The sequence below is a fragment of the Xiphophorus hellerii genome, chromosome 7 (assembly GCF_003331165.1).
Source record: "Xiphophorus hellerii strain 12219 chromosome 7, Xiphophorus_hellerii-4.1, whole genome shotgun sequence".
Taxonomy (NCBI): domain Eukaryota; kingdom Metazoa; phylum Chordata; class Actinopteri; order Cyprinodontiformes; family Poeciliidae; genus Xiphophorus; species Xiphophorus hellerii.
This window is the reverse complement of record NC_045678.1, coordinates 1,603,374-1,664,321: the sequence shown is the minus strand read 5'-3', so window position 1 is coordinate 1,664,321 and position 60,948 is coordinate 1,603,374. Positions and strand designations below refer to the sequence as shown.

At 39.2% G+C, this 60,948-nt stretch overlaps 2 protein-coding genes across 3 annotated transcripts in view; one reads left to right on the top strand and one right to left on the bottom strand.

Annotated features, from left to right (window-relative positions):
- Positions 1 to 302: 302 nt before the first annotated feature.
- On the bottom strand, positions 303 to 42,724 carry LOC116722959 (aryl hydrocarbon receptor-like). 2 transcript variants are annotated; one of them, XM_032567394.1, is made up of 11 exons: positions 42,311 to 42,724; positions 28,767 to 28,957; positions 11,972 to 12,069; positions 10,603 to 10,692; positions 9,191 to 9,305; positions 8,934 to 9,061; positions 8,655 to 8,857; positions 8,333 to 8,442; positions 7,342 to 7,483; positions 5,534 to 7,235; positions 303 to 3,556 (listed from the first exon to the last, which is right to left on the bottom strand). In XM_032567394.1, exons 1-11 carry the CDS (start codon positions 42,367 to 42,369, stop codon positions 3,494 to 3,496), a joined length of 2,901 nt encoding a protein of 966 aa, XP_032423285.1. In that variant the 5' UTR covers positions 42,370 to 42,724; the 3' UTR covers positions 303 to 3,493. The 2 variants fall into 2 exon arrangements, with proteins under 2 accessions (XP_032423285.1, XP_032423286.1); XM_032567395.1 differs by having other exon boundaries at positions 303 to 3,553; positions 42,311 to 42,723.
- Positions 42,725 to 56,530: 13,806 nt separating this feature from the next.
- ndufa10 (NADH:ubiquinone oxidoreductase subunit A10) overlaps positions 56,531 to 60,948 on the top strand; it is an 8,303-nt gene continuing 3,885 nt past the window's right edge. Inside the window, exons 1-7 of the mRNA XM_032568089.1 lie at positions 56,531 to 56,702; positions 58,149 to 58,317; positions 58,401 to 58,616; positions 58,701 to 58,787; positions 59,328 to 59,449; positions 60,641 to 60,720; positions 60,794 to 60,848. Coding sequence (XP_032423980.1) covers positions 56,628 to 56,702; positions 58,149 to 58,317; positions 58,401 to 58,616; positions 58,701 to 58,787; positions 59,328 to 59,449; positions 60,641 to 60,720; positions 60,794 to 60,848 — 804 coding nt within the window. The 5' untranslated portion in view covers positions 56,531 to 56,627. The remainder of the gene's footprint in view (positions 56,703 to 58,148; positions 58,318 to 58,400; positions 58,617 to 58,700; positions 58,788 to 59,327; positions 59,450 to 60,640; positions 60,721 to 60,793; positions 60,849 to 60,948) is intronic.

Below are 60,948 nucleotides of genomic sequence, written 5' to 3'. Positions count from 1 at the left end.
TTTTTTTTAACCCAAATCTTTTAATTTACAAGCTTTTCAAACTGAAACACAGCTAAGTTGGGTTTGATTCCATTTCTAGATGCAAGTTAAAACCAGCTCACAGGAAGCCGCAAAATCAACTTGTTAGAACTTTCCTCATGGTTAATTTGTATTTATATAAATTTTTTTTAATTATATGTTTTTCATCTGAGTACCACAAAAGACAACCCAGTTGAGAACCACACCTATAGAAAAATCCTCATTAGGAGGTTCTGGTAAACTTGGAAAAGTACACACAAAGCAAAAGGAGCCAAACAGCAGCAGAATGATTATACATGTTTATGAAAAAAAAGCATATAACAGTATACAAAGCCATGTAATATAATGATAAAGATATAGTTTAAGTACTTGGTTAGATAAAATTCAATTACATTTTTCTTTCCTCTTTTTAATACAAGAGTAGACATATGGCAGCTGTCAAAGCACATGTTAGCTCACCAACATGGCTCTGACTCAAACGTTCGGCTCCAAGTTTTTCATAGTGGCTACAGTCATCAGAGTTCAACAGCTGAGCTCCCCCTGCTGGTGGAGCAGAAACATCTCCAACAACAGCCATGAAGAAGGCCTCAACAATCAGATCTTTAGGTTATCACTGAATACAAATTCTCATTTGTATATTCTAATGTTTTCATTAAAATATACACATGAACATACATGACAGTTGTGAAGGAAATTTAAATACTGAGTGGTTTCCTAGAGAAGAGCAGGAATCCATGAAGCTGCCATGTTACTGCAGATCTAGCTCAGCTTTTTGAGACCCCCCACATCGTTCTGTAGTGTGAAGAATTTTACAAAAAGAGTAGAAAAAGCTGGAGAAACAAAGTTGAGATCTAAAAGCATTGTCACATTCTCACTTTCTTTCATCAGGTCACACCACTGTTCCCTTGTCATTGTCATTTGTCCTGGTTAGATGCAAATTATGTACTTTCTGAAACAGAGAACCATGTAGACACAAAGCAAAACGTTCTCTACAACAACATAGAATTTTTGCTGAAAGTTGGGATTTATTTGAAGGCACAGGGCACAAGTTTGGCTGTGTCTTTGTGTTGGGAGTTCAGTGTTTGAATCACAAGTCTGAGCCAGTCTCACATTCATCTGCTTGTTGTTTCAATACCTCTTAATCTATTGTCAACAACCTGACGCCACATAGCCACACAGGGCATTTAGGAGGCTTGCATTCCGGTGAACAAAGGACCTTGTTACTATTTTTTTCAACCTGGGCTGGAACTCTGTAGTGTGATCACAACATTTTCTACTCTAGTCCATGTGCAGGGAACTCAGCAGGGGGAACTTCGAAGAGTAGATGTGTGTTTTAAAATGGACTCACACATGTCCAGTTTGGGTCACAGCACCACTCCAGATCTGACAGAGTCCACTGATCCAAAGGTCCAACCTGGTTTTAAAGCAACAGTTTCCAGGAACAGGATGAAGAGCAATGCTTTTTCAGATGATTCTGGAAACCGCTGAGGACAGTTGCCTTTCTCCCAGGAGTCCAAGTAATTTCAAATGTTGGGACAATGCCCTGAGCTTCCTCTCATACTTTTTATGCTTTAATGACAGCATGATCAACTTCAAGAGAGAGCAATGAGAAAAATATTGAGAAAGCATGACTTGTACAACAGAGCTGAAGAAGATTGGCTCTTCTCCCTAAACATAACTCCAAAATTTCATCTAAATGATGCACCAAACTTTCAGAGCTGTCCATTAAACACATATGGCCACAGAAGAAGTGTTTGACCATTATTCCCAGCAGTACAACACCTCCTTTGACCTGCAAAGCACAGTGGTGGAGGACTGATGATCCGGGCCTCCTTTGCAGTCACAGGAGCTGGGCACCTTGCAGTCTAACAGGCATTAGACTGCCTATGATCTCCTCTACGTTCCAAAGTGTTCCTCGTGAGGTAAGCTGCCTGAAGCTAGGCTAAAACCATGTCATGCTAACAATAAAGTGAGATTTTATCCTTTGTGTAAATTACATCATTTCTGCTAAAGGAGGATGTTGAGGCTACTGAATAATAGGGTGCTCTTAGTTTTTCATAAACAGCTCCTCCATTTTGCATTTATTTAATAAATTACAACAGAATGTAGAAACTGTGTTTTTACCTGAAGTTAGATTTAAAATTCTCAGGACTTGATAGCAACCACATCTCTTTTATCATGTTCTGATTTATGAAAGCCTTAGAATTAAAATAAGATGTATTTAGTTTTTACAATGACTTTTTATAAAAATTTTAGAAATTAATTTTTAGAAATGCTTGTGAAGATATTCTGGGACCCCCTACTGGCCTGACAACAGCTTCATATAAGCTTTAAGATAATTCTTTTTTACTGCAATTATTTCCTCAAATATGTTGAGCACAACAATCTCATCAATTTGAAAAATGTGTGCTAGTTTGTGACTGACACCTAGTGCTTGTGTTTGGTATTGCATTTCAGAACCAAGATCAGTTCAGGTCTGACAAATAGTGGCTGCAGAAGGCATTAGGATCAGATACAAACAGATCATTATATGGTGTTATAAATTTATTTTGGGCTGAATCATCTACTGCATATACTTTATCAACTAACAGGTATTCTTTCATTAGAAATAAAATTTTACATTTCAATGGCTGTGTTGGAATCTGGAGGCTGAACCTTTTGCTGCATGTTTTATCTGTCTTTTCTGGTTTTACAGAAGCAGCTGAATGGCTTGAAATTGAACACTTGTGTGAGGGGACAATGTCTGGGAAGCTTTGGTTGTTAGCATGTTCTAGAGATGAATGTGGATGGCTTTTATATACCTAGTGAGACTGAGGAAGGCACTTAAAGTGAAGTCCAGATGGAATCTAATGGTTTGGGTGCAAAGGTGCAGAGGAGTGCTCGCTTGTTCCAACACAAAATCTCTAGAATCATTTTCCCAAGAAGTGCTTTTCTATAGACTGCACATAAATGAACATATGCTGATGCATTCTGCATGTGTTGGGTTTCAAGAGCCAAAGCATTCTGATGTAACAAACAAACCTTAAAAAAGGCACATAAAAAATTCAACAAATAAATATACAATTACATCAACCAGTTTGACAGTTTCATTTAAAATGTACAGATTTCATCTGATATCTTATTCATTTGAAGGCACAGTTCAATATTTTTACCCAGATTACTAAGTCCTTTAAACTTTAGTGATTGCAATAAAACATCAAGTTCAGATGTGGTGGAAGGAGCTCAGGTTTCCCTTATAAAACATCTTTGGTTGGCTCCATCTGCATTCTGGTAAACACACTTGTAAATTCATACTTCATTGTTATTACTGTATATCGTCACGAAAGCAGACAAGCAGAGAGAAGAGCATTTGTGTAATTGCACAAAGTATAAAACACATATATAATATTAGAACATATGTGATGTGGATAAGCACTGATACAGGCAAGCTATATTGAGTTTATGTCGCCGTGCGGTCGATGGATGAGGCTGCGTTCTACTCCATGAGAGCAGGATTGATGTAAAGTCCTTTAGCCTGAGCGGAGACTCTGCTGTTCTGCTGAATGGACAAAAAACATGTCAGCAAAGGAGCAGAGCAACAAATACATCCAAACATAACATCACATGTGAACATTCTGCTAAAGTTAAATATTCAATTTTATAATTATTTTTTGCAGGTTTTTAAACTTTTTTGTGGATTTCACATTAAGTTACTTCTTGTGTTTTTGATGGAAGAAAAAATGATGGCAGGACTTTGCTCTGCTACTTCATCCATAGAGATGATTGAGTGTGTTCCAGAAAGAGCCATGCAAGTCCAAACCATGACATAATTACTTCCTCTGTTTAACAGTGGAACACTGTTTAGGGTCTTTCTTTGCTTTCCCCAAACTTCACCTTTGTCTCATTACTCTGTAAGACCTTTACTCTTAATTTTCATTCTGCTTTCCTAAACTTAATCTTCATGAGTCCTTGAAGACTCTACAATTCATCATGAAGTCTTCTATGAATGTGACTGTAATAACTTCCTTCTACCTGCCAGTTGTTTCAGCTTTGTTCTTGCAATGTTTGTGATGTCAACTGCTTTATTCTACCCATTCTTCTTTTTTTTCATCCACAGACAGCTATCTTATTCTCTTGACCCAGCAGTGATGTCTAACAACAAACCTGTACCTGAACTAGTCTTTCATTCTAAAATTTTAGCAAAAGAAATATGAGTCAACTTCAGAATTATCGGAGAGCCTCAATGAAAAATTCCAGTCTAGTTTGAAATTTGTCCAGAATGTTGATCTTCTTGACATGGATCATAATTTTGTACTTTCATCATCAGAACAGTTGATGAATTCTCGGTTCCATTCTGGTTTAAACAAGCAGAAAATTTTCAGTCCCTCTTAGTTACTTAGGGGTACCACAAGGATTTGTTGTGGGTCCACAGCTGTTATATTTGGTTATGTTCCCTCTGGGTTCTACCCTCTTTCTATTGCTTTGTTGATGATATTCAGAGTTACCCACCAGTTAAACCAGAGAGGACCAGTCCAATGCAACTGCTCCTGAACGCAAGTTCAGTTCAAATTTGAATTTTCTTAATCTTTGTCAACATGAAGCAGAAACTATTAGTTTTTAGGGTGCAGTATCTCTGATGCCCCTAGGTTCTAAATGTTCACTTGGCCTTTATCTTTGATCATTCTTTTAGATTGGTCAATCAAATTCCTCTGAAGTTGTTCAATACAGATTTTTTTCTGCTCAAGCTTGCTAAGCTAAAGCTGTACTTATCCTGTGGAATAACTAGGAATGATTCATGCATATTTTACATCATACTTGGACTTTGGCAATGCCCTGTGTGCTGGTCTGGACCAGTCTTTGTTCCAGTGCTATCGTCTCAGATTACAGCTATCATGTTTAGTTCATATTTCTGTAATCAGCAAGCTCATTTTGATCCACCAGCACATTTTAAAGAACCAGACTAAATTAGATTTAAAATGAATCTAATTTGCTGTAATGGACTGGTGACCTGTCCAGGGTTAACCCTCCTCTCGCCTGTTGACCGATGGAGATAGGCACCAGCTCCCCTCGCGACCCCCTTACGGATAAGGGTGTAAGATAATGGCTGGATGAATCGAAATTGAGTGATTTTATTTTATTTTTTCTCTGCTTGATTAGAAAAAACATATGGCTTTAATTATAATATGGCCATTAATTTTTTCAATTAATTGTTTTTAGAAATACAATTGTGTTTATTTGTTTAATTGAACTAATTCATGTAGTAACTGTGATTATTCTTGACACACAGTAAAATCATGTTCACCTGGAGCCTTACTGACGTCTATCAGAGCTCATGATGCTCTAATTTATGATCAGTGGTACATTTGATCATGAGGTCTGAGGAATTAGAGGAGTTCCCTCTGACTCCTCTAATCCAGTGTGTATCACATGCTAATTGGGTGACAGTGAGACATTTAACTGTTTAAGTTGTTCAGTGTGCCATCTATTTCTGAAGCTCATTCTCTTCTGGTGGTGGTGTGTTTTCAGGGCTGTTTACCTGTGTCTGTGTGTTGCTGTCCAGGTAGTGCTGCACGTTACAGGAGTCCTCTGCAGGGGCCATGCCAGGGGCCAGAGGGCCGATGTTGGCTATCTCCTGGTTGATGGCTGACGGGCCCACTGGAAGCTCACTGTGGCTCCACTGTAGGTAGCTGGAACTCTGATCCAGAGTCACATTGGCTCCATTGAGGTCTGGGGGACCATAGTGAGATAGACGTTTTACCCCTGCTGGGTTGGAGGAGAAGTGCTGCTGGAACATGCAGCTGCTGTGGGGGTCCTGGCTGCTGGCTGGCCCCAGACCCCCTTGCTCCAGGTGTCTCAGTCTGCTGACGCTTTCTGGACAGAAGCCGGAACTAGGGAATACTTGGCTCCCTGGATGTTGGCTCTGGAATGTGGACATGGACTCATGTCCGTTCTGGATGATGCCAGCATGCGGCAGCGTCTGCTGCTGGCTCTGAGGCCACTGCTGCACATGAGCGCTGTGGTTCTCACACACCAGACCCTTCCGCAGAAACTTTGGATCACAGCCACCAGGAGGTGTGGAGGTGAAGTTGCTATAAGGAATCGTGGGTGGCAGGACAGTTTTTACACCAGGTACTGTGTTGCTCAGATGCTGAGCAGAATTGTGCAGGATCTGGCCAGATGCTAGTTCTGGTCCCTCCATGCTGCTTCCCAGCTGCAGGAGCTGCTGGGCCTGAGCTGAACTGCCCTGAGAACATCCGGCTGGCATGATGGATGCCTGCTGCTTCTGGCAGGGTTGGGTAGAAGGGAAGGCCTCTGACACTGAGTTGTTGGGTACAGCGAGCGCTGGGAGTTCTATAGCCGGGCTGAAGATGTCATGCAGCTGCAGCTGCTGCAGCGACGGCAGACTGCTGTCAGTGTGACCATGTTGGGACTGCTTGTGGCTCCTGCTGCGTCTGGTTGAGTCCGCTCCGGACTCAGCCAGACTCTGGCCTGAAAGCACAGAGTCATCTAGGTGTTCATAGCAGCTGCTCACCAGGGAGTAAGAACAACTGGGGTCTGGAGTGTGGAAGAGCTGTGGCTCACACAGTTCAGAGGATGAGAAATTGTTGACTTCTGTAAGGCAGCTCGAGGTGAGGCTGTTCAAGCACTCCCCCCCCTTCTCTTTGAACACTGAGTCAATAAAGTCTACGATCTCATCGGTGATGAAGTTGTCCAGATCCGAGCCAGAACTTCTCTGAGGATCCTCTTCCTGGTGGAACCTCTTGAAGCAGTTTTCCAACTCCATCAGCTCAGAATCGTCTACCTCCAGGTTCCCCAGAATGTCCTCAAAGTCTCCGCTGTGAGTCAGCTTCTCCAGGCTGTCGATTACAGCCAGCACTGACTGCTTGGCCTCCTCCTTCACCAGCAAGGGTTCAGCTGGCACCTCTGACGAGTTCTTCTCCTGCCACTCGCTGCTAGCTACAGCGACCAGAGCGTGGGTGTCCATGAACACCTGGTCCACAGGTAAGGGGGTGTCCACCGCCTGGCTGTACATGCTTTCATCCTGACTCATGAAGCAGTCCAGTAGGGAGGTGGGGGGCACGTCCCTCTTGGTATTTCTGCTGTCAAACATTTTGTCAAACTGCAACTGCGGGATGTCCATGGTGGGCCCAGTGCTGTAGAGAATGGCCTCTCCCGTGGCGCAGCTGAAGGGCAGCTGCAGCCGCCGCTGTCTCAGGTACTCCTCTCCCTCAGCGTTGCTGAAACAAAGAAGGCAGAACACATGAGGACTGGCTCCCGGCTGTTTTGGACCTGGTTCTGATAGATTTAACATTCCGCCTGCTGTCGGTGCACCCAGCTACTCACGTTATAGCTTTCTGGTATGCAATGATGAACTCAGGTCTCCCTCCTTTGTAGATGAGTTTGGCGTTAGAGTTCACCCATATCCAGCCGTTGGATTTGCTGAGCAGTCTGAACACAGTCAGACCGCTCTCTCCTGTTTTAATCACTGTCACAACAAACACACACTTTAAGTTAGAAAAATGGTATTTTGAAAGTGTTCTCAAATATGGTAAATACTGTTGGTAAATAATGGCTCCAGAAGTGACGCCAACATTTGATCAAATAACTCTCCAAAAAGAAATAAACTATAAAGTTAAATTTAAGACAGATTACGACATCAACTGTGGCAAAACACAATTCTTGTTTAATTTTATTACAATTTTATGTGACAGACCAATACATATTAGTTTGGTGTAGTAGATAGTTTTAATGTGGGAAGTGTACTCTTACTATTTTAAGATAGTAAACTGAATAGTGCTGTTTGAGATGTTTTAAAATCTAACCCTGATTTAAACAACTCCCTCCACGACCTGTGTTCCTTGGTCTTCATGATGCTGGTTATTCACTAACATCTTGTTTCCACTGAGCATTATGGTACAAGTTGATACAGTTAAGTGTACTAGCTCATGGTTTGGTGTATTCAGGACAGCATTTCGACCACCGGTGGGAAGGCAGGATTAAACCCAAAGGCCTAATGTAACGTCATACTAATGCGACGAGAAACATTGTATATCTTATGCTTGTTGCAAGCAGTGATGTTTTTCTGTCCATTACCCTAATTGTACTGTCTTTGTCCGAAGGAACTTTATTAACTAATTACTTGACTACTGGAAGGAAGCTGGTTGCACTTTATTTTACTTTGAGGTATCAGAGTAAAGACCCCATCAAAACAAATTAAAGATGTGAATATATTTGCAAGACACTGTATCTCCTTGTTAAATAAACATCAGTGTTACTGGGTCTCCATTTAGCGTTTGTTTGTAATGCAGAGAAGACAAGTGAGCAGCGAACATACTGCGGATGTGGTTGTCAGCACAGTACATCATGTCAGCGGCATGGATGAACTGGTAGCCTGAGCCTTTCATACACAGTTCTGTCTCAGAATAACCCAGGATTATCTTCCCCCTGCAGAAACAATCAAGCAGAGTAATGTTAGAGTACTGGTTCAACTGGTCTCCATGCTAACCAAACTTTCACCTTTCACTGACAGCACAGGAGCTAAAAACACCTCAACTGAATTTGACTTGACTTCCTAATCAAACTCCTTGTTTGCAGAAGGTACTGGGCTCTTAGAAAGTACTTGACTGTTCTATAATGAAATAATGAAAACCATAGACCTGCTGTCGACGCCAGTGGGTGTGAAGTCCAGCTTGTGCCTTGTCTGGAAGAGGAGCAGTTTGGCTCTGATCTCCACAATTGACGGAGACTGGACAGGCACAGCGATGGCAAACAGAGCTAGCTGGATACTTTTACAGTTCTCACTGTCCCTGGAAAAGTTTTGACCATGGAGGTACTTCAAGCGCCCATGGAACTTCAGGGCCTGTTTCAAAAAAGGATTAGAATTACATGCTGGTTTTAGGATTTTATTTTTATTACTGAATTAAGCATGGACAAACCAGGAAGCCGGAGGAGTTGTCCAAGAGACAACGGAAGCGACAGAAAAAGCTCCTCTCCAGGAAGGAGGAGTTGTCAGGAGGGAGCTGCTCTGGGTTGTACATCACTGCATTTCCACAGTTCTGGGAGACTAAGACAGAAACACAGACCAAACATATCTGGAATATTCTGCCAAGCATGAAACTCTTCCACTGACAGCAAATCAAATAGACAGTGATTTGTATTTCATACTGTTCTTGTTCATTCCATCACCACTTACAGTCTGCATCTGAGGCAACTGGAGGAGGGTTTAAGGCAAAGTGGAGCTGCTCTCTGAACATGGCTCGGTCGTCAGTGTGGATGAGCTCAAACACACTCTGGTGGACCACGTCTGACTGTGGGGAGACGGACAACTGCATCAGGTCAAACTGGCAACATTCAGAACTGAAGCAAAATGGGAGTTCAGACATAGCTGTTTAACTTTTAGGGTTTTTGAGTTACAGTGAAGTTAAAATTATAATTCTTGATTATATCCAGCTTGTTTGGTCTGGAGATGAAGGGAACAAACAGCAGTTGGAAAATTATATGATTAAACCTGTTGCAATAAATCAATAATCTCATGCTAGATTAAAACAAACTTTAAAATTTCCATGTGCATGATTGTTTTTCTCCTGTCTTTCTGCCAAAGACTAGATGACAAAAGTTTTCAGTTTGTTGCTTTGATCTCAACTAACCCATTTTTTGAAGAATAATTTTGTTTACAGGGACTTCAGTGTCTTACTTTTTGTTTCTTTTGTTTTATTTATTTTGGATATCTAAAATGTCTCCACTGTTAAATGTTCTTTAGAAATTAAAGTTTATTGAGCTTTAAGCGGATGAACTTGGGTAATTTGGCCATAAGCATTATACTATTTGAAAATAATCTCAAAACAACAATATTATAGTTTAACACAATAAACAATTAATTGTCAAGGAAAATCTGTTATTATTATGACAGGCCTAGATATGACTACACTCTGGCAGCTTGGGTTATATTTAGCAAAAGATTTTTTTTTTAAATGCAGAGGTAACATCTAAAAACCAAACTCCACCCTGTGATCACATGGACTAAATTAGCCAGGGGTGCCAATGTGTGGTTTGGGGGCCATTTCTGGCCCTCCGAATGAATTTGAATGCCCCTGACCTGAATTTTAGAAAGTCTGGCCTGCAAACAAAGATGGTTGACACTGATGGATACTTTATCATCTTTTGTGAGGATATTTTTCCAGGTAAATTTAATTGTATTAAAATAAAAACAATGTAGGGTTTGAATGTAATGATATTTTTTAATCGTTAACTAGTAGCTTTTTCTCAAAGAGGATATTGCATTGATATTGCAATCTTTAGTCAGGTGATGACTCACGATGTTTATTAAATTCCTATATGTAAAACATTTTTTGTGTAACAGAGTCTACTGTGCACCAGTAGTGATGTACAGAGTGCCAGAATGCCTTTTTCATCACATTTTAATTTAAATTATGTTTAAAGGCGGCAATAATTTAGTAATTCTTTAGTTTTTTTTATTGTGCAGCAATTTGTGTTTATATTTGTGAATTATGCTAAATAATAATCAAACACATCATGAATGGGTCTGGTTTCTCAGAAATGTGCGATAAACACAACCTAAGCAGGACAGGCGGGCCTCTGTCTCACCTGATGGAAGCCCAGGTAGTCTGTGATGGTAGGGGAGGTGTAAAACACCATTCCTTCAGACGTCACCACCAACACAAAGCCGGTCAGTGCCTGCACAGGAAACACAAAAACATGGTGTGAATAGCCAGAATCACCATAACTGATAAAGAAACTCAACCAGAACAAAATAGTTGGGGTGTGTGGCTGGCTCTGAAATCTAAGCTGCCCATTAAAACAATGAAAATACATGTGACTGAGTAAATGTAGCTATTTTCTATCCACCGCTGATTCTAACTGAAGAATGAACAGACGTGGTTTAGATCAACATCATTACACTAACACACAAGTTCTAAAGGTGCGTGTTCTAAAGGTTAGCTTCCCTGCTAGCCTCTGGCTCCCTCTCTGCATTATGAATCATGGAAATACAAGTTCATTATGAGTTTGATATTTTACAAAAAGTGTTGCTTACTGCTTGACAAGAGTGGAACTAAATCCTGTATCGGCAGGATTAACAGATTGTTTCTCTTCCAAGAGGAATCTGTAGTGGAACATTCTGAATGGAAACACTGGCAGCAAGCAGAGAGTCTAATAATGGAGAAAACCTTCAAGAAAATCCTCCATAAACAGAAATGGATCACTGCACTGGGTGCTAGGACAGAACAGCTGTGACCTTCACTGGAACTGTATGTGATAGAACTGAATGGAATCAGTTGAACATGACCCAATGTTGGCTGTTTAATTACCTTGAATAATTAGTTATTTGGATTTATGTGTCAGTTTATGCATGCAGGGCTTCGCAAATGTATTCATCTCCATAGAACTTTTTCATATTTTCATCACAACCACAAACTCTCATATAGTTTGTAAAAAATCTGTATCACTTAAGTCTACAGGATAATTTAACATCAGTCAATCCTGGGAGAAACGCTGTTAGAGGTGGTGCTGGCAGAGGTTCAGCAACCAACAGGACAACTCACCTGAACATAGAGCCAGAACTGCACTGGAACTGTCATGTGTTTGAATGGCACAGTCAAAGTTTAGACCAGCAACATTCAAATGAAAGGTCTATGGAAAATGTATTTTATTCATCCAGTCTGACTGAGTTTGAGCTAATTGGAAAGACGAATGAGCAAAAACTGTAGTTTGTTGATATGCAAAGCAACCTGCAGAGGCCCTCAGTCACATATGTCAAATTTTTATTGGTAAAAAAAATATTACCATGAATCTCCACATCCTAATTACACATTACTTTGAGTTGCTACCTCAAATAAGCACAACTGCTGATGTATAATCCAGCAGCTGGAACCTTGGTGACCCAGCTGGTGTCAGATGAGTGTAGCGCTGAAGGCTTCAGTAACTGTTTCTCCACAGGGTTAACTCATCCTCTCACCTGCAGCAGCAGCTCTCCTTCAGAGAAGCCGGTGGAGTCCATGTTCTGCCCATTGACCCCCAGAGGCACCCGGCTGTCATTACCGTTCTTCATGGAAGCTGTGCAGGAGGAGAAACACAGAAGTGGTGAGCATAGACATCATCTAAGTGATCAAAACAGAAACTGAAACTTTGTTTTACCAAAAGCTGCATTCACCCTTTGGAATAACTTTTCATGCAGACAGTAAGGTGAGCTTCAGGTTCAGGTTTACTGTAGAAGCTTGTTATAATCTTGTGACAATCCTATCAGCTCTCATTGCAGAATAACTTTAAAACTGATCCATAAATATCTCCATCCATAATTGCTTCCGTAAACAAAGCTCTGCTTTGAGACGTCTATGTTCTTCTTCTGTGCATGCAGTCATAAACCGTGCACTGAAGTCTCATTGTGGTATGGTTTAATTAGTAGCATGAACAATCATGCCAAAAAAATAAAAAATAAAAATTAATTCCAGCAAAAAATCTAAATTGAGCATCAAGACCTGCTGTGTGAACTGAGCACAATCTTAACAAAATGATTACATATGATTATCTCAAGCTCTGTGCTAGAATGTGTTGTGTATTCCAGTTTGTCATGGCTCTATGTGTTTTATGGGCCCTGCTTCCAACTGGACCACATTAACTTTTAAAGATTTCTGAGACTAAAGCAAGTTGACAGAGAACAGTCAACAGAGGAGCACATTCATTAGTTGCCAGTGAACAAAGACATCATGGACCACTGTTGCCATTACAAAACCAAGGCGAGTGATTGGTGGCTGCGCTATCAGAAAGCTTGTTTGAGGTTCACTCGTAACCTGCCCAGGCTGCATACAGAACTACTAGCTCAGTGTTTGCTTTAGGCTTGCCTTGGCGTCTTCTCCATGCTAATCCCCTCTCAGTGTGGATCATTTTCCACTAGCAGCCCTGCATGTTGCATCATGTTCACAGTAGAGTCTTCCTGTTGCTCCAACACATGCACACCCTGCTGTAATAAGCATGTCCACCAGATTCTTCCATTGTAACATGGAAGAATCCATGTTACAATGGTGTTGTTCTTCTGAGACCTCCAATAAAGTCATGGTATAGCGATGCAGACTGTTTATGTCTTTGAAAGCAACAGTTGTTCCTGCATCCCCTGGAAAGTCTAGAGGTTGGATTGTGAAGCAAAGACAATGAAATAGGCTCATCTGTACTGTAAAAACACTTCAAGTGTTTTGGTCTAGTTTCTAGTTCAAATACCTGAATACACATGAAAAAGACAAAACTATCTTACAAGTAACTTTTAGCAAGATATGGGAGCTTGTTTTAAGACAGTGGTGCCCTAACCTGTCCTGCATGTCTTAGATGAGTCTCTGTTCCAGCACAACTGACTGAAATGATTAAATGACCTCCTCTGCAGCCACCAAACGCTGCATCAGCCTGTTAAGTCAAGGGTTTGGAAACAGGACAGGGAAACTGGAGGACCGGCTTTGGGGAGCACTGATTGAAAAAGGACTAGTTCCACTTATAACATGGAAAAAATGTCTTGTTATAAGTGAAATAATCCGACAGTGGACTAGTCCTTTTCTAAATCAATTTTAAGGAATTACTGACTGAAAATGAGCTCCAATGCTCAAAAGTTATTGTTTTGTCTTATCTTAAGTGTACTAAGTCATATACACTAGAAACTAAACAAAAATACTTAGTAAGATTTAGTGTTTTTGCAGTGTGCAGCTCAGCTCAGCTGAAGGGTTTCTGTATCTTATGTTTTCTCCTACATATGTTGTTTTTAAGTTATTTAAGTGCCCAAAGGTCTATATTATTATTATTATTATTATTGTTGTTGTTTTCATTTCTTCTTCTCTAACAGAAGAAAAACTGATCTGCCACCATGTCTATCCAGACACACACACATACTTTTCTGCATCTGTCCGTAGGGAGTTTAGTCAATGAGAATGTTTCCTCATCTGGATTGCCACTACAGGAAGATCCCAGGATCCAGCCTCTCCCTGAATGGCTGACCAGGCCAGTCACGCAACTTTGTAGAGGAGGGAAAGGCCTGTCAGAGCTCCTCCTCCAATACACACACACTTCCTTACTCCACACTGACAACAAGCAACACCTCCTTCCTGATGGAAACCTGCAACTCTTCAAAACAACTGCCCACTGCTGTGTCTTGTTCAGTTCAGGGTTTCTGTGAGTAACTGGGCCTCCGTGTGGCACAGCTAGTTTTCTTTCTGCTCTGTGCTCTTCCTCCACATTTTCCATTGCCAGCAGTCTTGCAGCATATGTTGCTGCTGTGTGCAGAGGCACTGCAGTGGGACAAAGGGCTGGGTAATGATACTGTGAGAGCAGACATCCCTCAGTAAAAAACACGGAGCTCAAGCCAAAGCAGCAGTCATTCCTCTCATTTTCTTCAACCCACCAAAGCTTATCCAAGCCACAATGTTACTATGTTTTATCTCCTGCTGTGTTGCAGTGGGAATGTTTTTGCCCAGATTGAGAGAAAAGCACTTTTAGCATGAGATCAGACTTGCACATCTGGACCTTTCAACACAGCTGGAGAGAGAAACAGCTGATGATCTATCTTATGTGCTTACCAACATGTCGGCATGGCTGACCACCCGGTCTGGATTTAAAAAGGAAACTGTTTTCTGCTCTGACTAAACCAGAAGGAGTCACTACTGCAACTTCTCGTGCAAACACCCACATCTGTGTTTGTTTAAAGCATGACTAAGACAAAGGTGCTGTGATCTGGTTGGCATCATCAGAAACCTGAGAGCCTAAGAACAAGAGGTAGTTCATAGTCTCATTACCAGGAAAACTGAACTAAACAAAGGCATTTTACAGTCCTGCAGCCTGATCCTCCGACTCCATCAGGTTTCAGAGTAATCTGACACCACCACCAAGCTCTAACTTCCTGTTTCACAAAACAGCTCAATGTGTGATTGATGAAATTGCAGAGCAGATTTCTGAAACAGAAAAACATGTCTGCTGCTCAGAGAAGGAAGACACAGTTCAAGGATCCATAAAAAATAAATTAAAAAAACAAAAATCAGCAGAGTTGGTGCTGCTGACGGTCAGACAGACAGAAAAAAATAAGAGTGAGCATCTATCATATGATTTACCATTCATCACAATAAATTTCTTATCATGATAAGAATTTTGATTAATCATTGTCACAATGAATTCAAATTAATGGGGTTTAAAAAACCCTAAGACTGCCCATATTGTTTGGATTACTTTTACAATTTTACTTCACTGTTTGTTCAATAAGGGTTTGTTTTTGTTGAAAAAATTTGTGAAGTTAAGTCATTTTAACCTTGACAGTGTCCAACGTTAACAGATGAAAAATAACCTTTTGGCAAATTCTGGCACATTCACAAAAATGTTAATGTGCATTATTTCTACCAAATAAATAAAATCCATAAATGTCAATACAACTGAAAATATAATTCAAAGCAGGTACTGTGTGCAGTTTAGTGATACAAATGACACTTTTTTATGTGACTGGTGTCCTAAAGACACATATTACAAATGTAAATGTTTTTCAAGAGCACTATTTGTGTTTGTGGGAATATGATTACTGTATCAGTAATCTCAGCCAGATCTAGAGAAACTCATTCATGCGTTCATCTTCAGTCGTATTGATTATTGCAACAGCGTCTTCACAGGTCTGTCCAACAAATCAATCAAACAGCTGCAGCTGATCCAGAATGCTGCTGCTCGCGTTCTCACTAAAACCAGGAAGATAGAGCACATAACACCAGTTTTAAAGTCCCTACACTGGCTCCCTGTAGCTCAAAGAATAGACTTTAAAATACTGTTGTTAGTTTATAAATCACTGAACGGCTTAGCACCACAATACATTAAAGATCTGCTTTTATTGTATCAACCTTCCAGACCTCTCAGGTCTTCCGGTTCTGGTCTGCTCTGCATCCCCAGAACCAGAACCAAATGAGGAGAAGCAGCTTTCAGCATCTATGCACCACAAATTTGGAACAAACTTCCAGAAAACTGTAAAACAGCTGAAACACTGACTTCTTTTAAATCTCAACTAAAAACCCACCTGTTTAGAATTGTATTTGAAATGTAATCAATTACAAATTTATTGATGGAACTTGACTTAATGCTTTGTTTTGATTATTGATTCTATGTTGCATTGTGTTTCTGTGTTTGATGTGATGTAAAGCACTTTGAAATGTCTTGCTGCTGAAATGTGCTATACAAATAAAATTTGATTGATTGATTGATCAGTCATAGAGTTACATAAAAAAGAAGTAATAAATAGTTACTATTGTCAATTTTATCATTGTCACCATATTATCACAAAATATTGTGGTAAAACTTTAAGTCCATATCGCCCACTTCTAGAAGCCACTCAGCCTGGGCAGCAGAGCAAACCGGATAGAAACAGCTAACCTCTCCAGTCCTGAATAAAAGAAACTGAGCAGGGAAGTAGTAGAAAGCATGTCAGTGATGCATAGGGGAATATTATCTTGATTTGAAAACATTTAGTTCCAGTAGATTCTGAGCAGAGATCTGTGTTCTCATGCAGTGCTAACAGCCAATAGGAGCGACTGCAGCAGGTCCTTCATCCTTCCACTAACGGTCCTGCCTGCTCTCACCAACTACTTCAAAGCTCTGCAAGGGACAGAGGAACAGACCAGCCTGTAATATTTCACCTCAGTGACACCATCTGTCCACATGGAGTAAAACTAGCATATCTATGCAGAACTAAACTGTTATACTGCTTGCTCTTTTAGAAAGTGTTTCTCTTTCATCTCAGGCTTTTGTAGGAGTGGAAATTCATTCATGTCCTCTGAGCCAGCTTTTCATTGGCAAGAAGGTTTTTATTTTGGAGTGTAGCAAATCCTTGCAGAGGATGGGGTCCAGTATAACTCAGAATCAATTTACCGTATATACATAGTCTGGTTCTTTTATCTGTTAAATACAAATTACATTCTCTTCCTGAATGCTACCAGTCAGCTGTGTATGACCAAGCATTACCATTCATTAATATGTAGGTTTATAGAAACAACTCACCAGACTTGATCAAACTACCTGCTGCCTCTCTGCTTTAGCTGATCCTGAATTGAGATTAAAAATGAAAGTCCAATCTTTGATCTTCAAAATCTTTATCTCAAACAGATTTGAAGTCGGTACCGCCGGCTTCCTGGTACCGAGATTTTAAAAGGTTTCAAAACCAGCAACATTTGTCATACTGTTCCAGGGCTGACCGTATTCCACCTGATGTTGCACACTATTTTAGCTGATTGGGTGAAGGCCTCTGAAATGTTTCTCCTTTCACAAAAAAGGCACATTCAGTTGTTTGGAAATAATTTCACCCATATAAACCATGTGACGCTTCTAAAGGCCATGAGCAGCATGTCGTTAAGCAGATGACTGACTGCAGGCTACCTGAACATATAAATCAACTAATTACTCAGCTAATATCAATGTGTCATAAATGTTACTCTATAAAATACAAGACGGCAAACAGGTAGATTCATTCAGCGCAATGTTTAGACTTTATGTTTAACAAAATAAAGTTTTTTCTAAACTTTATGCATCATTATCAAAACAAAAAAAATAAATGTATACATAGCTTTAATCATAATTCAAAATTTATATTATGTGGAAAATTGGTTTATTTAATTTAGATCATGTCATCCACTGCTGCTTTTTGGTTTTAAATGTAAAAGTAATCATGACATGTATAGATTTTAATTCCTACTTTTGGTTCTTTACCAAGATATTGTAACCCAAGCATTTTTCTCTCATATTCCTTGACTCCCAAAGCAGTTCAGGTCTAAATAAAATTGAATAAAATGTATTGCATGCTGGTGAAAACAGCTACTTATCTGCTCCTAGGCAACTGAACTTTAATTATGCTCTGCTTCCTGTCTGTTTTCATATCCATTCATTTCAAGTTAAATTTGTGATCAGTATCCACATTTGTCAGAATGTTTTCCTGTAGTCTCTTATGTCTTTTGCAGCTATTTGGTCATCACTTCCTGCTTCATCAACACAGTCAGCAATGTGGAAATGGAATCAGAGACAAAGGAAGTAAAACTCTGCTGCGTTGGGCGTGCCGCACAAGTCACTACAATGATTTTTATCAGTCTAGAAGCACTTCCAGCTCTCAGAGGAAGGAAATCATCAACAGTTTGAGGCAAAAACCCCAACTTTGCTTTCTAAGTTTAGCTCCCCACATGCCAGCTCTCAGATGTTGGCAGCTGCTGATAGATAAAGCCTGGTGTAATTACCACTACAACAAGTCCTTCAGAAGCCTGATCCATCTGAATCACAGCACTTGAATAAAAGCAGCGCTGCATCTTCTGTGGTTCTGATTCAACTGCCAGGCTCCGAGTAGGGACGACAGCTGATTCTGGTTGAGCACATAAACAAACAAAGCTTTTCTGGAAAAGTCAAACTGTAACACTGAATTTGAGAGGAAATGTAGCGCTGTGGTTTGAAGCTGGACAGACTAAGGATAAATCTTCCAAAGAATGGAAATTGGGGGGTGGAAAAAAAAACCCTGATTAAATCTGAGTCCCAGTGGTTGCCATGGGCTCTCACGATATAGTGAAAGATGAGTCCAGAAGAATCCTTGCACAGCGCCGTCTCTGCTCACATGTGATGATGCTGAGGGAAAACACAGCCGCTGGTCCATTCGACCGGACTCTCACACCAATCTCCTCATAGTCTCTGTTCACTTCCATCACGTACAGAGCAGTTTGCTGGCATGAATCGGATATCTTAATTACTAAATCATATCAAACTGAACACATGCTGTGGTGTTACTATGGCAACTATGATTGCTAACAGACCTTAGTTGTTTTTAACAGTCTTGAAAAGCTACTCCACATTTTTCTCTGATTTCTAACAGCGTCACACAAATATGTCAGCAGCAGTGAGCCACAGGCTTTCCAAAACACCCAGAGCTGCCTGAGAGAGTCACGCTATGAGGCCATCAGCGCGCTCCTACAGAGATCTGCCCTCTGAGGCAGCACGATAATGTGTCATTATCTACTCTGCAGATCTCGCCCCCAAAACAGCTTATGTTTGTTCTCTCTAAACCCTTTTCTTTTACCTTAAGATTTACAAGATCCAAATCTGAAATCCTAGACATGTCTCCTCTTGAACGCCCATCCTTGACTAATGTTTTGATGGATAATAGTGATCTGTGAAAAAACCAGCGGCTGCAGCTTTATTCTGTAAAAATTACTCACATAAACAGTTTTATCATGATCCACAAGTCTTCCTGTCTGGCTGTGTCTACCTCACAGATATGTTTTGGGTAGTTATCAGGCAGGTGACCGTTTTGGCTATGTAACAATCTTGCAGCACTTCATATAGAGGGTTTCCCCCAGGAAACCTGTTAAGCCTGGTGGCAGAGGTGCTAGGGCAGTTCACCAGCGGCCCACCATGGTTTATGAGTTAAAAATGTTATAGTGAAATAAGAATAGTTTGGATTTTCTGTTAAAAAGTTATCAACAATAGTAGAAACAGAGTCATGTTAGTGAGCTTAGTTAACAGAAAGTCGTGGAAGTTGCGGTTTTATCTGATTTCTGCCATTTAACTCCACTCCAACTGAAAAAATTCATATCTATTAGATATTAGCAATAACAAAAAACTAATGTACAGTTCTCATTTGCAATAAAATTTACCTTTACATACTCCCAATTTCAGATAGCAGCAACACGGATGGAGATGCTCAGCTGCAGTAGCTCACCTGAACATTGATGGCTGATTATCGTAACAGAGCTGGAGGTTTAAAACTCAGATAACCAAGATCTCTAAAAAGGCTTTCCAACTGTTTTTAGTCCAAAAGCCAAAAAGCTAAGCTGATTCTGGAACTATTTTTGCCTGATGCAGAAACACAGAAAAAAACAGTCTGTTAGCCCAGAAGCCAGCTGTCCCACAAAGTGGTTGTTACATTTTGTACTAATATACGTTAGTGAACCATCAAAGAGATTGATCAACACTTTGACATTTACTGTATGAGGAATATTAAAAGGTCAGTAAAGTTTATGTGTGCACAACAACAAACTATTAAACACACCAGTGACGCAAACTAGCCACTCCTGTTTAGTTCTAAGCAGCTTGCTCATTGCCCCATTATGTCTCCATTCCTCTGGTCAATCCGCCTCCTGTCCCCTCTCCTGTCTGGGAAAACCCAGAGTTACATCAAGGAAAACATCATAAGCAGAAAGTTTGCAGGGCTGCAGCTGAGCAGATCCTTCTTTACACTATGCAGAAACATGCATGTAATAACATCTTCAACTGAATCCAACAAACATCCTGCCATTAAGGATTCTAACAGCTTATCTCTTGTCATACTGTTATGAGTTATAATTTTCTGATGTTCATTAGAAGAAAATTTGATGTACCATACCATCAGCAGATCTTAAACAGATCAGAGAGGTTGTTTAGTTTGTCACAGTTTTCTGAGCTGGATCGTTAGTCAGTCTGACTAGCTCTTAGCCACTTTCCTACAGAATCATGGTGATATGAAACGGTTCTACTAGAGTGAGGGAATGAACACTGATAACTAAAAAGACACTCATAAAATCCAAACTATCCCTTTAAAGAAATAAGTTGGTTTTATACCTCTCACACAGAAAAGCAATCCAAATAAGTGGTTAAAACTGAAAAAGTTAATCAGCATGTTAGCTTTTGTCATAGCTATTAAATATTGAAAAAAGTAAAATAAAATTGTTGATTTTTAATGGCAAAACAAAAGGTAAATTAACTACACAGCTTCTCCAAAAGTCTAGGAGAATTTTTTTTTTAAATTTCCATCTTATTTTACTCTCAGTTGTTCCTGCTGTCTTGTTGCTGCTTGTTGAAACCCCCCTGCACTTCAGCTAAAAGAATCTGTCTTGATCTTGGTTTCTCAGATGTCCTTTGAAGCTGCAGTCAGCTTGTATAAACTCTACTCGGGTGAGGGTGAGTCTGTTTTCTGATTGGAGATAATTGCCTGACTGAAAAGTATATATATATGGTATGATGTTACCGTATGCAGAGAAAATCTAATGTCTCAGTGCTTACAGGAACAACACAAAGGCCTGGTGTGGTGAATGAAGAGCAAATTGGTCTTAACAGCAGCTGTGCAGTGTTTTGAGAGCAGAAATGAAAGCCTGTACCACCCACAACACGATCCAGTGGGCTGTTATGGGATTTGGATCAGAACTCAGTAGTACACATGGCGCCACACTCTGAATGCTGATGAGCCATTTACCAGGCCACTTTGGTCATTTTTTCCCTTTAAAGAAAATACTTACTGAACTAACCAAATACTGCTGCCAGCTAATCATTCAGCTAGACAGCCAGCAGAGCAGAGGAGGAACACAACCTCACTCACATTTCATTCACTGACACACTCGTGGAGTTATTGTTTTTCTTCAGACTGAAGGTTTATTTAAAATATATGAATTTGTTTGGGTGCTGAAAAGTTTGACTTCAGGTCTAGTAATGAAATAGTAGAAAGTAATAATTTCCTACAACAACTGTATCTGTAAAGTATTTCTGGTCGTTAGCAAAATCTCAGAAAATACTTCATCTAAACCTTACAACTTCAACTGCCAGAGACTGGACTAGGACACTGTCAAACTTCATAGTACAGATTTATTGTCTCAATTCACACTTCAGGCTTAAAGTTGCAGTATGCTACATTTTTTAAAAAAAATCTGTTTTTTAAATATTTGTTAAAACGGTCACCGTCTCTTAACAGTATGAGGCAAATAATCTGTGAAAAAAAAATCAAGCTCCTCCACCTCCTCTCAGTGCTGCTATTGCTGTCTGAAGAAATGCACCACTGCCGGTCAGAAATAATTCTGATAGCTCTGACTGACAGTCAGTCAGAGTCAGAAGGAGTGTCTTAGAGCTGTTAATCAACTTCATGTACTCATTGCTCAATATGCTAATGGCAGAGAAACAATCTAACATTCCAGGAAAACTGTTTATCTGCCATCATCGGTCATTCGATGACCATGCTAACTAGCCTGAGCATTCACAACATGCTCTGCTGTCGGGGAGAAGCCTTAGCGTAGCAGAGCAAGGGGCAGGTTGTGACTGACAGCCCTAAGACTCTCCTTCTGGCTCTGATTGGCAGTTTCTGACTAAGCAACGTATTTCTACAATTAGCTCAGGGAGAAAGCAAAGGAGCTCAATTTTTTTTGCAGATTTTCTCATTTTACACTGTCACCACATAGTGAGAGCTTGAACAAATATGTAAAAAACAAGTTTCTTAAAAAAGTTACAGAGTGCAGCTTTAATTTGCAAACAGGAAGCCTTAGGGCTCCCATATACTCGGGCGTACTAATGTGGCATTCTGTGGCCCGAGCCGACTCCAAGTGTACTGTCTGGAGACAGTAAAGATTTCATAGTGGAGATGCCGATTGCCTATATTTGTCGTGACAAATTCCTTCATTTTCTACAATTCAAAAAGATACTAGCATGTCTGATGAGCTCGTTGGGCTTCTAGCCCTATTTCTTCTCCACCACACACTTGTCAGTGCTGCACAGAGTGGTAGTCTGATTGCTGAGTGTCCTTTAGGAACTGGATAAAAACCGAAGAATCTTTTTTAAACAAATTTGTTGAGTTAATGTTTTCTGTCTTTGACCTTACGTAGCAGCTTGTGTCATTACGTAGCAGCTTGAGCAATTTCAGAGTTGCAAATTGCTCACACAGCAGCAGCCAAACCCAGTGTGCAGTAAAATGCTCTAAAGAACTAGTGACATATTGACACATCAGCTGTCTGGCCTTCTTATCTGTCATCAGTATTTCTAATCTGCATTTTGCATATGTCTGCATTTTTGATGATTTTGTATTATGTGTTGCCATCATTTAAAACTGATCTAAGCTCAAATAAAGCAGAACTTTCCAAAGAACACCACTAATAACATGGCTCAGTATCAGAAAACAATAGGCCTGCTTTGTGCGCCACACCTTTGTGAATTCTTCCTGCAAACAGCTGAGGCAGCTCTAGTTTAAACGGCTCCTTCATGGTGTTTATCAAGATGAACGCTATAAGCTCCATGTCAAAACTGGATGATGCAACTACACTCTATACAAGTTTCATCTGACTGAAAATCGTCAGATGAGACGATGGGCTACAGCATCAGAACCCCAGACTAGATGCTAACTTAGATTCTGGATTACAAATTGAAGATTTTTTTTCCCCACTTTATGAGTTGGAGCCAGTTTCAGCTTAAATGGATACATTGAGACATAATAACAGCTATAAAAATCCACCAATAGCTGTCCAGAACTTCTGTTTGTGTTGCAGTCCTCATGTGATGCAACCCAACCTGGCTGTTCAATCTTTAGGTGACGTGTGTTTGCATAGGATCATAATCAGCTCTATTCTCAAACTTTGTGAACACAAACAAGGAATCTAACTTTGGTTCCGCTCTGCTTTCATCTAGCAGATAAACATATTTGAAGAATTAAGTGAACAGAACATGATTTATGATCCAAGATCACACACATTAAAGCTTAAACTTCAGCTGTTATAGAGGCTCCAGCAGCTGCCATCTTGTTTGTGTCCCCCTAACCCTGTGTCCTACCCTTCTATTACAAAAGAATACAGATGGTGCTCACAACTTTAGAGCTCATAATCTCATGGTGGTCATCATCAGTAAATCAGCTGCGTTTGATTTGTTTGGAAAAATTAACCTTTAATATAAGGTTCATAGAGCTTTTCAAAAATAGTCATTCAATTCAATTACAAAATACTTTATTAATCCCAAAGGGAAATTAAATGTTGTTGTAACTCATGAATTTAGATTCTTCAAGGAGTTATTGGAGATTGTGATGGCTGTTGACAGGAAAGATCTTTTACCCTAAACTAAGTATTCACACCCCAACACAAAGGATTGCATAATTATGCAAAATTAGTGAAAGGGAAACGGATGTATTATTTTCAACATTTTTGTCATTTTTTCTGTGGCGTCATCCACTCCACTGTAGCTCGCTTGCAGTCTGTACATCTGACTACATTCATGGATATCTCAGGTGATTTTAATCATGTCATCATGGACAAAACCCTGCCCAACTACACCCAGTATGTGAACTGTCCCATCAGAGAGGAGAGGATTCTGGACTAACATAAAAGATGCATGCAGTTCCTTTCCTCTTCCTCCGCTTGGCCAGTTCAATCATAACCTGGTGCACCAGCCGATGTAACGTCCCTCTGATGAAGAGGCAGCCTGCAACCACGAGAACAGTGAGGAGGTGGTCACAGGAGGTCACTGAGACACTACAGGGATGTTTTGAGGCCACTGACTGATAGGCACTCTGCGAGCCAAACATGGAGGACATCAATAAGCTCACTGAGTGCATAACACTCTACATCAACTTCTGTGTTGTATCCATCATCCCTAAAACTGTTTATTGTTACCCAATAACAAGCCCTGGTCAGATCAAAACCATCCTGAATGAGAAGAAAAGGCCTTTCAGAAATGGCAACAGGCCATGATGTGAGAGTAATACAGAGGTGCTTGAAGATGAAGATCAGAAGAGCAATGAAGGGTTATAAGATGAGAAGAAACTCCAGCAGAAAAACACCAGAGAGGCCTGGAGAGGGATGAGGACTGTCACTGGGTTCAGGTCAGCAGGCAGTAGTGTGGTTGAAGGCTACATTTACAGAGCCAATGAACTCAACCTGTTTTTTAACAGATTTGACTCTGCAGCCCCTGCATCTCCCGCCCGCACTCCCATCAATACCACTGCTGCTTTTCCAACTACTCTTCGCTGCCCCTCTTCAGAATCCTTCGTCCGAGTGTGAGTTTCACCTTCACATCTCCTTACCTCCTCTTCTATTCAGTCACCTTCTTCCACCTTCTGAGGAGGAGGACCAGAATGAATCTATGGTTGCCAGTGCTATGCTGTTGTGTGCTGCAGGCTGAAAGTGGAGGACACCAACAGACTGAAACAAACTGATCTGCAAGGCCAGCAAAGTTGTTGGAGTGGAAATGGACTCTCTGACAGTGGTGTCAGAGAGGAGGATCCTGGCCAAGATGCAGGTCATCTTACACATCGAGTTTCATCCACTTCATGACGTGTTGGCTGGATACAGGAGCAGCTTCAGCCACAGACTCATATTACCGAAGTGCAACACAGAGCGACACAGAAAATCATTTCAGATTTTACAATCCCCAAATCTGAGTAACTTAATTATCATTTTCTCTGCACTTGTGTGTGTGTGTGCGTGGGTGTGTGTGTGTGTGTATATATATATACTGTATATAATCTCATCAGAGTTCATACATTTGATCTCTTATGGTTGTTTTTGTATTAGCAATATTTACACCTTGGATGGAGTAGCTTGTCAACTAATAAACAATTTCAGGGTCGGATCAGCAGACTAACTGCAAACAGGTCAGAATGGATGATTTTTAAGGTGGACATGGTGTAAACAATCTTATAAGCAATTTTCTTTCTCTCCTTCGTTTAACCAGGTAAAACCCCATTGAGATCCAGATCTCATTTTCAAGAGGGACCGTGTTTTGGCTTGGTACAACACGACTCCTCCATTTGGAATAAACTTCAACATTCCCCAATAAAAGGACTTCCTGTTATGCTGTCCGTCTTTAAATCCTGGCTGAACGCTCTACTGTACAAACAATATTCAATAATAGTGAAAAAACCCAGCTTTACACTTTGAATGCTTTAATGTGGCCATTGCAGGATTAAATTACTTACATTCAGAAAAAAGTCAAAAAACCTCCAATACTATCTCACTGAAGGAAAATGACACTAAATAAAAGCCCCTTACAACAGTATTGTCAAGTAGTTACATGTCACAGTCCTCTGCTGCAGCTCTTTCATGCAGCCACTTATAAGTTTTTATCAATTTAACTGGCCTGTTCTGAGTCCCACCTTGAAAAGCTGCAACATGTTCATGTCAATAAGGTCATAACTTGTCCTCTGCCTCCAGCAGTACTCAGAGAAAAGGCAACAGGTTGTGTTGGTGAGTGTCACCAAGGCAGATTTAAGGAGTTTTTCTTCAGTTAGCTCAGTATATATGAGCAGTGAACAACCTGCCAGTCCTGCTAACGTGCAGAGCAGTAGAAGTAGGTGAAAGGGTGTGAGAGGAAACAGCAGTGGAAATTCACGGCTCATCTGACGGCATGTATCATGTCTGTTTTTACTCCCCATGCAGTCTAGTCAGTAAACTGGACCTACGAGAGTTTTCTACCTCGGCTCCGTTATGTTCATGTAGAATGAAAACCATCTCATCGTGTTGATACAGCACTTGGACAGGGGGTCTCTGTCGCTGCAGCAACCATATTTACAGACACACAACTACAAGAATCCCAAAGCAAAACTAACAGAGATCCAGACTTCACATTACTTATCATGCCTTCTAAGTCTGAGCATTCACTTAGCACATAGCTAATGTTGGAATGCTCAGATCACCATGGGAGTCAGTGGGTGTGGTTCACACAAAGGGTGAGGAGAAGGCAAAAACACTGAGGATGTGTTGCTTCCTAAAACTACATTCTTGCATGCTCATCATTCCTGCCTGTCAAATGAAAATGTTTCTGCCAGAACATTTTCATGTGACACTGTTAATTCGGACATGGCTTCTCCATGTTTATCTCATTTACAGAGCAGCAGTGCACCCCGAGCCATTCCCCTCCTACAGGAACCCAACCACACTCTTCACACAGGATCATAAAGAAAACATTGTTCACTGCATGGCTAAGCTATGTACTGTTTCTTTTCAGTCTGCATTTCACAGCAAGTGAAACATCCTGACAGACGGCTGTGCTAAGAGAAAGGGACTTGCTCGCTAATCAGCATTCAGACCTGCTGCTAGAGTCATTACACCGTGTTCCAAATTATTATGCAAGTGATATTTTCTCCAATTTTCTTAAATGGTCAATGCAAATGATGGTCAGTATAATTTTCAAGTCATGAACTATTACAGTATAAATCAAATTTTACTGAACAAAGCTCCCCCTGAAAACAGTATTTTTTTCAAAAATAAAAAACTCAAAATGCACTGTTCCAAATTATTATGCACAGCAGATTTTCTAAACATTTTATGGAGTACAAAGAACTGCAAACGGTCATTCTTTAAATGTGCAGCATTAAGTGGTCACATGTACTAAAGTCAAAAGCTATTTCAATCAAAAACATCTTAACAGACCGAGTTAACATAGGACCCCTTCTTTGATATCACCTGCACAATTTTTGCATCCATTTAACTTGTGAGTTTGTGGAGTTTCTGCTTGAATTTCTTTGCAGGATGTCAGAATATCTTCCCAGAGCTGCTGTTTTGATATGAACTGCATTCCACCCTCAGATCTTCTGCTTGAGGAAACTCCAAAGGTTCTCAATAGGGTTGAGGTCAGAGGAGGATGGTGACCACACCATGAATTTCTCCCCTTTTATGCCCATAGCAGCCAACAATGACACAGTGGTATTCCTTGCAGCATGACATGGTGCATTGTCATGATGAAGATGATTTTGCTATGGAAGCTACAGCTCTTCTTTTTGAACCATGAAAGAAAATGATCAGTCAGAAAGTCCATATACTTTGCTGAGGTCATTTTCATACCTTCAGGGTCTCTGAAGGGGCTGACCAGCTCTTTCTCTCTCTCCCCATGATTTCAGCCCAACAAATGACTGGGCTGAATGACTCGGCTGTGATGCTGACATCACAGCCGTACTGGGATGTGGTGGCCATCTACTACTGCGTCCATCTGGACCATGCTGGACCTGTTTGAAAATTAATCTTCGTGTACGGCTTGGCCCACTGTGACCGTTTCTGCTTGTGAGCTTTGGTTAGGGGGGCCCAAAAGTAGGTTCATGCACCGCAAGCCTCTGGAGGATCCTCCACCTTGAGGTTCCAGAGGCACCCTAACCCTAATCAACCCAGCTCTCTGAAATTAATTATAGTGATTCAAAGAGCCCTGACACACAATACCATCTATAAATTTAATAGCACAACAAAAAATTTAATCTTTATGACACTTAAATCCAATTTGTATAATAATTTGGAACACGGTGTAGAGGAGCCTACACAACCACTGAAACAGGTTTCAGGCAGAGTCCATACTAGGAGGGGCAGAAGGGGGCCTGCAGCAGCCGGATAAGCATAAGGTTAAGTTTTGTTCTCTTCTTTTTGCTGAAGAGTTCATCAGTCAGTAAAGTTCCCAGTAATCTAAAGCCTCCAGTGTCAGACAGCATGGCTACACTTCACTTAGGACCAGTTTGAATTCTGCCTGGGGTTTACACTCAACATATCCTGATAAAAAAACAGAATTCTTTTTCTGTATGCTCCACTTCATCCAAGGGTCTGAATTCTCTGCTGTTCAGAAACCTTTGCTGCCTGGAAGTGTGGACTCTGTTAAAGTTGTAAATTTATCCAACTGCTAACCTTGACCCGTGACGTATATAATGTTCCAGTTCAACATTATGAAGCTTTCCACTTTCAACTTAGTCCAGAAGGAGAGAATGTTGACGCTGGGGTTCCTTTAGGTACAAACTTTTTAAACTACTTGGAATAATAAACTGAGTTTGCTGCACTCTCTCATAACTCCATTGGAATGTATGTATGATTGAATTGAAATTTTTTGTAAATGCTTTTAGATGGTTGGTCGGTGCTACATAGATAAACTGAATGGAATTATTGAAGTTGGTACGTCAGCTTGAACAACAACAACATATGAGTGAAATTAGTGAAGGTTTAAACTAATAGGCAGGTGTCCATAGCAACATGTGATCCTTGCCCCACGCAGCATCAGATTGGGGATAATTGAAGTCTCAGACAGCTTACCTTTAAAGTAGCTCTTGACCCTGAGATATCCCACGCTCAGGCGCAGGACGGAGAGCTTGTCCAGGCGGGAGCGAACCTCATCAGGGAAAGGCAGCAGCTCCATCAGTCGGTCCAGCTCCCCGTTCAGCCGATCCCGGTGGCGCTTGGAAGGGTTCGATTTAATAACTTCATTGTTGTCAGCGACCTTCTTCCTGAGGGGTGAACAGAAAATATGTGTTCAGTAACAGAGGAGTTCAAGCCTGACTAACCGGCTCTTCCATCAGCGTAGCAGCTGCTGTGCGACATGTGGTGATCAGCCACCAACACAGACATCACTTATCTATCAATACAGAACCTCCTCTCACACATCTGAAAGTGGCTCTACAGAAATGCCATGTTCACAGCAAGTTCAGACAGATAGACCCAGCAGTCTGACTCAGGTAATTACTGCTGCAATTCTCTTTGCAGTCAGCTGACATGAAGCTGTGTGCTTTGGACAGTATTTTATCACTGCTTAGTTTTTACTGTCAGAAAGGGAAGTTCTCATTTAGATTGAGCCATATTAAACAGGAAACACATGGTGATTTTACAGAGCTAGAACAGGGAAACGCTTAGATCACTGCTGACAGAAATAACATGCTGATAAGAACAAACACTGTCACAACACAGCATTTGCTTCAATTATTACGTTAGACTAACAGTGTATTCAATCCTGCTTAGTCCTCTTTAATCCAACTCAAGTTTGTTTGCCTAGAAATTTCAGTTTGTTTGGGTAGGTGTGAATGCATACTCAAACTCTGATGAAGACTAAGAAATTGAACTCTGGTCCGCCTAAAAGTCTCAGTCTCCATTCAGTTGAAGTGAACTATGATGCTGTTCAAATGCATATATGGATGCAAGCAGACTAGAGACCACTGATGGTTAAATATTTAAGCACTAGTGAATGGTTGCCATGGGAGAATAAAGGATTCCTCAGACTTGCATAAAAGAATCAAAGCAATACTCCAGATATGTTTTGATGAAGGAATGGCATGATGTGACATGATGTGAAGCTTAAACAAGACCAGGTTCAGCAGGTGAAATCATTCCCAACAATACAGCAAGAGTGAAAACAACAACTACAGTCAAACCCAAAATAGCTTTTCTTCAGATTAAACCACAAGGGTCCTGGAAGTATGTCTAAACTAAATCCAGAGGGAAGCTTATTAACCACGATGTACAACACTGCACTGTTTGTCTGCAGGGTGATGGAGGTTTCCTGATTTGGGCCTGTACCCGGACCTTCCACTCATCAAGGCATTTTCACCAATATAGTCAGAGAACTGCTCTGTTTCACAGATAGGGTCATGCAGCAATACAATGACCAGAAACACAGCTGCAGATCCATCACACAGCAGCTGTACATTAAACAAACACAAAAGAACAAAAATAAAATCCTGACAATGTTAATGACCGAACAGCAGATGAGGAACCCCAGTAGAGCTGTGCAGAACCTGAGCAGACAAGCCACTATAACCTAAACAGGACAGAATTATAATAATACTCACTTATTATGCAAAGAACAATATGTCATGCCCTTTTCTTTATGTATTAAATCTCAGTCTTAGAAAACCAGATGATCATGGAGTAAAAAACAAAACAACCCTCAATGTTTCATGTAATATTTGCTTAACCTCTGAAACCTGAATGATGGTGATCCAAACAGAACAGACTGGGCAGGCTATTTGTTTCATCTTATTCTACTCATCAGAGATGCATTAAACAGTTCACATAACAGAACAGAACAGTTCACATAACAGCAGCAAGCTAAACACACAACCCAGCTCCTGGTTGTTTATGAAGCATCACTTTCACTGAAAGAGAAGCTTGGCTCCACAAGCCACACAGTTAGAAACAGGTTACTACTAAACAGTATACCTTCATAATATGAAAGGTCAAAGGTCAGATTAGTTTAATGGGCCACGCTTCTTAAAGCGGTCCAAGGTGAAAGGAGCTAGATGCTGCAGCTGCTCTGCAGTTATCCAACCGTCTCCCTGACAAGATTGGCATGTTTTACCAGCTTCATTTTGGACAAAAATTTTCTTCCACTTGACCATGGAGTCTCTAGATGAGTCTTGATCTGAGTTCACTTCAGCAGTGGTTTTCTCATTGCGGCTCTCTCATAAAGCTTTGACTGGTGAACAACCAGCAGTTGTTGTCTGCAGAGTCTCTGTCTTACACATGGACCAGACTCCTTTCATGTCTTGATGATTTATCTGAACTCCAGGGGATGTTCAGGGCTTAGAGATTTTTGTCTCAATTCATGACTTAAATGTTTGTCAATAGAGTAAGTAAAGTAGCAAACTTTACTTACCAAAAGTAAGTAAAGTTTATTTATAAAGTGCTTTCCACAGACATAATCCACAAAGCGCTGTACAATAAAAATCTACCTTAAATTACACAAAGAATAAAACAACCATAAGAAACACAATAAAATCATGACATAAAAGCCTGGGAAAATACAAGCGTTTTAAGTTTAGTTTTCAGTCTCGTATATGGAACAACCAAGAGGTTCACTGTTTGAGAACAAAGGAAATGGGCAGGAGAGTATTTAGTTAAAAACTGACAATCAGGAGTCTGGCCATAAAGCTCTAGTCAGCACAAGACTAATCAGCACAAGGAGGCCAGTGTCCTGAATGTAAGACCAAAGTGATGTGACTGAATTTACTGAATTTGGTGAGAAGTTTGGCTGTTGCATTCTCTATTGATTGCAAATGTGAAATTGCAGACTTACGCTTCCAGATCTAGTTGTCTTTATACTATAATCACTGGAGACTCAGCTGATCTCCATTCCACTCGTTGTGAGCCTACTAACCGAGTCTGGAACAATTCATCAAATGATTTGAGTACCTTGATTATTACATTTCTTTGAGGCAAATTATCTGCCTTGAAGCTTCATTAAATTGTGTTTTGCTGTTGTGTTCTGGCCAGATAATTATTTGTGTTGCACAACACTCTCACTTCTGCCAGTGAGTTGTTGACGACTGCTAAGTGTGCATAACAAAGGTCCTCTTTTCCCCAGACATGTCCACTTTTCACATTCTGGGGCATCTGCAGAATTAAATTGATTGATAAAAATATGTGGGTTTTCATTGTTTTTGGGGGATCAATAGACATCCTTAAATTGACTGGCACATCATGTAACACGATAGCTGCTGCCTAGTGGTTGGTTCAGAGCAAACGGCAGCAAAGTATGCAGCGGGTGTATGTATACAGGTGGAATAGAAACACATACACTGTAGCTGATGCTTAACGCAAGCGCAGCTTTACGAACAAATCAGAAAATAAATGCCATACTCCCTGTTGCAACAAATGGGTGGCGGAGCACAGTGTGGGTTATACATATCTGTATGTCTGTGTTTGATGAAGTGCCAATATCTGTTGCTCACATGAACACAAAATACTGTGCAAAGTGAGAGTTCATCTATTAAATTGACTGCATGTAAATTGAAAACTAGAGCATACACATTTTAATCAAGTTTATTTATATAGCACATTTGAGCAACAAGGCCGTTGAAAACGCTTTATATCATAAAAACATAACGATAAAGGGTTATGAAAACCTCATACAGTCACCAATTGAGAAAACAGTATCTAACAGTACGTATTGTCAAGTGCCATCATCAAAATCATCATTACACATCAAATATTTTGGTCAATGTTTAATTTATTGCGGTTCAAAAGAAACTCTGAACAAGTGAGTTTTAGTCTTGATTTAGAAGAAACTCAGTGTTTCAGCTGTTTTGCAGTTTTCTGGAAGCTTGTCCCAGATTTGTTCATAGAAGCTGAATGCTGCTTGTTTGGTTTGGTTCTGATTCTGGGGATGCAGAGCAGTCCAGAACCAGGAGACCTGATTGGTCTGGAAGGTTGATATAACACCAGCAGATCTTTAATGTATTGTGGTGCTAAGCTGTTCAGTGATAACAACAACAACTAACAACAGTATCCTAAAGTCTATTCTCTGAACTACAGGGAGCCAGTGGATGTCAGCTGATGTCAAACTGGCAGCATTGTCAAGTGATAATTTGATGAAAGAGTAGGAACCTTCATGCAGCTGCAGGGGAAAGTTCCAGAAACTGCAGGCATGATAAAACCACTGTCAGCTGCTCTGGGTAGCAGCTAGTCAAGATCAACCGAATACTAAGCCTCATGATGTTAGATAAGATTGAGGGCGGCGGGGGGAGAGGTCTGTAGGGGTCAAGGCTCATGACTACATGTGACACAATGATTTCAGAAAAACTGCAGAGTCTGACCAGTTCTGATCGCATCGGATCACAAGGTTTCAGACCTATGTGCGGTCCAGGCAGCAAATCCTTGATTTCCCAGAAGTTCTTTCTTTAGAGAAATGTTGTTTAATGACAGGCTATTCAATTTCCTCCTCCTCCACCACTAACCGCCCGCTGCCCTCATGCTGCAGTTCTACCTTCTCAGAAATGATCTCACTCTGCAGAAATGCTCTGCAGAGACAAAAGCCGGCATTCAAAACCTTTTTCTGCTCCTTGGTTTGGGGCTCACATGGCTGAGCAGACATTGGGCTGTTCTGTCTGAAGGAATGATACTATAACTGGTCTATCTACTTCTATCTGGATTCCAGATCAGAGCACATCTCTGCCGGGTTAATAAGGATGAAACGTGTGTGAAGACATTGACACGTTGGTCTGGAAGCAGGCAGGGCGTCTGCCTCTGTGGCTCTGAAGCATGACATGTTGGCTCTACACATGGACGCCTGCTGATAAAAACAGATGCAGCTTCGGTTTACAGAAGCTGCCTCAAAGACCTTTACAGAGAGAAGGAGACGAACATGTGCTTTACAATAAAATGACGAAAGGGCCAGAACCAGATAAGCTGCAGTCACTTCAGCTACATTCAGTAAAAACACAACCAGGAGCAGAAGTTCGGTGAAATGGGGTAAAGACAACAGAACTCCAGAGAGCTGTAAGGTAAAAGTGTCTTCTGACTAAAACATTTCCTGAGGAAAAACCTCAGAAAAAGCAGAAAAAGTTGATTACAAAAATTTCACAGGAAGACCTTTTATAGTTCAATACATTTACTTGTGTGAACAGTACTACACCGATTCCAGGACTAGAACCTGAATTGATCTTTGTGAGTCATCACTGGATTTTAAAAAGATCAACAATTCAGTTACTGAGAATTCTGGGTATTTTCCAGTCAAATTAAAGTATACAGTACAAGCCAAGGTTATTACAGTAAACTGAAAGTAAAATAACGAAAAGTGAAATTGAGAAAACATTTTTGTTAACTAAACTAAATAAAGACAGTAATTAATGGGGAACTACATTGTGTGTTTATAAAACTAACTAAAATATACTGAAATTACAGATATAATATCTTTTGTTTTTGTGTTTATGAATTTATTTATTAGCCTTTCAAACTGATGTGAAATGTACTTTTCCCCCACACAAGCAGTTTACATCAGCTGTCAGTCAATTACAGCAGAGTCAGTTGGTTGTTCAACAATAACTGAACCCAACTATAATGAAGAAACTCAAAACTATAATAACAAAATAACAAACTAAATGTTTACATGCAGAGCATACAAAAACAAACATTTTCTTTACTAGGTGATCAATTTTAAATCTGTAAATAAATGAATATATTTAAAAAGATAGTTCAATGGGTGTGAAGAGGACAGCTGGAGGTACACAATGGTCATTTTTCCCTTCTGTTTTTCTGAATAATTCCATCTAATCATATTTATTCATCAAGAAAGCATCTTATTGGGTGAATGAAACAAAAAACATTAACAAATGAATAGCTGGAGGGCAACTTTTATTGTTATTCCATTTTACAAATTTAACAGAACATTATTTTACAAAACAAGAAGTGTTTCCCCTTCATTTTTTAAAGAATTCAGATATTATGTGCAAAGCTAAATATCTTGTGTGTAACATAGAACTAACATAAAAATTTCCCTTTTAAAAATGCATTGGAGTTGAACTGAATTCTAAAATAATTATCTCATAAAATGACCTGTATGTAAAAGCTAATGATCAGGAATTGTTCATTTTTATTTCTTCCATCTGCCTTGCTATCTTCTTCTCCATTTTCTGAGTAATCATTGTATCCTTGCACTTGTGGTCAACTGAGTAAAATGTACAGAAAGGTTTTCTTCCGTTTTATAAAACTTGATGGCCCTAAATGCCGTGCTAAGCTTTGGGTTAATTATGGGTTTTTTTTCTGGGAAGTTTCATCTGTCTGTGTGGAGAGGTAACAGCAAGTACGTGAGCATCAGTGGCCAAACAGAAACTACTGTACATCCTTCCGTTCTTCCATAACAAAGCTTTTTATTCCATCCTCAATTAGGCCATCATTGCACAATAGTGTAATTGTGTGTTTAAAGGTAAGAAGTGCCTACATTATGATCATCTACATCACAGGTGTCAAACTCCAGTCCTCAAGGGCCGGACTCCTGCAGTATTTAGATGTGCCACAGGTACAAAACACTGGAATGAAATGGTTTAATTACCTCCTCCTTGTGTAGATCAGTTCTCCAGAGCCTTAATGATCTAATTATTCTATTCAGCTGTGTTGCAGCAGAGGCACATCTAAAAGTTGCAGGACAGCGGCCCTTGAGGACTGGAGTTTGACACCCCTGATCTACATCTACCTTTACACATGCGTGCAATAGCCGTGTACATTATGGGAGGCTTTAATCAAGCCAGCAGACTATAATTAACTGAGATTGCCAAACAGAGAACTTGACACAGCAACCAGTAAGAGAGTTGATGCTTCATAACAGTGAGCAAGATCAGAAGCAACAAAGACAGATTGAGAGAGCTTTCAGTCATGCTGTGTGCCCCACACAGTTAATTAGTTGGGAACAATGAGATGGCCACCAGTAGTGTATTTACATCAAATCCACTGACTTTCAAACGTATTTTACCTCCCATCATGTCACATCAGCAAACCTCTATTTTACTGTATGTGACAGATAAACACAAAAAAGACTTTTATTTTTGTACATATTGAATTGTAAATAAAATTCTAAAATGTGAACATTGGTCACCATCTTTATGGTGACCAATGATGGTGGTGGATGGAGGTGAATCCAGGACAATCTTGAAAGAAAACCTGATTCAGGCTACAAAAGATGAGAGACTGGAGTGGAGGTTCACCTCCAGCAGCAAAACAGCCCCAAATATCCAGACAGAGTCCAGACGGAAGAAGTCTATACAGGTCCAAAGCTGGCAGAGACTTGACCCAAAGAACATACATCAAGTCTTGTAATTATCTTTCTTCACCTGTATAAATCAAGACAGGTAACATGCAATATTTTGACTTTTAATTACTAAATACAAAACACCAAGCAAGAAAAAACAACTTTCACTATTCTGAAAACAATATACCACCTAAGAGTTATCTCCTCCCAATTTATTTATATCCATTTATTTCTGCACTTCCCTCCAAAGTCCTATGTCTAGAACAGTAACATTTCAAGCTGATTTAACATTTTATGGACAAGCAAGCACAAAGTGTTGCTCTAACATTTAAGAAGAGTCTGCACCACACCAAATTAGTTTATAAGGATGATGAACAGCAAAAATAACCGGCAAGATGCATAGCAGGTGTCCCAGTAATAAAAGCCAATCTTAATGGGCCACTCTGCCATGGAATGCCCCAGAGGAATGACCACAGCATTTTATGCTTGGGCTCAATGCTGCCTTTGTGCAGCTGGCTGCGCAGGAAACATCAGCCCCAAAATCTCCAGAAACACAGACGTCTACAGACAAGGCACCTCTTTCCTTTGGAATTTACCCTGGGAATGTCCAGATCTCTGTGTGAGCACAGCACATGTATCCATGCTGGACCCAGAGAGGACATTGGTACGTCAAGCTCCAGGGATGCAGGTTTCTGTCCTCTATTTACCTATACACTAAAACACATGGCGGACATCTTTAAAGTGGAGATATTACTGTATGAAGAACCTCCAGGTCGTGTTACCTGTAGTCAATGATCAGAGACAACTTCTCCAACTAACAGATCGAGTAATTTCATCTTCTGATGACTGAAACAACCCATCAAAACCCGTGTCCTGTGGGAAAAAAGGAGAATCCACCAAAGGCGTAGTCTTTCTAGGCAATGAGGGCTTGTGGTTCACCACTTTGTGCACAGTCTGTGAATGAATACAGGATAAGCTCAGTAAGGAATCTGAATGCAAAACTGAAAAAGAGGAGGATCCTTCAGAGCACAAGCTGACTGAATAGATCTCTGTGAACACAGGCCCACTGAGAGGCCTTTGACCTTCAAGACCCCACTATATGAAAGAACCATTACACCACTCTCATCAATATTACCACATGCAGGGCTTCCCCCAGTGTAATACAAGTCTGGCGGGCCACCAGGCTTTACTTGCCCATCATTATTTGGACAATTCACATTGACTGTTAAACTGTGTTTTAGGTTAGGCATTAGCAGGCTGTGATACTGTATTTCCATGTTGTACTAGTAAGATGATCTTCTCCACCCATCTGTAGCAGAGCTTTAATACTTTATAAAGCAGCTACAAACTGACAGTATAACATACAGAAATATGATCCTTAGTGCTGAAGAAAACATGTGGTACTGTGTAAACAAGGCCTCAAGTGAAAAGGGTCACCTTCCAATCAGCAGGTTGACCTGCTCAAGTCTTAAAGTCTTACTTGACACCTAATTAAAGTTACACATGTCCTGCAATATTCTAATCTGTGTCTGATTGTGGGAAAAAACATATTTGTTGGTTTGTTTATTTGGATCCCTATTAGCCATTGCCATAACAACAGCTACTCTAAAAAAAAACATGTATTACAAAAACATTTACACACACTAAACATAATATTAGAAACATAGTATATTAATTCAATGTACAATTATAGCACTTTATGTAATAAAATAAGTAAGCAAGGCTCCAGCATTTGTTACATTTAAAACAGATGAAGGAAGTGAGTTCTATGTTTTCATTCCTTTTCTTTTGTCCAGCATTCCTGTTGAATGGTGGAAGAGTAAAACAACATTTAAAGCATGCCTTGTATTAAAATTGTGCTAAAAGTTTAGCTAAATAAAAGATGATTATATAAAACAATTGGTATCTTACAGTAGATGCTACAATAATTCTAAAAATTTTTTTTTTTAAAACTTAAGAGGACAATTTCTACCTTTTTTAACCAGTGGCCAATCCAATGCTTTGTGCATATTTAGAATATTTATAAGTCTTAATGATTTGAGGATTAAATTTAAGGGTCTATAATGTTAACATATTTAACAACTAGTTGTCTTTCCATAACTAGGCAACTCATATACAAGGTGCCTTATACTGAATGGAGAGCAGCCGTATGGAGGAAGTTTATTTGACACAAACAGAAAGTCTTTATAGATTGTGAATAGATTTTCTAGCTAATTTGTAAGCCCATTTGTAAGGACCATTAATAAAATACAGTAAAATTCCATCCATCCATCCATTATCTTACACGCTTATCCCAACTTTGGTCACCAGCTGGTGCTGGTGCTGGTGCCTATCTCCAGCGGTCAACAGGCAGTCCATCGTAGGGCAACACAGAGACAGACAATCACACACACACACACACCCACATGCCCACACACACACACCCAAGGAGAATCTAGAAAGACCAATCAAACTGACAGTCATGTTTTTGGAGTAAAATAAAAAATTTCAAATACTACATCATTAAACTTTAATAAAACATGAAATTTCAATTTTTTCCATAATTAATAAAAATATTTAATTACAAGGAAAAATGATATGGAATCATTTCAGCTAAATGGTTTATTTATGAAGACAAAATGAATGTATTGCTGGGTTTCAGATGACGTAGCGCCGACGTCACCTAATGTAGGGCAAGAAGTAAATGCAGCCCTTCTGTTGGTCCAGCATCAAAATGCCTAAAGTCTGTGTCATGTATGGTTGTCCCAACTGTTCCAATGGAGAGAAAGATAAACGTTGTTTTCATGTTTGGAAGGTAGTTGGTCATAAGGGAGTTAATCTTAAAAGCTTACCAAAAAAGAGGATAAAAGTGGATCAACAATCTACAACTAAAAACAGGAGGTGCAGAAACTAACAATGCCAGAGTTTGCAGTGCCCACTTTCTGACAGGTAACGATCCCGTCGCTTAAATCGTATTTCCAGATATTTTATTGGACAGTTACTTTGAAGGACAAGCATTCATATGTAAGGTAAGATATATTATTTTTACACCCTAGCTTTGTAGTCCCCAGAGTGCTAATGTCATTAGCAGCTAATTCAGTGCCAAGTCATGGACAGAAAATATAATGTTTATTCAGTGGGACTTTCATGCTAAAAAAAAAAAAAGCTAAATAAATTAAATATAACCTACCCTGACAGTGAGCTGTGACTATTCCCCCACATGGTTCGTGTCTGGCCATGAACTATATTTGTGTGACATGAACTTCGGGAATCTGTAGATCACTACAAATAGTTGACCTACATTGGACCTGAATCCAGCGTCCTACGACTCAATATTAACATAAAACTCCAGCATGAATTTGGATTTACAGAAGCTAAATAAATTATTTACCAGGAGATCCAAGTTCATTTCATAGAAATAACATGGGTTAGTTTGTTGTTAGCGATAGCACTGTTATCATAATAACTTAAAATAGCACAACTCACTACTCACCCAGCATAAGCAAGTCATTAAATGCTACTTTTGACCCTAAATATTTGACCCAACCAGATACTAAATAATTATATGCTCCAGACTTTAGAAAACGTTCTTCTGGCTCGTCGTATAGTATGAACTCTGCAGCTCCAGATAATTATGTTGATCGCCTCGACACCAGGTAAATCCTCAAGATTATAGGAGAAGTCTTTTTTACCGAGATAATATGGATCATATCCTAAATACATGCGTATATTGTCAAGATACCTCGTCTCTTCCAGCCCATTTAGGGCATTAGCGTACTCGCTGTGATCCATTTTGCTTTGTTTTCAACTATAGAAATCCAATTCCGGACTTCCATCTGAATTTCGAGAGTTATCCATGTCACATGGTTTTTCATCAAGGTTTAACTGGCAAAGGAGTGAATGGGTCAGGAATAATTCAGTCTACAGAGATATTCATGGTCGACTTTATACTGTAGGTCAAATCCAGAAACTTTTCCAAGGAACAGCTGAATATTCTGAATTTTAGGGTTTTCAAACTTTGTAACACTGCACATAATATTTATGCTCAGAGGTACAAATATAAAAATAATTACAGCCTTCCAAAATGTTGCCTGACTTTGGGATTTTAGTTCACTTCCAGAGTGTAACCTCTGTCTAAGAATCTGAGGTTAAAGTTCAGTGGGTGAGGAACAGCTACTAATAATCACAGTTAAAGCACCAGTCAGTAAAACTAATCTGTCTGATTTCAAATAGTTTAGAAATGTCATGTTAAGCCTTCCCAGATTGGTGTGTAGCAACAATTGCTTCTCTAAAGTGACTGGTGACATCTTACCTCCATTGTGTTGTTGTATCCCCCTCTCCCCGCTTTCCAGTCCCCCCACTCATTTCCTCCAGACCAGCAAACTACCTTAACACCTTCGTTTCACAAATGAAAGAATGAAATGATCAACAGAACCTTGCAACTACTGTCCTTGCTAAACCCAATAGAAGCAACTTAATTTAACTATTCCACTCACAACTTTCCCATTTTGCCTTTGTTATTCTCTAATGAATAATAACACAGGGGATTCCGATGTATGTTTGTACAATAAAGTTCATATTTCCTCATTTCATCCGTGAACATTTTATGATTTTATTTTATGGCATCCTGACATGTCATAAAATATGTCATTATATTATATCTGTTATGGTCAGTCAACTTTATAAAATAAGAGAAGAGATAACCCCTGATGAAACAAAAACTCCTTATGAAGGAGCTACTGTGGTTAGCTATTTTTCACTAAAGTTTGTTGGTTCAAAACATCAAATGGCACATGGTCCACAGCATAACCATGTGCCATATGCCAGACTGTTATGCAATCTGTCCATAGCATAACAGATTGTTATCTGAGGTTCAACATGCTATGTTGATTGTTATGCTATGCTATGCTAAAAACATCTAGCATAAATCTCCAAAACAGCATAAGACTGCAGTGATGTAGCAAAATGACCAGAAACGGGTCATTTTTCTTTGGGAACTTCCTATAAATGACACACAATTCTCTATCACCACAGTTGGTGAACTAAGAAAAACTTTGCCAATTAACCCTGTTCTGCAGTGTGTAAGTGGAAATCACACTGAAAGAAACATCATGGATGGTTCACGGTTGACAACAATACAACTGGCTTTAAAATTAAACAACAAAAAGTCCACTGCTTCTCCAGACTTAAACCCAGTCCCAGACTAAAATTCCTCTTAGAAAAGAGTGGATGTTGACACTGCTGTACTACATTTCAGAACAAATATACGGTACTGGTGTCTAGTAATGTCTCAAAAAAAGGCAGCAATAACTTCCTGACACTAAAGTAAAATAAGCCACAAATAATTTTAATGCTTCATATTGGTTCCTGACTAGATGAACTTGAAAACCTTCGATTTTTTGTTAATAAAGACATTATTTTATGGGTCATTAATTTAAATAGTAATTTTGTTGACTATAGTTTTGTTTTACTTTATGTCTTGTTTGTTCACTACTTGTTTAGGTTTATCATCATCTTTTTATTGATTCAGACAGTGGAACAACCCACAACAAACAGTGTCAACAAAACCAAAAACTATACAGATTCACGACTTTTAATCAGTTTTACACATTAGAAACGTCTGAGCATGATGGCCTCTGTTATAGACCATTTTTCTGGACTCAACCCTAGTCAACAGGTGGCAGTACAGAGAATTAACAGTGAGCCATATTTAAACTCAACTGGAAAAGCCTGGTTGCCACAGCAGCTTTGTAGGGCCGTGAGAGCGCTAAAGACCCACCATGACAAGCGGAGAGCAGAGACGTTCAGCCTGCTGCTGCTGATCCCGAAGCCCTACGCGCTGCGCGAGGCTGGATCACATTACAAAAAGCCAGCGACAGGCTGCGAGCCCCCGCCTCCACCCCCCGCCCTCCTCGGAGCATCGCGTGAGAGCAGCAGCCGACTCTCAAACTTGATTGTGATTAATGCGCGAGGGCAAGATGTCCATGCCAGATCCAAGTAGACACATTGTTAAGGTGGTCTTACCAGCACATAACTCTACATACGCACAAATTCAGTCGTGTCAGTTTCTGTTATCCTGGCAATTGTATCGTTTTTTTCTCCAGAACTCACATACTCCACATGATAGCTGACAGTAATTTTCAAAGCAAAATATTTCATAAGTTAATTTGGATTTAATGAGCTAGAAATAATTTATTGAGCACACTAAAGGTAATTGTAGATGCCTTTCAAACATATTAAACCAGGAGTTAATTACTAGTCAAGAGCGTTGTTTTTTTTAAACTCTGGTAAAAAATGTCTTGGTCGGTTAGCGCACGTAATGTGGCAGCAGAACGGGACATGTGAAGACAGAAGAGAGAGTGCTTACTGCTTGAGGACAGGCTTCTTCCTCTTCTTGTTGGCGTACGTCCCCGGATTATTAAACATGGTGCCACTCGGTTCAACTCAACTTTCCTCCAGCTTTCCGTTCGTTCAGCCCGTTCGCTCTCCCTCTACAACTCAAGATAGGTTCTCTCCGCGGCGGGCCGGTGCCTCTGACAGCTCGCGGGGCTGCCACTGCTGTTGACCTTGCTCGCTCGACGCTGCGGTTCGTGTTAGACTCCTGGATGTTTGGTGAAGAGAAGGAAATGGAAGTAAAGAAAAGTTTGGCTCTGAATTCAGACTATGTCCAGCCCCTTCTCTTTGGATAAACAACGCCACCTTATTATTACAACTCAGAGTCACTTGAGTTCTTTCTCTCTTTCTCGCACACACGTACACGCACCCCGGCACACACGGGGCGTTTTCAGGAAATGTGTAACTGTGTTTTAAGGTGGACTGGATTCTTTGTGCTGGTTCTGTACACCGCTTTTGTAAACTTCACGGTGGGCTGTGATTTTTGACCTATTATCTTTTTTTGACTACACTCCACATTACTAAACCAAATGTTTTCTTATGAAACACAGCGGAACAGATCTATTACAACCATAAATACTCTAATTGAGATTAATTAAATATAGAAAAACATAAAAATCAAATGAAAAAGCAACAAAAGTACGGTAATAGACAACTACAATTTTATGGTGGGGGAGGAGTTATGTGATACACCAACTCTGAGTTATGCAAAACTGAGAAGTGGAAGGAGAATGAGTATGGCTTTCAATGGCTTTTACCGATAAAAATCAAAGAGATATGATATGGACTTGTAGTCACACTCTAAGAAATGAAATGTTGAATTTACTTAACCAAGTTATGTTAACTGGTTCCACTAAACCTAGTTAATCAAATCTGAAGAGTCAGAGTGTTACATATTTACTTTGAACGTAGTCATTTAAGTAAAGACAAAATATTCAGTTCAGTAAATTCAACACTTTGGACTTAAGTTTGTTTAACTTAATGTTGTGACTTACATTTACAAGATGACAATAGAATTTACTTATGACAGTTAAATTAAGTTTATTCAACATTACTGACTTGTAATAAGGTTCTTGGCTTTCATTGCCTGGATTTAACTTGAATATTCTCATATTCTCATGTTGAAGTTAAATAACCTAGTTTAGTGGTACCAGCTGATATAGCTGAGTTAAGTAACTGAAACATTAATAGTGTTTATGTTTCATTGGATTAATAAAACAAATCTAACCCACTAAAATTTATTTTAAAATATCAAATTTAAGAACAGTAAAGTCAAACCCAGCAGTTTTTTAAATTCAAAAATGAAAAAGGTCAGGCAGTGATCGCTAGTTCACTGTTTTCCAGTAAAACAAACACAATTCCATGCAACGTGCCTTCAGGCAGAGTGGGGCAGTCATGAAAATGTGCATACATCTCACTCATGCAGTTTCATGCATGTAATTGTAATGTGTAAACTAGCCAATAAGCACTCTACTGCTCTGAAAGTAGCCTCATTCTTTATGAACTGACTGTAGAGATGAAGTTTTTAAGTCTACTTTTTTGTCTTAAACATCTCAAAACTAATTTTTGTGGCGAATAAAAAAATGGTTTAATTAATTGCTGCTGCTGTTGGCCCAAAGCATTGTGGGATAACTTGCTGGCCAATCCCTACTGTCACATATAAAATAATTGCCTCAACAGAATCAATTATTGCAACATACAAAAACAAATGAAGTTATGTTGTGCAATTGATATATTTCAAACCTAAAATAACTTGATAAATTTTGTTTAACTGTGCAAAAAATAGATAACAAAGACACCTTGTTATATGCTAATAAGGTATTTGGTCTAAACCTTAATGGTAAACAATATTGTCAAGCTGAAGTGTTATTCTTATAAAATGTATTTTTTCTGCTGACATCACCAACAACAGCATTATTTTTTTTTTTACTTTCAGACATTAAAAGAAACATGTTGTGATCAGAGCATATTTGATTTTTTAACACTGAAATCAGTACAAATGTTCAAAACCTTCCCTCAGTTTACATGTTTGGTTGAGCAGAAATTGTGTAACATCTGGGGATGTCATTTAGACTTTAACCCTTTATGCTCCAAAATCCTCACTACAGCATACTGAACTTTTTGCATTGACTCAATTTAAATATATTAAGTAATGAAGAATATTTTTAATCAAACACTTGACACCATACTTTAAGAAATAACATTCTGAAGATGCTGGTTTAATGTTTACTCTTTTATGTTCAAATTATTATTTAAAATGAATATTTTTGCTCAAGATCTGTGGGTTTCATTTTATTTACATAAGAAGATGTGTTAAAACAACTCAAGGTACGCAAGCTAATCTAATGTAATCTTGTTCATTAAGTATTTATGAATATTAATGGGACACTATTAGTTGAATTCTACTAGGGACAACATCTTTATGTCATGTTTTAGGTACATTTGTGACCCACATGCAGAGCACTCTCAGGAGGTGATTGAAAAAAAGAAAAAAGTATAAAGTTTATTGAACAAGCAAATTTGGAATGTGCGTCTTTACCGTGGAACCTGGAAGCAGATTAGGCAGCAGATGAGCAGCGGGAACATGAATGTTAAGGTAGATTGAACTTGAATCTCACAGCAGATGATGGTGATGATGAGTCTACAAGGAGAGAGAGGGAGATCCAGGGCCTGGTTCTAGTGTAAGGTGACAGCGAGGTATGGAGAGGGAGCTTTGAGTGTAACTTTGCCAGACATGAAAATTAAACCAGAAATCTTCCTAGATAGACTTGGAGGCACAAGGAGGAGCCAAGGTGGCACAGAGAATGGAATCCAGGAAGCCATAGGTAGAAGGAGATTATAACAGGTAAGTCTTGGAACATCACAAATCTCAGGAAAACATTAAAAATAAAAAAAATGGGGAGGCAAACACTTAGGTGCCAGTGGACTGGCAACTGGCTCCTCTCTGGCTGGTGAAGCAGATGACTCAGGTGTGTAATTGCTCAGCAGGTCCGCCCTGGGGTGAGCAGCAACTCTCTGGCTCCCTCTGGTGGAACACTGTAGTAGAACCCACTGTAAGAACCCAAACCCCAGCAACTTCCCAACACCTAAACTACAGGTTGTCATTTAAAAAAAAATGATGTTTCTTAAGTTATTAGCAAGTCTTTAGGTGCATTAGAAATGTTAACATATATGGATAAACACTGATGATTCCATTCTAAATCATATGCATTGAAATATTGTTCTTCATTTGTTTTTATTTGTATATAATCAAATATCAAAATATGACTATTTCTTCTTATGAGCACACTGATCACATAATGTCACCTACACTACAGGTGTTTATTTTTTTCAGGATTATTTATGTTTTAACAGGATCACATACAGTTTTATTTTTTTCACTTGGTGCATTTTACTATTCCAGATGTTTTAGTTTTACAAACTGTGATCTGTTGAAACATCTCATCAGAATTCATTTAAATTCAGCTAAAATTCCTCACTCATTTCACTAGCAGACTGCAGAGTCTGACTGTTTTACATCTATGCTCATTTTTGCAAATAATTTTAAATTTCCTTTTCATAATTTCTGTTTATTTAGAGTGAGGAACACTAGCAACAAAATTCCCCCCTGGATTAACAAATTGCTCTGGTTCTGAAAGAACTGCAGCAGTAAAGCTAGAAGTAACACAATCGTCCAGTATTATTGGAACAGAATATTCCCTGCTATGGAAGTGGTTTTGGAAAAACCTGTTACGTGAGAAGTAAAGGCCAGGTACAATTAAAAGTCAGAAATTCCTCAGACTGGTATTGGAAGACAAATACATGTTATTGGTTTATTTATCAGATATAATTCAGATTTATTCGCAAAAGAAACTCCTGTTGTTTTTTAATCCTACTAATTAGAAGCAGATATAAAGTGTGGCCTATTAGACCGAGTACTGAACCCCGTGGGACTCTATAAGTGAAAAAGCAAGATAATGTGAATTGTGTTAGTGATATCTTGATAGCAAAAAAACCCCAAAACCCTCTGCTGTTATAAATACAGCAAATCCAAAAGTTTACTAATGTGTTTACTTTATTGTGTCTCCCTGTATGAACTCACATACCATACCACAGGTATGTGAACAAACCAAACTTAGCAGGGAAATAACTGTTGCTTTGTGGCTCAAAGAGAGCAGAAGATTTATATAAATATATTGCTTGAAAATCAACACAATGTGTCACTACCCAGGAGATTCAAATGTCAATGTCAGTTTATTTGCATAGCACATAAAAACAATAGATGCTTACCAAAGTGTTGTACAATTCAAAAAATAGAAAGTGTTTATTAGAAAGAAACAATCCAGATTTGAGATATGTCACCATTGATGTTCATGTCTACCTTTGGGTTCTGCTGTGCAAGTGTTTGTGTGAGTGTGAGATCTCCTGTTCCTCCTGGGATCTTTTGTTGCTGAGCACGAGTTCGTCAAGCCCGCTGCCTGGATATAAGGAGCTGCTGAAGATTCGTTTGGTGCCTGATTATCCTCCATCGGTAGTCTTGAGTCCTGTGAGTTTTGTGTGGTTTCTCCTATGACCTCCTGTGTCTGGTCATTTGCCTGTTACTCCTCCGTGTTTCAGGTCTGCCTTCTGGTCCAAGTTGACTGAATTCCTCCTGTCAGTGACTTGTGGTGTGGGTGTCCTCAGCATTAACTCCAAGCCGTTCAGGTCTCAGTACTCACCTGACCGCTGTCCAAAGCTCCACCTCCTTGTGGCCAATTCTTGGATTGTCACCCCGGTCTCTGATCCATACTGATTCAGCTCATTTTCTCTGTCCAGACTCCCATCTGTCTGATTCTCCATTTGCTTGAAGCCTGATCTGCTTCATCACTGACCACATTTCTGATATTGTTCTGCTGGAGCTTGATCTTCCTGTACAACGTCTTTGCTGACTGTAATACCCACTCAGTCATGACATTGGTGTCCTTTCTATGTGGACTCGGGGATGTGGTCATTTGAGGTTTTGAGATGTTAATCAGCTGCTCTGGATTATAAAAAAAACTACTTTATTGTTATGGTTACACATAACAAATGTCCAAAATTAAAAACAAAAAGAAAAAAGGATCAGTAGAAATTGTTTCAGCTGTACAGCATCCAGAACCAGAGGAATATTCGTCCAAAAAAAGAAGCAAAGATTCAGCCAGAAAAGGAGGACTTAAAGATTTTCAAAAAAATAAATAAGAAAGAAAAAACAGAACTACTAAAACTAGAGCAGCACTATTTGAGACTGAGAAGAAAAATGACTTTTAACACTAAGAGTTGGTGGAATACCATTTAGTTGAAGTTGAAAGACACAATCCTGCCCCTTTAGCTGTCAATATACGGTGTGAAATGCATAGCATTTTATTAAAAGCTGTTACTACACAGCAGATTAACGTGCATTATCTCTAATAGCTACAGTAACATTGCCATCACGTTTTGAACAATAAAACATGTCTACATTTAAAGAACTGAATCAATAGAGTAAAAATCATCAGTACTTTCTTGATCCAGGCTGATGTTACTGCTGCAAGAGGCCTCCCAACCCACACTGAGATCAACAACAGCATATAAACTGGGTTTGTGTACTACAGCATTTGGCTTGTGGTTTCACAGGCAGATCCTGTTCACATGGGTTTAATCTTGTGGGGGTGTATGTGTTGGTTTATTTGGCTACACTAATGTGATGGGCACCAACAGCAACTTTAGATTCTTTATTCTGATCTATAGTGGGAGAAGCGATTTCCATCACTGGTTTTTATTTTTCTGAGATCTGAAAAATGTCGAAATAATGAAACCTCTGTGGATTAGTGAGCAAACCTTTATATAAATAAAAAAGGTGTTAAATCTATTAAAGACATGCTCATGCTGTATTGTGTCTAAAGTACAACTGTACAAATTAATAAAATCTGGTATACTGTGGGAGTGAAATGCTTATATTTATGCAGATATTAAATTCATCATACTTTTATTCTGGCTTTCTTTTATAAAAGCTACTGTTCATTGAATTTTTTTATAACCCTTGTGAATTTCTGGAAATATTCATGAAAAAGTTAATTTTTCGTGGCCTACTAGTAATTTCAACTTGAGTGGAAAGTTTAAACACCACTGACTTAAACATTGTAGAGTAGCTCTGGCTGTATAATTTTGATCTTGTCTTTCTGAACCTCCATCTTAGTTTCAATTCTTTTGCAGTTCAGCACATTTTTCTTCCAGGATCACATTGTATTAAGCTCCGTCTGTCTTCTCATTTATTCTGATCAGCATTTGACACTGTTGTCCATGACATATTACTGAAACGACTGGAAAGTTTTGTGAGAATCTCTAGCTCATTACTCAATTAGTACAGATCTTACATAAAGAACAGGAAATGCTTTGTTTCAACAGGTAACTTCTCATCCAAACGGGGTACCACAAGATTGAATCAATCAATCAATCAATCAATCAATCAATCAATCAATCAATCAATCAATCAATCAATCAGTCAGTCAGTCAGTCAGTCAGTCAGTCAGTCAGTCAGTCAGTCAGTCAGTCAGTCAGTCAGTCGGTAAGTTTATTGAATATTGACCATTTCAGCAACAAGGTACACAAAAATACAAAGTCATAAAAAACATAAAGTCAACAACTGAGAAAACCAGTAACATCCATTACATTTTGATGAGTGCCATCGCCAAAATCATCAGTAAACATTAAATATATTGGTCAATGTTCTATTTATTATGGTTCAAAAGCAACTCTGAACAGGTGAGTTTTTAGTCTTGATGTAAACTAGGAACTCAGTGATCCAGCTGTTTTGCAGTTTTCTGGAAGGTTTTTCCAGATTTGTTGTTCATAGCAGCTGAATGGTTCTGGTTCTGGGGATGCAGAGCAGATGAGAACCATGGAAGGCATCAACCTTCCCGGGGTCTGGAAACACCAGCAGGTCTTTAATGTATTGTGGTGCTAAGCTGTTCAGTGATTCATAAACTAGCAACAGTATTTTCAAGTCTTTTCTATGAATGGGAATTCATAGAAATTCAAACACACTTTATTGTAAAGTGTGTTTGAGTGTTTTAATAAAGCACTGAATAAGTCTGATTGCAGTTCATAACAGATTGTGCTGCCTCAAATTTATTGGGTAGATTCAGTTTTTACAGTATGTATGAGGCTCTCTGGATGTTTGATGTTAAAACTGCAGTGCATACCTTTAAAAAAGGTTTTTACATATTTGTTAAAACTGTCGCTGTATCATAACAAGGCATAACAAGGTCTCATCTTATACTGTAACAGTACAAGACGAGACAAATAATCTGTGAAAAAAATCAAGGTCCTTTACCACCTCCCTGTGCTCCTACTGCCAACTACAGAAATGCATCGCTCCTGGTCAAAAACAACCAATCAGAACCAGAAGTAAGAACTGCTAAATGTGCTAACAGAAACAATGTAACACAGGAAAACTGTTTATCTGCTGTCATCGGTGGCCATGCTAACTAACCTGAACATTCACAGCAGGCTCTGCTGTCAGGAAGAAGATGTAGCGTAGCAGAGAGTAAGACAAGAAGACTATGAGCAGCACAAAGAAAAAGAAACAAATGGTCCTATTCAGATGTTAGTTTAACTTTTAGACGTTGAGATGTCTTAATCACAACAACTGTAACATCACACCTCTCCCTCTTGTCATTAGCTAATGCAGTTTGTTAAGGCAGGGAGGTGGGAGGCTGTGAGAGGAATGTATGACGTCTTCAAATTGAATAATTTCCTTCCAGATCTTCATCTTAGAAACTAGAAAAAGGCTTTTATTCACTGCAGGGGGTATTATTGCTGCAACGATCAGACACTGGACAACTTTATATAACTGAACAGACATACTTCTGGAATCAATTTTTTTTTAATCCCCTTTTTTACATAACTGTGTTTTGAGGTGGTGAGAGGAGTGAAACAATGTCTGGGATATTCTGTTGGCTCTCAGTATTGCTTTTTAAACAGGCATCAGCTTGACAAGAAGCAGGACCTCTGCCCTCTGGGAGGAGGAAGAGTTGCGTGTGAAGAACAGGATGGCCGATTTTAACACAGCAACATCAAGCTAGGTTTTACTACACCCTCCACCATACTACACCCTCCACCACAGGTCTATTAAAATGAACATTTAGAGTATATAAAGTGATTGTTTAATTGTTTCTGCTAATTTTCCCTTGCGTGGTCAGACAGCTGGAGCTGACTTATTACCGGGGTATAGAAGTTACTACTGGGTGTTTAACAGGAAACTTAGGACCACACCGTCACACAGATACAGCATAAAGTTATATAGTTGTGAGGCTGTCCTTTTCACAGGAAGTATAAAGCAGTAGTCACACACTTTTGCTGTCTGTCTCAAATGTAACTATGCTCAGGTCACTTAAATCATTAGATCGACGAATTGCTTAAACAGATCTGCACCCACCAATATATCCTCTCAGAGAGCTAGAGAAAGGTTAAGTTGATCCAGAACGTTCTCACTAAAACCAGGAGGATAGAACACATCTCCCTGTGCTAAAGTCCTTCCAGTGGGGTGTGCAGCACTGAAACCACACAGGTTCCAAAACATTCAACAGGTAGCCTAGTATGTTGTACAGTCTTACAATGTACATACTGTAAGACTGTACATTCTCTTACAGTCAATGTAAGACTGTCAATGTACAGTCTTACATTGACTGTAAGAATGTGCTGTGGAATGAACCTGTTTGTTTCATAGCATAGATGATCATCCAGTATCTCTCATTTTAAAATAATAATAAGGTCATCATAGAAGCTTCCTGTCTAGCATCTTAAATAGATCATGGAGCTCTTGTCATTAGTACATACATCTGGATCTCATTTTTAATTGTGTTAAGGTTATTCAGCAGACCCATCTTGACCTTGGTTAACCTTCCTGTGCAGTTTTGCTATTTATTTACTTATTGTTACTTAACCATGTTTTTCTGTCTGGATGTTATCTTTTTAATTTCACATATTTTTACTTTGTTGGGATGAAACAATTCTAGATCTTTTATTTTATTGAATCTGGCTCAGAGTAAACATCCTAATTCCAGTTTTTCTTTGTATTTTAATTTAGGATTTCCTGGTTCCATCTCACTTAGAGTCAAATAAAATCAATGTGTCATCATAAAAAGTGAAAAATACACACCTATACAGCACAAAATACAAGTTTGGAGATTCAGGAATGTTAAGGCAATGATTAATTTCATTTAAAAGGAAGACGTACTTCAGATTTTGATCTGTTCCTGGGTCAGATAACAAACTGAAGGACATTAGTGTTTTAATTTCTGTGCCAGTAATAGAAGGGTGTGTGTTTAAGGCAGGTATGAGGTAAAGCAGAAAAATGTCGGCTACTATTTTGGTTGCCATGCTGTTTTAATGACGAACAGTAAACCTCCTCCCTGTTGGCTCAGGCCCCGATACAGAGGAGAGAAATAAAACCTGCTATAAAACCAGCAGAAATTTGGCAGAGTTAAATTCACCAAACCCTTTAGCTGGCCTCATATGGCTGCTATGAAAATTCCCTTACAAGAAAAAAGTCAGGCATACAAAGAAATCATTCTCTCAGTCAGGTCATAATTTTAAACACAAATCTTAGCTGCAGGTATTATCAACAATTAGCATAATTCCTTTCATTTGTACCTCATTGTCTCCTAACTGCTGCTGTCTCTGTGAAATCTGTCTGTTCCAAACAATGAAGGATGTCTCACTCCTAAAACTGCAGCTGGAAGAAAGGAAAGACTGAAGGCGGACATCCAAAAGATCCACTTATGGAAGTGTTTTAAATTTGAACAAGAGCACAAGATCAAGTATGAAACTCCATTCAACTGATCAGAGGCTGAACTTCTGAGCCCAAACCACCCACTCTGAGAAGAGTAGGCCATCAACCTGCTTTATCTTATTAGACAGGCTTGATGGTCTTGTTTCCAGGGAGTGGTAGAAACTTTGCTGCATGTGATGATAGCTTCAAGACAGAAGCCTGTGTAGAACTGCTGTTGTTCTCCAGGAGGAAATATTTTTTAAGAGACATCTTGTGGACTGCAGTGTTGTCCTGTTGAAACACCCAGTGAGCAGCATGTAGGGATATCCACAGCAACATCCTCACATAGCCACCTGTGCTTTCATGCTCCTACACAATCTGACGCTCCAATATTGCATTTAAACAGGAGGTGTCATGTATTTTCCAGGCACATAGTGCCATTTTATAGCACAGTCAAGTAACTATGTTATCTTCAATTATAAAATGCTGTATAAAGCAGAGGGTGGTCAGTGGAGACTTACAGACAGACCAGTCTAATCTGGCAAAGTTATTATGGAAAACATGTGCTTGTGTTCCCTGTTGTGAGAGACATTGTCTATCTGTCAAGAAACCTTGGGTGAGAAAATGCTAATTTGGATTTACTGCAGATATCATTATTAATGAGTCTTTCTTCCCTCTTTTATTTTGGCAAAAGTGTCAACAGTAAAATAAATGGTTCAGTTAGATTTTACCATCGGTAACTTGGAATAAGCAGAAATCAGGCCTGAAATCTTGGAAAATTCAACTACATCAAAACACTGCATTGATGTTATTCAAAAAATATTTTATTACCTCCAGGTGTATCTTTTCTACTTTAGAAAAGCAGACTTTAAAGTAATAAAGTGCATTTGCCTTCAATGACTGTTTGGCTCTAGCTTGCTCTTTTCTTTTTCCTGTGGATGCTTTTGGCTGAGTAGAGAAAGCCTGCTGTGACAAAAACTTTACTCTGTACCCACTCTAACTTCTTACACTAAATCTGACGTCAACTTTTTCAGAATTAGTGAAACTCTTATTGCTGGGACACATTTTGTGGGAATTCTGGTGTGAGAAAGGAGCTGTGTTTGGAATAAAATGTTTCATGATTAGAAAAAAGTAAAATGTAAAGGTTATCTCAGTGGGCTCTGAGATTACCATCATTTGATGCTGCTGCATAAATGCATAAATTTGTGCTGCACTAAATAATGTGCCTGTTTATTGCTGTTTAAACACCAATAAACAGACATCGCAGTCACAAGCAAAATGCTGTTAATGCATCATGTTCCAGTTTATTGATAGTCAAAACTGAAGTTCTGCAGCAGACTGTAGCTGTGTTTATATTAGTGGTTACCGTAGCTACAGAGGAAACAGCCTATGAATCATACAAGGACACTGACAGCTGTGAGGCGTTATGTAAAGTTTGGACAGTTCAGGTGTAATGAATTTGTATGTGTTCTGCTCAGAATTTTGACAGAGATTACCTAAACAAATCATGATGAGCCTTGTGACAGCAATTTGAAGCAGAACATCTGCACTGATCTGCAACATCTCTACCACACTATTCCAGTGGTAACCAAACTGCCTCAGTGTTCACTTTATGAGGAAGCTATGAGCTTTGACATTAAAAAGAGCTTTTGTCTTCTTTGTTTTCAGTTTCCATGATTGTCATTACAGCCATGAAAAAGTTTCAATATAAAGAGAAAATGTAGCAACCCTGCTAATTAAATGCATTTAATTAACCGATCATCATTATCACTGTGACCATTTCTATGAAAGCATAAGTTTTAGTAAGATGCTCCCATCAGTTGCTCTTAAAACTATTTTTAGTTTTAACAACTGATTTGCAGAGTTGGTTGCTGCTGTCCATACTGAAATTAATTATAAGAGCACTTAGTTCCTGTCTTCCTTGACAGGAAACCAATTCTGAAAATTCACCCCAAAGTTACACTATGATCTGAGTAACTGCAAAACTCTAAGAACTCCATCTTAGAAATTGCTGGCCTCAGTTAGTATATAAAATGCTACAGTTCATGATGGGACAACACAGAAAAAGAGTGAACATAAATGGGTGTCATTTTTTGCAATGTTGTTGGGTAAAAAGCTCCTCTCCTAAATATAGTGGCAATTTTCAAAATAGTACGTTAGACTTTGCAAGGATACTACAGAAGAAACCACAACACTAACAGAATTGTCTCTGGAGAGATGAGAGCAGAGTATACATGACTGACCCAATCATGCTTCGTGTTTGGTTAAAATTAGATACAACACAGAGACCCACATCAACTTTCAAACAGGGTGGTGGAGCAGTGATGATTTTGTCTTATTTAGTACTGATAAGAGTCACAGTTAACCTTGAAATATTTTAAAGTTAAATTATGAAGCAGACAATGACCCAAACAACTATTCCAGTTTATATGCAGCAGAATTACTGAAAACCAATATAGTGAATGTTTAGTAATGGTTCCATCCAGTCTTCTCAGAACTAAAATATTTTTGGTTGGACCATAAAACAGCTGTTCATAGACAAATAACTTTAAACCTTGATGAGGTGAAGCAACATTGTAAAGAACAGTTTGCCAAATTTCCTCCGTAATAAAATATGCAACTGATAAATGTATGAGTTATTGATACTGAATGTATTTAGACTTCCCCACAACTGCATAAAAAGTCATGGAAACTTTTTTTTCCATAGGCAGCTATCAGTGATTCCAAAGGCAGTTCAACACCAGAATTATAAAGTCAGTGTTGCAATGATGTTGTTAAAGTTTAGACTTCAAGTATATTAAAACACCTTGAAATATACCTAATAATGAAGCCCATTTAAGATCATCTATTTTTTTACATATGTCTTTTCAGATCTGAATCCAAAGCATATTTGAAGTTGCTTTATAATTTGTTTTAATGCCCTAAGGTGACATGGATAGGAGTGTGAAAAGCGTGAGGTAGAAGTTCATTATTGCATGAGAAGGTCTTGAAGAAAACAAAATGTGACTTTCTAATATGACGTGATCAAGGAAGTTACTGAAAAAGAAATACATTCTGCCACCTGGTGGTAGGAAGAGTATGAGACAGATAGAAACGGAATTTGTGGTGCATTAATCCAATTATTAGACATAATGGACTGCAATAGCTTGCATTTTTTTCTACAGTTAATTTTAAGGATAATTGAATCTTATTTAAAGCAAGAAATGTTCTGCAATAAAATGATTCCACCTGTTAAATATTTTAAACCAGTTTATTCTTAAAGATACTGAATAGTATCAGTACTACCCCATTTAAATCCTTTTATCATGAAAAGCTTTAATATAATATTGAAGGGGGTTTTAAAGTGTGGGCAATGTGCCTTTTTCCCCGATTATTGCTATGATTTCTGCTGCAAGCTTTTTGCTGTCACTATAGGGTTAGGGTTAGGGTTTTATTCATAAAAGTTTCACTGTCTGCTTTAGCTATGCGTAGTGCCACATGATATGATGCTTCAATTAGTTTGTCATTTACATTTCTAAAAGTATGAAATACTACCTGCTGTAACCGCAGTCCATTTACTGTCTCCTGCAGCTGCTGACTAACCCTAGCTCTAACTCTAACCCAACTCTAAATCCTACTAACAAATTTGATATTGTAATATTTTATTCAAAAGTATAACAGGTCAGATCCTAACAGTATTTTCTTTTGATCCAACCAAACATAAAATTGGTCAGATTTGTTTCTCCTCATGTCATAATAGCAATCGTCATATACGTTCATTATTTCAGAAAGATGTTGTGTCAGCTCCATATGTGGTATCTTATCGGAACACCTTTATTGATAACCTTAACTGGAAAAGGATTTGGAATTTACCAACCAAATATATGATAGCTAATAAAGTAAAGAGGGATTATTCACAAATTTTGCCCATCCAAAATCCTTCTACAACGTTCTAACAATAATAAAAATATTATTTGCTCTTTCTGTGAAGGAAACCCAGAAGATGTATTTAATTTATTTTGGTCTTGTCCCTTCTCTGTTCCATTCAGGCATTATTTGTAGTTTGATTTCCACTTTTATGGAACTGGATGTCTCCCTTTGCTATGAACATGCCTTGTCATTGACTAGTTATTGGAGGACAATAACTAAAAAACAAACAAACAAAAAAAACAAAAACAATTCTATATTATTAATATTATTAAATACTAAGCCAAGTGGCATATTCACAAATGCCGTTACACTAATCAAAAACCACTTGTTTCAATTTTTGAAAATAAGGTCAAACAGTATATCAAAACTATTAGAAATTCCACCAATTCTATGGTCATTAAAACTTGTACCCCTCTTCAATGTATTTATGTAATGTTATCTTGAAGCATTGTCTTCATGTTTGTCACCCCCTGGCGGTTACCATTATATCACACTGTATTTTATCGTACTGTTCTGTATTCTGTGTCTCAATAAAGATTAAAAAAATCGAGTGCAGGCTCTCTTTAGTATATGACGTGTATTTGAGTCGCCCGGTAGCAGTAGCTTTCGGGTCACTGTTTGGAGGACAGCTAAGATGGCCCTGACGGTGGTCCGGTTCCTCTTCCCAGCGAGAACAACTGCTGTCAGAGCGGGGAGCGTTGTTCAGAAGGTGAGCAGCAGAACTGAGTTGTTCTGGGTCCTTACCGGCCCGGTGAGCAATTCTGTTTCACAAGGACAAGCTAACACTGTTAGCTTCTTAGCAGGTAGTTTCACAGGCCGTTGTCACCGAACAGCGGCTTGTTTACCTCTTTTAGCAGAAAGTAGCAAACAGAATGTTGGATGCTGATGAGTTAAAGGCTCCAGGTTCGCTTGTTTTACATTAGGTCATGCTGGAGAAACACAGCTGCGTAAACCCTGCCTTCTTTTTTCACTTATTCTTTATTAGAAAAGCTATGTACAAAACAAGTCAGGGAAGTAAATCTGACAGTATAACTGTTATCAGAGCAGAAATCTTGAAATGAGTAACTTTTCAAAGCAAAAATAAAAGTGGAAAAACTATCAAAAACATATGTGACATATTTTAAATAGCAAGGACTTAGCAATGTTTCAACAAGCTCGGGTCGTTTTCTTATATTTGAGACATATTTAAGTGACTTAAAATATTCAACAAAGCAGTTCTAAAAGGCACTAAACAGTAGAGTGATAGTTGGCAATTACATGTATATTTAAAAGTATTTACGCAAAATGATTACAAGATTGACATCAGAAGCTTCAGAGTTCAAACTGTCCATGAAACACAGAACATCCCCAGATTTGAAAGAACTGAAGATATTATTAGAGATTTTAATCGGGATTTATCTAGGAATATCAAACCTGAAAACATTAACATGTTGGTAACTGTAGAATAGATGAACAATTGTTTCTATTTCAGAGAAACAAAATACACATGGATCAGAATTCAATTTATATCTTCCATGTAAAGTAGAAGTGTGGGAACTTCTTTACAAACCTTGTTATGACCATTATCTGAAACAATTGCCACACAGTGACAACTATTTTGAAAGAGTGTTTCTCTTAAACCTTTCTAAAAACCCACCATTGTTGTGATGAAGCAAATTTATGATGATTTTGTAACAACAGAAAATTGGTCATCATAAATTTATGATGTTACAAAGTCATGAATTTGCTTCATCACAATATTTAGCGGGTTTTTAGGAAGGCTTAGGAGAAAGATTCTTTTGAAATAGTTGTCATTGTGTGATAGAAAAGCACAAAACTTTTAAGAAAATGCAGTGTTAAAAGTGTTATCGTTATAACTAATAGTAGTTAAGTTATTTTGAAATCTCTAGAATCTGTCGAATGTGATATGAATGATTATTTATTGGTTAATCAAGTGTCACTTTGACACTTATGTGGGTTTTGCTGGAAACTGTCTGTCAGATCTGATGCTAAAGAAAGCATTTCTTTATGAATTTACACAAACTTGTAGTGAAGTCTGTGTTGGAAAATTAACTAAAGATGACTGAACTGTGAGTAAAAGCGAACAAACCTTTAACCAGTAGCCTGAATATGAGTTAAAATGTGTGGAAATGGAGTGTGATGGTGTGTTTTGCAGGCGGGTATCCATTCGAGCCCAGGGCGGAGCCTGGAGTATGGCTGGTGGGCATACATTCTGGGAGAGAGGACCACGCCGCGGTTCAAGCAGTACAGCAAAATTATCACAATTGATGGCAACCTAGCCTCAGGGAAAGGAGCGCTGGCCCAGAAGCTGGCTGACAAACTGGGTAATAAACCCCACACACTAGCTGGTGCGGGTTCTGACCTCTGGGAGGAGAAAGCTGATTGGTTCTGGTGAATGTGTCCACAGGGATGCTGTACATGCCAGAGGCTGACACCTTCTACGTGGACAGGATGACTGGTGAGAAGGAGCCTCTCCCTCGTGACTTTAATGGTATGTGCAGCCTGGAGAAGTTCTACGCAGACCCTAAAGCTGCTGATGGCAACAGCTACAGGCTGCAGCTGTGGATGTACACCATGAGGCTGCTGCAGTACTCGGATGCCATCGAGCACCTGCTCGCCACAGGTACCACCCATACACTCACACTTCTCCTAGACAGAGGTGATGAAGAAAACCAATCACCTCAGTCCTGATGTGCTGTTCTTTAAGGCCAAGGAGTAATCCTGGAGCGCTCTCCATTCAGCGACATGGTCTTCCTGGATGCCATGTTCAACCAGGGCTACATCAGGAAGGAATGTAAGTATCTGGCAACAAAGAAGACTAGACATTGGCTTTTCAACCAAGGTTTTATTTGAGCCCAGTAGGGCTGTTGTAAAAATTGCTTTAGTATTTGAGTAAACTGTCAGTTATTCTGACGATTAATTGAATAAAACATTTGATCAAGTAAAATATTGGTAAATACTGCCCTAACAGCAGTATTAATATTGGATATCAAAATTGGCCCACATTTTCATATTTGTGCTTCCCTGACATTTAGAGATGTACAAATTAGTTAGAAAATTAACATGTGACAATAGTAGCTCACTTTCTAAGTTAACCTGGACAAAAATTATAAATTATATTCAATTTAATAATAAAGCAATAGGCTTACAAAGACACTAATAAAAATGTGTATCCTCCAGTTTATGTATTCATCTTTAGTCAATTTAATAGATGAAATCTGATTTTGCTCAGCCATTTATAGCTTTTGTTTCCATGTACATGACAGGATTTGGCACCTTTGTCACACAAAAACCTCATCTGCCAACTATATATTCATCAGTGTGTAACCTGCAGGTGTGAATCACTACAATGAGATCAAAACCATCAGCATCTGTGAGTTCCTCCCTCCTCACCTTGTGTTGTACATCGACCAACCAGCAGAGGAGGTGCAGAAGAAGCTCAAGCAGAGCGGGAAGGTACTAGTCTAGAGATTCTACTAGCGCTGCTAGCTTAAAGTCAGTGGAGTGCTACTCCACTGACTTTAACATTTCCAATTCTAACCTCAAGTTTATTTACTGGTATGTTTTCCTTTATTATGGGATTGAGGATTAACCTAGTGGGATAATGGAATGTGTATGAACACATATTAAGATTATGAAGACATTTAATTAAAAGCAAACAATCATAAAACTAACTAAAAGTATGTCTGAATAACAAAAGGTTAACTGTTCCATAAAGACAATGGAAGCATCTGTTCAGGTTCAGCTGCTGGATAGGAGCAGTCGGCATGGATGGTAAACAGGTCAGTTTGTGCTTGGAGGGGCTGAGTCCATATGGAGTCTGCTGAGGGACCAGTCAAAGCCCAGCAACAACACCTCCAGATGGGTTCTATAACAGACTGGTTAGGACAGGAGACAGTTTACTGGTACTAGTCTAGAGATTCTGTGTCCTCTGTTGTTTGTACTGACAGTGCTCCTGTACAGTGATGTCAGTGAGCTGAGATAAACCTAGGTGTGTTGGATGTGCATGGATGTCACACTGATCATTCATAACACGTTACACAGGGCAGCTTAAGGGCACACAATAAACCCATTCAGTTAAATGAACTAATGTTACTAATTACTGATGCTCTCTGGAACCAATAGTTCAAACAGGAAACGTAACCATCACGGTAAACATCAGCAGATAGTTTCTTGCTTTCTTGTTTTCTCACTGTCATTTCTTCCACAGATGATAATAATAGTGATGATGATGTCTCTGGATAATCTTAGAAACCCAAATGTCTCAGAATATCATATAAAGCAGGGAGTATTTAGGATGCTTTGCCAGGGATGAGGATTTCAGTTTCATTGAACTTGAGAATCAGAACATTCATACATCCCATAATAACCATCCTCTACATCCCCAAAAATCCGATCTTCAGTCCAACTTCTTAAGTGAGACAGTTGAGCCACCATCTTCTCTCCTCTCTGTTCCTGCAGATGAAGACCAGGTACTGCTAGTTGAAGCTGTTACTAGCCTAGTTATCTGTTACTAACTGGGCTATCTGGTTACTACTGTTGTAACCTGAGACTGGTTGTAGTCTCACAGACTCGCAGTCTCATCCGTGAGACGGTAACCAGCTTGGTGACAGCTGTCTGATGTTACTGTGTAATGTTTTCCTTCAGCCCCACCTGCAGAACGTTTCCCTGCAGTATCTGAAGAGCATAGAGGATTCCTACAAGAAGACTTTCCTCCCTAGCATCCGGTATGTGACCAGAGAGCGTTGGACATGTCTCTGTCTCTGTTGATCATTAACCCTCACACCGTGTCATCCTCAGAGAAACCTCTGAACTGCTGGTATATGATACGACCCAAACTCAGGACGTTGAGAGGGTAAGACACCATCTCCAATTACCATTAACTACTTTCTTTTTCTTTTTTTTTTGCATCACAAGTCATATGATCACCAGCCAGATGTTATTACTGGGAAAAA

Coding starts and splice junctions, on each gene's coding strand:
- LOC116722959 (XM_032567394.1), bottom strand. CDS start 42,369: ATGTTTAATAATCCGGGGACGTACGCCAACAAGAAGAGGAAGAAGCCT. Junction 10,693..11,971: donor AAGGAGAGCTGCTGCTGCAG/GTGAGAGGATGA, acceptor TTTCCTGTGCAG/GCACTGACCGGCTTTGTGTT. Junction 3,557..5,533: donor ACAGCAACACACAGACACAG/GTAAACAGCCCT, acceptor TTGTCCATTCAG/CAGAACAGCAGAGTCTCCGC.